Source organism: Cricetulus griseus, chromosome X (genome assembly GCF_003668045.3).
Source record: "Cricetulus griseus strain 17A/GY chromosome X, alternate assembly CriGri-PICRH-1.0, whole genome shotgun sequence".
Taxonomy (NCBI): domain Eukaryota; kingdom Metazoa; phylum Chordata; class Mammalia; order Rodentia; family Cricetidae; genus Cricetulus; species Cricetulus griseus.
In genome coordinates this window covers 45033164-45105252 of record NC_048604.1, presented here as the reverse complement: position 1 = coordinate 45105252, position 72089 = coordinate 45033164, and the positions used below count along the sequence as shown (strand labels likewise).

At 38.3% G+C, this 72089-nt stretch overlaps 1 protein-coding gene across 2 annotated transcripts; it reads right to left on the bottom strand.

The window, feature by feature from the left end:
- Positions 1-12446: 12446 nt before the first annotated feature.
- On the bottom strand, positions 12447-45741 carry Zmat1 (zinc finger matrin-type 1). 2 transcript variants are annotated; one of them, XM_035450172.1, is made up of 7 exons: positions 45445-45741; positions 31353-31459; positions 30094-30195; positions 29836-30001; positions 27260-27325; positions 17987-18086; positions 12447-15075 (listed from the first exon to the last, which is right to left on the bottom strand). In XM_035450172.1, the coding sequence occupies exons 1-7, from the start codon at positions 45506-45508 to the stop codon at positions 13752-13754; spliced, it is 1929 nt and encodes a 642-aa protein (XP_035306063.1). In that variant the 5' UTR covers positions 45509-45741; the 3' UTR covers positions 12447-13751. The 2 variants fall into 2 exon arrangements, with proteins under 2 accessions (XP_035306063.1, XP_027288777.2); XM_027432976.2 differs by having other exon boundaries at positions 29836-30010; positions 45445-45740.
- Positions 45742-72089: the final 26348 nt, after the last annotated feature.

Genomic DNA, 72089 nt, shown 5'->3' with positions numbered 1-72089 from the left:
CATTTACAGGGACAAGCTTGGAAGAAAGTCCAATTTATATCTCCCATTATAAAGAAGACTATATGTTGTCAATGCTAAACCTGCAACAGGTAACTGAAAACAAGTTTAAAGTAAGTTAAAATTTGTTTAATATAAAATAATATTCTAAATAAGATAAATGTTAAAAACCTGGTTGTAAAAAATGGAATGCTTGAATAAAATTGGTTAAATTTACAATACATTTGTATGGCAGGACATCCCTAGGCTCAAGTAGAACCCTTTCCCACCAAAGAAAATTGAATGCTAACCTCATTACTGATAAGGATGCAAAGAGAAATAAGATCTGCTAGCAGTCTGCTGATCCTGTCTTTAGCTATGTAGGCCAGACCAGTAAAACCTCCTCCTTATCCAAAGGGAAGATGAATTACTCTTCACATTTCAAATGACACTCGGTGGATTCTTTTGCCCAGTGGAGGATCTTAGAGATTGTACCAGCATCCTAAAAGTCTAAACAACAAAAAGGTAAATAGCAGTTATTCTGTCCACCTGTTTCCCATACACAAGGATGCTGTGAACAGAGAAACCTTATACCTAAGTGTGCCATACTACTGGTATGAGACTCACATGTTAGTTCAGTTGGCCATTCCCTTTACCCTGAATTTCATTTTTTCCTCTTAGCAAAAGCTAATTCCAGGGTCCACACCCTAACCACCTATGTTCCCTGATAAATAGGGCTGCCAGATACTCTGCCATCAAACTCACAGCTTTGGAAAGTTATTCATGATATCCAAACAATGTCTTTGGATACATTGCTAGATGAACCTATAAAAATGTCTCAATAGAATACTATTTTGTTTTGTGATTGGGTTACCTCGCTCAGAATGGTTTCTTCTAGTTCCATCCATTTGCCTGCGAATTTCAAGATTCCATTGCTTTTTTTCTGCTGAGTAGTACTCTATTGTGTAAATGTACCACATTTTCTCTATTCATTCTTCAATTGAGGGGCATCTAGGTTGCTTCCAGGTTCTTGCTATTACAAATAATGTTGCTATGAACATAGCCGAACAGATGCCATTGTTGTATGAATGTGCTTCTTTGGGTATATGCCTAAGAGTGGAATTGCTGGATCTTGTGGTAGACTCATTCCCATTTTCCTGAGGCATCACCATACTGATTTCTAAAGTGGCTGTATGAATCAGCACTCCAACCAGCAGTGGAGGAGTGCTTCCCTTTCTCCACATCCTCTCCAGCATAAACTGTCATTGGTATTTTTTATTTTAGCCATTCTGATATTATCTGATGTTTTAGCAACTCTGATGTTATCCCAGAGTTGTTTTGATTTGCATTTCCCTGATGGCTAAGGATGTTGAGCACTTTCTTATGTGTCTTTCAGCCATTTTTAGATTCCTCCATTGAGAATTCTCTATTTAGTTCTGTACCCAACTTTTTAATTGGATTATCTGGTGTTTTGTAAACTAGTTTCTTGAATTCTTTGTATATTTTGGAGATCAGCCCTCTGTCGGATGTGGTTGGTGAATATCTTTTTCCATTCTGTAGGATGTTGTTTTGTCTTTCTGACTGTGTCCTTTGCCTTACAGAAGCTTCTCAGTTACAGGAGGTCCCATTTATTAATTGTGGATCTCAGTGTCTGTGCTACTGGTGTTACTATGTTCAGGAATCGGCCTCCTGTACCAATTCGTTCAAGGTTACTTTCCACTTTCTCTTCTAATAGGGTCAGTGTGGCTGGATTTATGTTGAGGTCTTGATCCATTTGGGCTTAAGTTTTGTGCATGGTGATAGACATGGATCTATCTGCAGTCATCTACATGCCAGCATCCAGTTATGCCAGCACCATTTGTTGAAGATGCTTTCTTTATTCCATTGTATATATTTAGCTTCTTTGGGGTTTAGACATGGAGCAAAGGATTACCAGCCTACAATCCACACCACCAGAGAAGCTAGGAAACAAGGAAGATCCTAAGAGAGACATACATAGTCCCCCAGAGAAGGGGAAAGGAACAAGAACTCCTGAGCAAATTGGGAGCAGGGGAGGAGAGGAGAGGGAGCTAGGAGAATGAGAAAGGGAGAAGAGGAGGGGTGAGGAGAACATGAGGGAGCAGGAAAGTTGAGTTGGGGGAAGAACAGAGGAGAGCAAGATGAGAGATACCATAATAGAGGGAGACATTATAGGTTTAAAGAGAAATCAGGCACTAGGGAAATGTCCAGAGATCTACAAGGATGACACCAACTAACAATCTGAGCAACAGAAGAGAGGCTACCTTAAATGCCCTCTCCTGATAATGAGATTGATGACTAATTTATTTGCCATCCTAGAGCCTTCATCCAGCAGCGGATGGAAGTAGAAGCAGACACCCACAGCTAAACAGTGAACTGAACTGGAATCCAGTTGCAGAGAAGGAGTGATGAGCAAAGGGGTCCATACCAGGCTGGTGAAACCCACAGAAACAGCTGATCTGAACAATTAGGTGCTCTTGGTCCCCAGACTGATCACTGGAAACCAGCATGGAACTGATCCAGACCCCATGAACATGGGTGTCCATGATGAGGCCTCAGAAATCTATGGGGCCTCTTGTAGTAGGTCAGTACTTATCCCTAGCATAGGTGTGGACTTTGGGAGCCCATTCCACATAGAGGGATACTCTCTGAGCCTAGACACATGAGGGAGGGCCTAGGCCCTATCCCAGAGGATATGACAGACTTTTAAGATCCCCCATGGAAGGCCTTGCCCTCCCTGGAGAGCAGAGAGGGTATGGGATAGGTAGGATGTTAGTGGGGGGGCAGGGGAGAAGGAGAGGGAGAGGGAACTGGGATTGACATGTAAAACAATCTTGTTTCTAATTTAAATAAAAATGGAAAAAGTAAACAGATAAAATAATAATTCTGTTTCTTTTTTGAATTTTCAGTTGGATGCTGAGTTTAACTGACTTTCTTTGCAAAACTTCCAGGAGCTAGTTCCTTACATAAGAATCTCACAGGTACCTTATCCTTCTACAGAACTCTGATACATGGTCCAGCCAGTTGTACAATTGCATTTCACCTTACTAAACAAAATTTATTTTAATTTTGTTGTGAACATTTTCCTCATTGACTTTGACTTCTAATGTTCCCCACAAGACTGTATAATTATTACCTCCTGACTTGTGTTCTGGACTTTTGCCATCTGTTGAGGTTTATAGTGGCCTCTTTAATGGGTCCTCCTCTGTTGCCCTCTTATCTATCACCCATTTTGTCAGATGAAAGCAGCTAAGAGAGATTGATGCCCCCAAATAACTGAAGGCAGTTAGGGTAACCTCTGGAAGGGGGACTAAGTGGTTTGAGATGGGGCCCAAATATATAAGGATCAGACAAAAGTTCAACCACAATCCCTGTCCTATATATGGACTTCTGGCTCCTTCCCACTCTGGCCCCTCCCCTCAATCACTTATTTACTCTGTATGGTGCTCACACTTAATGAATTCACTCTGTTTCTAAAGTGTTTTACTTACTGAAATCCCCTTATACCCAAACAAAATGTTCTGTGTTAGCTCTCCAAATGGTTCTCACCCCACAAAAGCTCCATTTGTTCCATTTGTCCCTGATACATCTGAAAAAGTAAAGATCTTTTAGATGCCATGGAGAAACTCTGGCTGCAAGGGACGTTCATCCCTTTCACCACAGGCTAGCTGCAATTCCTTCCATTGGTCCTTTATCTCCTGTTTCCTTGCTTCAGTGCTTTGCAGCTCCCTGGTGTTTCTGCTAGTTTATTTTGTTTCTGCTCTCCTGGCAATGAGACTAGTCACTCTTACCTCGAACCAACTCTACACCCACTTCCTCTGACTGTCTCACTCTATCTACCCTTCTTTACTCAACCCCTTTGTTCACCTTATTGGGAAATCTGTTTTATCCTCTAACAAAATCTGCTTACAGCCCTCTAAGGATTATTTTTCAAGAGTCTCTATAGGAATGCAGGATGACAATCATCTGATGCACCACAGCCAAACAAGTTACAGCTCTCCTACTAAGTGACTAGAGGATGCAAAGCCTCCCTCCTAAAACAAGACTCATACAAGATTACAGATAATCTTACATGGTCATCCTAAAAAGGAATGTTTGTTGGGACAGCCTGTTTTGCCTTGGGCAAACAGCTTCAGGAAAGAGAAGCTTCAGGAGAGAAACATGGGCTAGTGCTTCAGGCTATGTGCTCCAACAATTTCCTCATTTCTAAGCTCCTTAGCCCACTCTTACAAGGGGGCTCAGCCAGCTTTTAACCATTGCTCATCCCTCAGTTTCCCACAGGAGAGACACTGTTCCTCACTGTGGTAATAAACGTAGACCCTGTGTTGAGGGTCAGACTCCTGTCTCTTTCTGCCCTCTGTTTCTTTCTACTACCTTAGTAATACAACAGAAGGCTGTCAGATCATGGCTGTTTTCTTCTTCTAATTTTGTTTGTTTGTTTTGCTTCTTGCCATCTCTGCTCACCTCCTCATTCTATTTGTTGTCTGGGAAGGTCTTTGTGCCTGACCCTCCAGAAGTAGCCAAGGCTAAGGACTTCCTCTGTGAGTTCGAGGCCAGCCTGGTCTACAGAGCAAGTACCAGGACAGGCTCCAAAGCTACACAGAGAAACTCTGTCTCGATAAAAAACAGAATAAATAAAAACTGTTATTCTACTTTTATTTTTATGCGTTTTAATGCCTGCATGTATGTTTGTGCACCACCTACATGCACAGCCCTCCAAATAAGCCTGAGCTGGAGTTACAGTGGCATGATATCACATGGATGCTGGTAACCAAACCCAGGTCCTCTTGAAGAGAAGCCAGTGCTCTTAATTACTGAGCCATCTCTCCAGTACATGATTTAAGTTATATATAATTACATTGTCTGTTTTTGCTTCTACCCATATTTCCTGTGACTTCTTATTCTAATATCTTTAATATTTTCCCTATATTTTAAATCATGGTTTCATATTTTCAAGCCTCTCCATAGGTCTTTAATGCATTTGAGTTCTTTTTTTGTAATGGATGAGGGGAAAAAGTTTGATTTCATTCTTTGGTAAATGAAAAACAATTTTATCAACACCAATTGTGGGAAAAAAAGCATTTTCTTCACTTGATGTTCTTAGCATTTTATACAGAAATCAACTGGCTATAGATGTGTGTACTTATTTCTAAGGTCTCTATTCTGTTTTATTGATCATCATATGCCTATTTTCATAACAGTACCATATTTTTGAGACAGGCTGCCATGTAATTCAAGCTTGTGTTGTATTTCCTATATAGCCAAGGATGATTTTGAATTTCTGATCCTTCTGTCTCCACCTAATGTGAAGGGACGAGCTCCCCATTTCGGCAGCCATAACAGCCGAACACATGCTTGTCTGACCTTGTCTTGGTCACTAGGAGGTCAAATGCCTGCCTCGTGGCAAGGAACCAGTCAGAAGTTAGCTGGTGGTGTTACGCTTTACAGCTCTGGGTGTGCTTTTCGAACAAGTGCACAGTAATGATGCGCAGAGCATAGCAACCACCCTGGGAGGGCCTATGGGCCATAACAACCAGTTGACCAATCAACACAGGGCAAGTCCTCCAAGCCTGGAGGCACACCAATCCTGAGCCTGTGCATATCCCTAGACACTCCCCTTACGCTGCCCTATAAGATCTCTATGCAGATGCTTTGAGCCATCTTTCCTAGTCATCCGCCATGGTGGGAGAATGAAAGACCCTAGCTAACATGAGGTTAGCTCGTTAAACAACTATAATAAAGCCTCGTGCAGTTTGCATCAAGCTTTCGACTCCGCCTAGTGATTGGGGTGACCGAGGTCCTGGGCTGAGATCCTGGGGGCCTGAGCTCCTGGGGGTCTTTCAAATGAATACTGAGATTAAGGGTGTGTATTACCATGCTCCATTTATGTGGTGCTACATGTCAAATCTAAATGCATGCTAGGAAAGACCTTTATCCCGGTTAAGCTATAGTCCTAGAACATATATCGTTAAATTATTGTGGTTTTGTAGTATATTTTGAAGTTGGATAATGGAATGTCTCATGTCTTGTTTTGTTTAATCAAATTTGCTTTAACTGTTCAGGGTTCTTTTTGGTTTCATATGAACTCTAGGATTGTTTTTCCAATTTCTGTGAAGAAAACTGGTAATTTTATAGCGTTTGTGCTCAATCTGTAGATTATTTTGGATAGTATAGCCATGTTAACAATATTGAGGGAAACCATACTTGGTACTGTAAACCCAGCCAACCACTTGTGGTCGGTGATGTCATGGATTTTAAAGGAGAACATACTACTGCCACTTTTCTCAGCTGGTATAATTTCTAATTGCTTTCCAAATACTTATCCTAACATCTACAGATAAGTGTAGCTCTCATCCCTCATCAAAGAATTTTTCAGCAGACAGTAATCATTGAAGAAAGCCACAGCTAGTCAAAGTGATGAGAAAGACAGATTATCAGCTGCCCAGACCCAGGGGCTACATCTCCAACACAACTCCCACACTCAGGGCTCAAGGAACATTTCACAAGAGGTGAGGAAAAGATGGTAAGAGCTAAAGGACCAGTAATTCTACTGCAAGTCTGTGGCTTCTAGATAGGACAAAGATCCTGCACTCACTAAATCTCACCAATGTGTCTGGCTGCTTAAATAAGACCTGAACAATGACAACAGCAGTTGACATGCCAACATGGATGGGGGAGATCTCACAGGGCCCGACTTTGGATAAATAGCTATAGGCAACAAATGACTGTGGAGAAATGGAAAATTAGAGGAATGAGCCCTCTAAATGGTTAACCAGTACCAAGTGGTCAGCCCTAAAACCATATACACACAAACACAATAAAGGGACTTATGTTGTAGCTATATATTTGTTCACATATATTTAACAATAATAATTAAGGTAAAAGAGGCCACTAGTTTGAGAGGAAGCAGGGGGCAGGGAGGCCTCGGTAGGGCTAGAGGGAGGAGAGTAAGGGAGGTAAATGATGTTATTATATTTTAATAAAATTTGACAAACAATATTGATTTACTGAATTCATTAATTTGGAATTTCTCTTTTTTGATTTTATAGTCTTGTTTCCTATTATTTTTTATTTGAATTAGAAACAAGATCGTTTTACATGTCAATCCCAGTTCCCACTCCCTCCCCTCCTCCCCTACCACCCTCCCCAACTAAAACCATACCTGTCACATATCCTTTCTGCTCCCCAGGGAGGGTGAGGCCTTCCATAGGAGGTCATCAGAGTCTGTCATATCCTTTGGGATAAGGGCCTAGGCCCACCCCCGTGTGTCTTGGCTCAGGGAATATGGATTTTCTTTATGTTCTTTCCTGTTTCTTTTACCATGATTTTAAAAATTATTTTCATTATAAAGCTATTTCACTCCCTTGATTAAATTTTTTCCACATTTATTACTTTTGTGTGTGTGGCTGCTAGAAATGGGATTGCCTTTTCTTTTTTAGATAATTTGATATTGGTATAAAGCAATGCTGCTGATTTTTGTATGTTGATTTTGTAAGCCATGGAATTTAATTTTTAGTTCTGAGAGTCTTTGGGATTCTTACCATATAAGATCATGCTTTCTGCAAACAGATAATTTGATTTATTCTTTTCCAATTTGGATCCCCTTTATTTCTCTTGCCTGATTGTTCTGTTTAAGGCTTCTGGTAATTGGGGCTGGAAAGATGGTTCAGTGGCTTATAGCAGGGTTCAATTCCCAGCACCCATTTGGCAGCTCACAAATGACCTATAACTCCATTCCCAGGGAACCTGGCACTCACTTCTGACTTCCACTGTCAACAGGCATGCGTGTGGTACATAGATACACAGGCAGACAGAACACCTGTACACATAAAATACTAACTTTGAGAAAAGACTTTCAGTAACATGCAGAATGAAACTAATGAATATGGACATATTCATCTTGTTTCAAGTTTTAGATGGAAAGTTGTCATCTTTTCTGTATTTAGTTCCATCCTAGTTAATTTTATTGCTTGGCATGGTCTAGAGTCCTCTGAAAGGAAAGCCTCAACTGATCAACTGCTCAGATTAGATTGAAGTGTGGGTATGTCTGTGGGGGTCGTTTGCCTTGATTGTAAAGTGTTGTAGAGGCACCCAGATTACTGTGAGCAGCACCGTCTCTGGACAGGTGGTCCTGGGATATACAAGAAAACTCGCTAAGCAAGAGCCTGACCAAGCATCATTCCTTCATTTTTTTGCCTCAGGTTTTGGCCTTGACTTCTCTGAATGAAAGACTCTGACTTCAAGGTGTAAGCTAAATAAAATATTTCGTAAGAGTATTTTATCACAGCAAGAGAAAGGAATCTAGAACAAGTACTGAAGTTGGTAATTGGCCTGGTTTGTATACATACAGGCTTTATTTTTATATTGAGATATGTTCCTTTTACACCTAATTTGTTCCCGGTTTTTATAGTGAAAAGCTGTTACTTTGTGCATTTATTGATGTGATCATATAGGTTTTGTCCTTCATTCTAGTTGATGTGGTGTAGCATGTTTTTTTTTTTTTTTGATTTGCACATGTTGTCTTACTTGGTAATAATGAATAATTTTTTAATGTACTGATTGATTTAGTTTTCTAGTACTCATATCTATATTTATCCAAGATGCTGGTTTGTGCTTTTCTTTGCTAATTGTGTCCCTGTCTAGCTTCATAAAATGAGTCTGGAAGAATTCTAACTTTAGTTTTTAAAATAATTATTAGGAATTCATTTTTTAGTTCTTTATTTTACATATTTCAGCATTAAGATTATCTGGTCTTGGACTTTCTTTTGTGGAAGATATTTCATTACCGAATCAATAACATCACTTATAATTTGTTTTTTTCAGGTATTCTGTTTCTTCATGATTTAGATTGTAAAAGTACAGGTTTCTAGGGATTCTTCCACTTATTCTAGATCATCATATGGTTGTAGAAGAATATATTCTCTAACAGTTCTTGCATTTTCTGTGATACCAATTGCATTTCTCTGTTAGTGAGCTTCTTTGCTCTGACAGAAAGATGACATAGCCACCTTAAAAGAGGAAGAATTTATTTGGGATTACAGTTTAAGAGTCTTCAATCTATAATCAGCAGGCTTCATTGCTTTGGGGCACAAGCTCAAGCAGAACATCATGGCTGAGAGTATGTAGTGAAACAAAGCTGTTCAAATCAAGGCAACACAAAGCTGCTAATGTTACAGAAGCCAGGAAACACAGAAACCAAGCTTTCATTTTGCTGGGATATTTTATTCCATGCCTCTATTCTTAGATAGAAGTGTTATTATAGGCAAAGTGATTTCTGTATAAGAAATGTTTTCTGATTAGAAATACTCAATGACCATGCCATGTAGTCCATTTTGTTTTTATAGGAAAATACCTGAGACTGGTCATATTTACTGAATGGTACAATTCTTATTTATAAAGACTGGAAGTTGCTTGCATGTTTGGCAACTGGTAAGGGCCTAAACTCCATTTCCAAGATGATGTATTGAATGCTGAATCCTCCAATGGGATGAACACTCCTTCCATGGCCAAAGTGGCAAAAAGTGATGCAACTTCCACAAGCCCCCTTCTTTATACTGGCATTAATGTAACTGCACAGACAGACCTCTCATGGGTTAAATGCAATCCATTAGGTTCCCATCTCCCAACACTATTGTATTATGTATTAATTTTTAAGCACATGAATTTATAGGGGATAAAACCATGGTAAGATCTGACTAATACTATAGTATTAGTTTTTACTTGATATCATCCAGGTCTGACCTTATCTGACTATACCTTCCATTCGCCTATCCATTGTCATAAATGCCCCATGTGAAATGCCCGTCTTTGGATGTATACTCTCTATCCCTGATTACTACTTCCTTGTACAGCTCATCCCAGAAGCCTCAATACTTCTTATAGTCTGTTAACAGATCATCTGACCTTGTATCTGAGGTACCACCAAATCTCTTCCTAGTCCTTTACTTCCCTTAGAACAGTGGCTCTCAACTTTCATAATGCTGTGACCATTTAATACAATTCCTCAGGTTGTGGTGATCCCCAGCTATAACATTATTTTGTTACTTCCTGACTCTAATTTTGTTGTTACTGTTATGAGTCCCACAAGAACACTCAGCTACACAATCATAATGTATATGCAGAGGACCTAGCTCAGACACTTACAGGGTCTGTGATTGCTGCTTCAGTCTCTGTGATCCCTTATGAGTCCTGCTTTGTTGATTCTGTGGCCTGTGTTCTAGTGGTGTCTTCGACCCCTCTGGTTCCTGCATTTCTCCTGTCATCTCTTCTTTAGTGTTCCCCTGCTCTGCTTACTGTTTGGCTGTGGGTCTCTGCATCTTCTCCCATCAGTTGCTGGATGATGTTTCTCTGATGACAACTGGGTTAGGCACTGATCAATGTGTATAGAAGAATATCATTAGTAATTATTTCCATGATTTTTTTCTCCAATCATTTAGTTCTATCCTGGGTCTCTGGGCTGCCCAGCCTCTGCTTCCTGGCCATTCAGGGAGTCACAAGCATAGGCTCCCTCTTGTGGCATGGACCTCAAGTTCGACTGGTCATTGGTTGGTCACTCCCACAAGTTCTGCGCCACCATTACCCCAGCACATCTTGGAGTTAGAACAGATTGTAGGCTGAAGGTTTGAGGCTGGTTTGATATCCCAGTCCCCTGCTGGAAGCCTTTCCTGGTTATAGAAAATGGCTAGTTCAGGGTCTGTATCCTTCATTACTAGGAGTCTTTGCTAGGGTCTTCCTCATAGAATCCTGGGAGTTTGATAATGAGATTGATGATTACCCTATATCCTGTCCTAGAGCCTTCATCCAGTAGCTGATGGAAGCAGAGGCAAACACCCACAGCTAATCATTGAACTGAACTCTGGAATCCAGTTGCAGAGAAGGAGGAATGATGGGCAAAAGGGTCAAGACCAGGCTGGAGAAACCCACAGAAACAGCTGACCTGAACAAGGGGGAGTTCATAGACCCAAGACTGACAACTGGGAAAACAACATAGGACTGTTCCAGGTCCCCTGAGTGAAGACATCAGTTTGGAGGTCTGCTTAATCTATGGAGCCTCTTGTAGTAGATCAGTACTTATCCCTACCATAGGAATGGACTTTGGGAGCTCATTTCACATAGAGGGATACTCCCTCAGCCTAGACACACGGGGGAGGGCCTAGGCCCTGCTCCAAATGATATGACAGACTTTGAAGATCCTCCATGGAAAGGGTATAGGATAGGGGCTTGGTGGAGGACAGGGGAGGGAGAGAGAACTGGGATTGGCATGTAAAACAAGCTTGTTTCTAAGTTAAATAAAAAAGAAAAAGAAAAAAGAAAAAATAATCCTGGAAGTTTCTACTTCACTAGCTTTCTAATCACCCCCCCCAAGTGCCTCCCAACTTCAGCAATCTTTCCCAGTACTCTCTCTACCCCTACCTGATCCCTCCTGTTCTTATCTGGCTTGTCCCCAGTTTACGTGCAAGGTATGTTATAGTTTTGAATGTCTCCAACAGATTTGACATTAAATGGATATCTAAAAAAGAATCTAGCAATTCTAAAAATACTATCAATTCAATTGATTTCTAACATTTTCTGTGAACACTGTGTGTGTGTGTGTGTGTGTGTGTGTGTGTGTGTGTGTGTGTGTGTGTGTGTGTTCAAAAGAAAACTTGCCAGCATTGCGGCTGGAAATTCAGTCTACTTTCTCTACCTGTCTTACTATTTTTTCATCAGTATACCAAATGTTTCTTTAAAGAGAGTGTTAATACACTGATATAAATTTATCTTATACTAAAAGTCTCATGGAAGTGAAATTGATTTTTATGACAACCTAACATTCTTTGGAATAATTCACTCATCTAACAATAAACCAAATTACCATCATGTTCTAGCATCTACTTGACATTAATTCAAATATGAGGAAAAATATAAAATCTTGTGCCCGAATGCAGATATATCACTATAATATTGGGAATGATTTTGGGATTGGCATATATAAGGCCTATTATATTTTATATTTTCTGTCTCTGGACTGCATATTGGATTCTGGTATATGGTTGCAAAATCTTATAGCAACCTGAAGGCACAACTAAGATCATGATCCTGGGATTTGGAAATCTTAGGCCTTTACACTTCCTGCTATAGTATAATAAAGCTCCGGTTCTTACATCAAGCACTGATCATAAAACACAGTTCACTAGCAGAAAAAATTTAAAATCAAACTATGTAAAGTCAACAACCTCCCATGGTCATTAACCACTTAGAACATTTTTCTACTTCACTTTCCAGTTGATGGTCTTTTTCTAACCTAAAGTTGAGCTCAAAACTGAATGCTAACTTCTACCAGGAAATCTGTAGCATAAATGAAATTAGAGTTTTACTGTGTGGTCTTTCTAGAAATTAGTTGCAAACTCCATTTCTTGTTCTTCACATGGGTAGAACAATCATCTTTTGAAGGAAATGATCACAAAGAAGTATTTAGAAATTAAAACACTTTAATATAAACTTTTTTTTCAGAATATAGACCGATTTCTATCAGCCCTTTGGAGAACCTTTTAAAAGTATATATCATCTAATTTATTATACTCTAATTTTCCACTTTCAGAACTAGAAAATACAAAAATACACTGCAAATTAGATTTAACAAAAAATGGTCTAAGTTGCTTCATTCATTTTCATTGGAGAAAAGAAAAACATTAACACACAACAGTAGTAAAATACCACCAATACTAACACAAATTCTAAAAGGAATAGATTCTTCGAAGTCTGGTCTCCCACAGGCCTGACCATTCTTCCAAAATCAAACAAGACTGGGAAAATTCAGGGTGGTATGGCTGTAGACTGCTGTGTAGTTCACCATTTTAAGTACATGATTTCTATGAGCAAACAATTCATTTTCATTGCAACTTGATGGACAAAGTAGAAACACCTCTACTTAAGAAAATCATAATATATATAAGCAATAGAATACATTTTCTTTCTTAAAAAAATCAGAGAAAGTAACTTTAAAAAAGCATATTGAATATTTTTACCTCATCTGGCTTTTGTTAGTAATTAACTGTACACATGTACAAATACACAAATAACACAAATTTCACGAAACCAAAAGTTTTCAACCTTTCTTCATCTTGCAAATTAGAAAGCACTTAATCTTCTGAATTTTCTTCAGTAAGTTTCTTCCTCTCCCAATCTTCTTAGTATTATGTTCTTGCTTCTTGAAGGCTAGGTTTAGACTTTGTGGTTCTTTTAATTACATTTTGAAAGCAGGGAGTGATAGAAAGAGTGAAGGGTAAAGCAGATGAGAGAGGAGAGCAGAGCAGAGGGGATGAACACACACCACACCACAGTGTGCGCATGCGCGCGCGCGCACACACACACACACACACACACACACACACACACACAGAGAGAGAGAGAGAGAGAGAGAGAGAGAGAGAGAGAGACTCTTTTCACGATCTGACACTTTTTTTTAACCAATTCTCTTCATTTGAAGCGCTTGATTTTTATCTAAATTTCCTCAGAATTTTTTCCCACTGATTTTCTTGACTCACTCTTCTGTAAGTAAAACTAAAAGTTCAAAATCCTTGAGTAGGTTTACCTCAAAACATTTCCTTAAAGGCTTGAGTTTCTCATGTTGAATTTCAATTTTTGCAAACAAAAAACCTCAAAGGTTTTTTTTTGAGCTGACAATTTGCCTACCTTTCCTTGACTTTACCAGTTACTCCTGTCTTTATCTAAATTAGCATTATTTTCTTTTATCCATTCCTGGGTATTCTCTAAGTTCAAAACCCAAGAATTGACTCATCCCAAAGGATTTCCTCTTCTGTTCTTTCTTCAACAGACTTCTTTTTCTCCTTCTTGTGCTTACGTTCTTCCTTCTCTGAGGCTGCTTCATGTTTCCTTTTCTTTTTTCGATGCTTTATTTTCTCAGAGCTGACCCCAGCTTTATCTTCCTCTCCTTTAGTTTGTTCGGTGCTCTTGTCTTGGTCTAAATCTTTATCCTGACAGCTCCTTTTTCTTTTATGCTTGGATTGTTCCTTCTCTGGCCTTTCTTTTCCTTCCTCCAGGTGTCGCCTTCTCTTCTGATGTCGTCTTTTATGACTTGTTTCATGGGCACTGGCACTGTCATACGAGGGCAGCTGCTTGTAAATGTCAAACTCTACACTGTGTGAGCCAGGATTATTTTCTTCCTGACTAAGGCTCAGGGGAACAGGTTTTTCTGAGAAACAATCTCTCGTGAACTGATAGTAGCTATTAGAATCTAGGCTCTGCTGGCTCTCATAAGCTGGTAAATAATGAGGTAACTTGTTTTCTACAACATGCGAACTGTTGTGTGGATCTGTGTAAGTCTGGAAAGTCTCACACGGGAATCTTTGCTCAAACATTCTATGCTTGGATCTTCTGTCATCCATCTCTCTGTAATTATGGGTTTCAATAGCACTATCAATTCTTCTAAAAGAAGTCTTTGGCTTGAGTTCTCTAGATTCCTGCACCTTGTTGTAATCATCAAATTCAGCTTGGAAATCATCATTTCTCCTCTTTGAATGAGGTGGTAACCAGTGAGGTAACTGGCCTTCCACTGGTGAACCATTGTATTGTCGCTGGTAGGTCTGTGGACACTCAGATGAAAATTTTTCCTCACACATCCTTTGTCTGTATCCAGGATCAAACCTTTCTCTGTACCTCTGATCCCTATATCTATAGTTTTCTGTTATTCGTCTAAAACTAATATTTGGATCAAGTCCTCTGGCCTTCTGCCCTTTGATGTAATCTTCAAGCTCATCCTGGAAAGAGTCGTATGTTTTTGACTGTGCTGGTACACAATGAGGTAACTGGTCTTCTACCGCTCGACAATTATTGTATGGTCCTGGGTGTGACCAGAAATTTTCAAGTGGATGTTTTTGTTCAAGCATTTTATGTCTGGGTCTGGAATCAACCATATCTCTGTACCCACGGACTTCCAAGTAATTATCCTCCATCTTCCTGAAATGAGCCCTGGACTCTAGCTCTCTAGATTTCTTCACTTTACTGTAATCTGCACATTCACCTTGGTAAGACTCTTGCATCTTCTTTGAATTCTTTGCTTGACTGATAACATGAGATTCTCTGCAAAGAAAATAATACAAAGTTTTGATTATTCTGAATATTTTCTTTGCTATAAAATATTAGTTTAAACAAAATCTACAAAGGTTGAAATAAAAATTTAAAACTATAAAAATGAATTTTGATGCTGAAAAGATATAGCATGGGTAGTCAGATATCTCTCCAGAATTTCACAAGTTTTATGCAAAAACATTTCTTAGAAGATGGTAGAGTGGAAACATTGACACTTTCATTTTCTTCATGATATTGAAATAAAATCACAGACAAAGAGCTGCAGGGAGAAGGAATGCTGTGGAAAGATCCCAGAGTGCAACAATAGACAATAACAAAGTGAACTACAGGAATACTGAATGTTCAAACAGTAAGTGATTTAAATGGTGAACCATAATACCAAGGGCACAGCAATAAACTATGGATGGGGAAGATGACCCTCAGTGGGGCTATTGGAAACTCTTGGTGAGTTCCAAATTATAGAAACTAGCACCTTGTAAAAGTAAAGTCTAACACCTTTCCTGGGGTGGAGAGGGCAGAGTAAATGAGTACCTGTCTGCTGGATGTAATCTCAAGCCTGTATCCCTGCTGCGCTGGACTCACCCAACCGTCTAATCTCTCTCAGAAGTGAAATTGACAATTATACTTCCCATGCCCTGAACAGAAGGGCCATGTTGACAATAGAGCTGGGGTAGCTGAGGCAGTGGTCTGTGGTAGCCTGGAAACCAGACATCAAGAAGAGAGTTGGCCTGAGGGTAAGCTGGCAGAAGCACCTGTCCTGATCTGAAGTTCCCTCCTATGACCCTGGGCAACACTCACCATTTCTCTAATGCTTGGATGTGCAGATAGAGATTGATGGCATTGATTTAAAACAGCCAGCTGATTTCCAACCTTATAAATAATAGTAGGGCTGTTTTGAAAATCCAAAAAATACAGTCTAAGAGAGGAGGCCTATAATCTATTAATAAGCTGACCCCAAAGAAGAAGTCACCTGTATTTCTCAGCTTAACTCATTGCTGCTGAAACGAAGAACCATCTTAAAAGTTGTCCTGTTGTCCATCCTTACTTCTGGATGTATAAATCCATCCATTTTACTATCTCCAAAATCCCAACATTTTCTCTGATTCTTTGAATATACATTGTCTAGACTAAAAAGATCAACAAAGAGACTTTAAACTGCACCATTAATCAAATGGACTAAGAACACAATATTTGATCCAACAGCTATAGAATACACATTCTTCTCAACAGCTTCTGGAATTGCATAGCCATGGAAATATTAGAGAGAAGAGAAAAGACGCTCCCTATATGGATTTGGAGCTTGCATTCTAAGAGGGAATCCATGCCTACTGTTGTAAACCTGCTCCAAAACCCATGGCTGAAGAGGTCTTAGACCCTGGGAAGGGATGGTATGATAGTCCCTCAATGTTTACGTCCACACACAAAGGCTAGTCTTTGCCTTGAACAGAGAGTCCTCTCCTTTTCAGGTAAATGCAGAGACTCATGGCTGCATAAGATGCTGAGAATAAAGGCTTGGCCCTAAACTAGACATTTACACCACCCACTTAATATTCAAGGAACATTGAGGAAGATGGATCAGACAGAATATTAAGTTCTGGTGAATGGGAAGAAGAGCTAAAATTGTATCTTTAAAGCACAACACAGAGACAAGTATGAACTTACAGCAGCTATGTATACTAACACCAGGTCCACAGAAGCTGGGCCTCCTAATAGTCAGCTATGAAGAGGGAAAGGATTCATGAGGTCCTACTGCATACTATTGATCTACTGTCAACCAACTGATTCTTGGATAGGGGCAAGCATAGTATCCAGATGTCTACCCAATGGTGATTCCACAAGCTTCTGATGGGTAGTTCTGAACTCAAGATCAGGCAGACAGCCCTCAATAAACTTAGTGGAATACTAAAAAGAATCAAAGCTAGTACACAGCAGGAAGAGATAGCAAAAGTGGCTAGTAGGGTGTATGTGTGTGTGTGTTGGAGGGGGGACAGGAAAGGTAGGGAAGAATAAAATGAATACATAGTGTACATGTACAAAATTGTGTAAGAACAAAATTTATTTATTAAAGAAGAAAGGGAAATACAAGACAACAAATGCTGATGAGAATGCAGAGAAAAATGAATATACAATTTGGTGGGAATGTCAATTAGTGCAGTTACCACAGAAATCTGTATGGAGGTTCCTCAAAAACTAAACATATAACTGTCATCAGATCCAACTATATTATCCCAAGTCATATACCCAAAAGGATCACTTACAAGAGAGATGCCTACACAGCAATAACATTCACAATAGCCAAGTTTCACAATAGTTTAGGTGACTACCAGCAGATAAATAAAGAATATGTTGTGATGTGCAAAGAAATACTGTTTAATTACAAAGAAAAATAAAAATAGTATTGTTTGCTGCAAAAAATAAGATAGACATGGAGATCATGGTGTTAAGTAATTTCTCTTCATCTTGAAACTGCATATTAATATTGACTAAAAATGGATCTGTATTCTGTATTCTAGCTATAACAGCATGACCTTTGCTTTTAACATTATACCTCACTATAAAAATGATGATTAGATAACTGAATCCTTGGAACTAAGAAAATCTTTTTGAGAAGCCTTGAATTTGCATGATTAACCTGAAGAAAGATGATCTTTTAGCATATCTACAAAGAAAAATAATTTTGTTTATTCAGGAGGGGACACCAATTTGCCAGACAGATCTGCCAGTTCATTACTGTGATTAGAAAATATCCTTGGCACTAGTGTGTAATATGTCACAAATACCTCCTACCATTTCTAGGCTCAGGTAATAGGAAAATGAATATCTAGAAAGTTTGTAAAATATATTAGAGTATTTGACTAGAAGCTTTGGTAACATGAGAATGTTTTTGACAAAAACCACTTACTTAATTTGATGTTCGCTTCCTTGCATGTGGGACCGGAACATATGTAAAGATGTAAAGGTGATACTGCAGATATGGCATACGTAGGTTCTCATTCTATATGCTATAAAATGATAACAGTTTAAGAAGATCAACAGGTAAACACTTAGAGTCATATAATGTCAGTAATGGATGATAATTTACTAGAGACCCTCTACTTGAAATTTCTCAAGAAGACTGGTCCCAAGACATAAAATTACTTGCTGATAGTCACACAATCAAAGAGTAGAGTTAGTATTTCTTAGCCCATGTTTCTAAATTTAATGCCCAGAATTCTTCATACTATACACTTTATCTATAGTCTTCATTTATTTTCTAAGAATCTGCTATGTGCTTGCTTGCTGTTGCTACATACACTGTACAGCAGGGACCTCAAACTTATTATGGCTAACAAACTTATTATTATTCTTCATTGTTATTAAACAGCCTTTTTGTTCACTATTAGTTATTTTCCTACACAACCGAACCCTGAAACGTTCAAAAACTTTAGTTAAAAAATAGTTAAATTTTACTCTTTTACCTGAAATCACTGTAGTTACCAACAATATTTCCCACAAATTTTAGAAAAGAGAATCAGTGAGCCCCATGCATAGGATGAAAGGTGAAAGTAAAAATTCTGAAATGATAGTTGGCACATTTAAAATGAGTAAAAACAAAATAAAACAACAACAAAACCATAAAAACAACTACTGCACCTAGATACAGCAAGAAGGGCCTAGGCCCTCCCCCAAAGGATATGATGGACTTTGACGGTCCCCATGGAGGGCCTCACTATCCCTGGGGAGGAGATGGGGTGGGTTGGGGGCACTTGGTGGGGAACATGGGAGGAGGGAAGAGTGAGGGGATGGAGGGATGGATATGTAAATATGGGTGCCTCTAAAATTAAAAAAAAAAACCTTCCCAAAACAAACAAACAAACAAACAAAAAAACAAAACTGTAAAAAAAAGCTTTCAAAGTAGAATTAGTTGCAGGAAATAAACTTATTTTCTAAATCATACCATCCTTCCAATTTCTTCTTGGTCAGAAGATAAACAACATTCATGAAACAAGTATAAAGTCAACACTATTCTAGAGATGCGGCAATAAATTGGTACCACATAAATTTTAAGGACAAGCAGAATCACCTTCTTATAAGTCAAACAGCAGCTTAATCACTTAAAGGAAGAGAAGTTAATCATATTCAAGTGTATTGACCTTTGATGAACAAAAAGTATTTACAGAAACCAGAGACTACTTTCAGGGTAAAACAAAAATGTTACTGAATAACATAGTCAGTAATCAATGGGTTACATTAAATTTTGAATGAATGTCTTGATAAGGCTACTCAGAACATCCTTTAGACATAGAACAGTCTTTCAAAAAGTGGTATTAAGGAAATTGATTATCTACATAAAAATGTAGGTAGACTTCTGCCTCTCACCAGTTACATTGATTAACTCAAAATGGACTAAAGACATAAATATAAGACGGACATAGGGGCAAACATGTATATTCAGGCAATAACAATTGATGAACAAGAGGCCATAAATTTCAAGAAGAGTCGGGGAGGAGTATATAGAAGAGCATTGAGGGAGGAAAGGAAAGGGATGAAAGCTGTAATTAAAATACAGTTTCAAAACTAAACAACAACAAAAAGACTCACAGCTATGAAATTACCAGAAGAAAAGACAGGTAAACTGCTCCAAGATACTGTAATATGTGAGGAATTTTGGAAAGGGCTCTCAAAATTCAGGAAGCAAATGAAAAAACAGACAAATAGGATTGTTAAAAAAAACAAAACAAAAAAAAAAAAAGTTAAAGCTGCCAGGATAGGCTCCAAAGCTACACAGAGAAACTCTGTTTTGAAAAACCAAAAACAAACAAACAAACAAAAACCCAAAACAAAAAACGTTAAAGTTCCTGCACAACAAAGGAAGCACACAGAATAAACAGACAAGAGGGAGAAAGTATTGTGATTTGTGTATATAACAAGCAATTGAGATCCAGAATATTTAAGGAACTGCCAAACCTCAATAACAACAACAAAAACCTTTGGTTGTTTCTCAGGAGACATCCAAATGTCCAATGAGTACATGAAAAATAACAGACCATCACTAATCATCAGGTAAATGAAAACGGAAAGAACAAGGAGATGCCACAATATAAAAAAGCCTAAGGATAGGAAATGCTGGTGAGGATGTGGAGAAAATGTTGTTAGAAACCTAAATTAGCAGCACTTGGGAGGCAGAGGCAGGCAGATCACTGTGAGTTCAAGGCCAGCCTGGTCTCCAGAGCGAGTGCCAGGATAGGCTCCAAAGCTGCACAGAGAAAACAAAAAACAAAAACAAAAACAAAAACCAGAAACCTAAATTAGAAAAACCAGTTAAACTATGTTAAACTATGGAGGCCACTTATCAAATAAGAAAATAATTACCACACGTTCTTGTAAATGCAAAATTAGTGTATACCCAAAGGAACTACAATCAATATGTAAGAGACATATTTTTTATTTAAATCTTTCATTACTACTCATATTTACATATCCATCCCCCTTTCCTCACCCTCCCCTCGCCCCATGTTCCCCACCCAACCTCCCCAACCCACCCCCGACTCCTCCCCAGAGATAGTGAGGCCCTCCACCAGGGACCTTCAAAGTCTGTCATATCATTTGGGGAAGGGCCTAGGCCCTCCTTGCTGTATCTGGGCTGCAATAGTATCCCTCCATAGGGAATGGGCTCCCAAAGTCCATTTGTGCTCTAGGGTTAAAGACTGACTCCACTGTTAGAGGTCCCATAGACTGTCTTGGCCTCCTAGCTGGTACCCACATTCAGAGGGCTTGGTTTGATTCAATGCTGTTTCCCCAGCTTTATGACTAGGGTCTAATCTATGTTAATACAATAGAAGTTTAGAGTAGAATTGTCATCATCAAGGCCAAGGATAATAGGAAGCAAGGAAATGGTATATACAAGTTGGTCAGTGTTTACTGTTAACAGTGAGATGGGGCAAGGAGGTCTGGGGTGTTAGTCCATTGTATGGGAATTATAGATAACAATTACAACCTATATATTTCAAACAGCTAGGAAATGGATTTTGAAAAAAATCACTACAAAAAAATCATAAATGTCTTAGGATATAAATATGTTTAACTTGTGTTATATTAAACAAAGTATACCTATATCAAGTAGTATATGATACTCCCCCAAATACCCACAGCTTTAATGGTTTTGTACATTTGAAAACTGAATGAATGATTCCTTAAAAATAATCTTCTGTCTCTATGCTCTTATTTCATACTGATAAAATAACTTTCTGTTTATAATTTGGCTTCCTGTATTCTTTGAAACCAGAAAAATAGTGTGTATTCCCAGACATAAAAAAACAACAACCAAGAACTGGAAATAATGTCTCCTGTTACTGTAAATGATCACTAGAATGACACTTCACTAACATGAAGTACAATGTTTATGAAATTTCTCTTGCAAAAGTCACCTGGGGCATCAGTTCTAGATTCCTAAAACTCTCTCTCCTGGAGAATAGAGTTCAGTTTCTATAATGGAATTAGGAATTAGATTTGAAAACTAATACTGCAAGTAGGTTATTAGAGACCTTGTGAGAAATATCCTGAATGGAATATTTTTACAATACCTTGATTATCTATTAACCTCTTTCTAGATTGTTTGTGAGTTCTGGTTGAAAGACAATTAACTGAAGACTATGAATTCCCTACAAAATGAACTACTCAACAAGAAATTGTGGGTCTTCACAGCAACCATTCCAGGCAATTATTACTATCTTTACTTTTATATGTGAAAACCAAATCAGAAACCAGAAACTGCTGCCTTGACCTTGATCAACAGTGTATGTTGTGTGAGTGTGATATATATATATATATATATATATATATATATATATATATATATTATATCACACACACACACAGAGAGAGAGAGAGAGAGAGAGAGAGAGAGAGAGAGAGAGAGAGAGAGAGAGCACCTAAGTGATTCAGGATAAACAACACACAACACTCCTGGGTTTCCCTAGATTTGTGGTTTTCAAAGCTAGTTACACATTAGAGTCATGTGGAAAATGTTTATGTTACCTTAGCCCTTGGCTTTTCCATACACTGATGTTCATCATTTTTTCTAGGGAAATTGTGTTAGTCAGCTTCACATGAGACCAATGAAATCAGAATCTCCAGGGGTTAGAAAATAACTTTCCTTCATGAGAGCTCTCTACATATTTTTATTATGCAGACACTGTTGACGTTCTACCTAGATTACTGAGTTTAGTGATATTTTTGTGATTATAAAGTCTCTTGAGTGTTTGTATATTTCTTTAGTATTTATAAAGGTTACTTAACCATTTTCTGTTGAGTTCCTCCTGTTTCTCCAAGAATTCCATCAGTTTTAAGGTTCTAATAGTGGAAATATACGAGCTTAGAAGGGTTGCTGGTCACATGTGAAAGGTCTAGAGGCAGTTCCAGAACTGATGTGATTACTATTACCTTAACTCTTGGATTTTCTACCAAGAAAATCTAGTTGATGCTACCACTTTCTAGAATATGGGTAACTCAGACATAGTAAGTAAAAATATATAAAGCCTTTCTGTATAGACAAGAAGTCTATTCGCTGTCCCACTTATCAGAATTATTAACCCAATATTTTAAAATTATTTTAAAGTTCATTTTGTGCGTGCACATATGTGATGTGAGTATGTATGCTGTGTAAGCATGTGCTATGTTGTGCATGTGGAGGCCAGAGGGCAACTTGGGGGTGTCAATTCTCTACTTCAACCATGTGGTTCCAGGAACTGAACTCAGGTTGTTAGGCTTAGCACCAAACACCTCTGCCTGATGAACCATCTTGAAGGACCCCTAGCCTAATCTTATAACCCATCTCTACTATTTCTTACACTCTCCACTCTCTTATCTCCGAGGCTGCTCCTCGGGTCCATTTAAGCTCTGCTATACTCACACATGCTACAGTCGTTTCTAGGATCACCTGGAAATTCAGCTTTGTTTGCACCTTTAAAAAATCTTATTTTATTTTGTAATTACCATACACAAAGGAGTTTAAAAGGCAGAGACAGTTCCATCAGTGATAACATGTGAAGTGATGGTAATGGAAATGGAAGCAAAGAGGAATAGATAGAAGATTTGATGATCCTTGCTTATAGAAAGCAAATAGGGAATTGGCTGTCAAATAGACATTCAGGTGTAGGTATCTAATAGCAGTGATACTGGCAAAGATAAAAGTTTTGCAATTTGAGTTGGATTTAGAAATTATGAGTTTAGTTTCAGATGTGCTGAGTTACAAGTAAAGCTGAGACATCTAAGTGCAATAGTGGAGCCAGAATTAGCAAGATAACTAAAACAAACAAACCTTTAAAAATACATAACACTTTAGATTTGTATTAGTCAGTAACCAAACTTGAGCTTTTAAGAGCTGAGTTAGATTAGGGACTAATCGGTGATGATGATGATGATGAATAATGATGATGATGATGAAGAAAAAATATCAAATATGGAGAGACATGCACACAATAGCAGGTGAACAGAGGCAAAGATAGAAAGGAGAAAATAGTGGAATAATTAAAGTAGCATATGGTGTTAAGCTGCATTTTAAACATTTTTATGTATAAGAAAGGGTATTTTGCCTGAATGTATGTCTGTGTATCATGTATATGCAGTGCCCATGTGTGCCAGAAAGGGTGCTGGATCACCCAGAAATGGAGTTACAGATGGCCATGAGCTGAAATATAGATGTTGGGACCTGAACTCAGATCCTCTGCAAGAGTAGCCAGAGCTGTTAGCTTCTGAGCTATCTCTACATCCCCATAATTGCCATAAAAATCTAGCTCACTTGGAACATGGAATTATGTTGTCAGTGTTCTCTGAAATTCTCATTAGCTAATTTAATTTCTCTAGATATGCTTTTGTGCTGTTATTGCTGGTTTTCTTTTTGTTGTTGAGAAAGGGGTTCACTATGTAGCCCTTGCTGGCCTGGAACTCACTATGTAGCCAAGTCTGGCCTCAAACATATAGTAATCCTCTTTCCTCTCCCTCCTGAGTACTGATATAGGCATGTACCACCATGTCCAGCTGAACTAGCTATTTTCATAATGCTCAAATATTTATGCTCGGGAGGCAGGAGTTATGATGGGACAAATCTATTCTTTGTGCACTAGCTTCAGAGATTAGAGTAAAATGCTTTCAATTAGTATACTAAATTTTGCAGATGCTACTTCATGGTCAGAGAAGAACTTCACTGAAATTCCTTTTGCTGCTTAAGATTTTTGTTATTTTGACACAAGCCAGGGTCATCTGGGTTGAGGGAACCTCAATTGAGAAAACTGATCAGATTGGACTGCAGGCAAGCATGTGGGGTACTTTCTTGATTATGATTGATGAGGAAGGGCCCAGCCCATTGTGGACGGTACCACCCCTGGGTAAGTGGTGCTATTTGTATAAGAAAGTAGACTGAGCCAGTCACGGTTATAAGCCAGTAATCAATATTCCTCATGGCCTCTGCTTTAGTTATTGTCTCCAGGTTACTGCCCTGAATTCCCTCCATGATTGACTATAAATGGGAAGCTAAAATAAACCTTTTCTTTCCAAAGTTGCTTTTGGTCCTGGTGTTTTTATCACAGAAAGCAACCTAATTCATTCTTCTTCCCTCATTCTATTAACCTTGTCATTTCAGAGTACTACAATGCTATCTCCACAGCAGCAACAACAGTTCAAACACTTCTCATTTAGATTCAGTTCAAATTTACACAGAAGCCACACATTTCAGATACCCTCCATTCACCAGCAGGAAAAATACTCAACAATTGGCAATTCATTATTCCCCCAAAACATCTATTTTTAAAGTAGACTGCCACTTCTAATTTTATGCTTACTTAAATCAACATTCTTTAAAATACTGGGTGAAACTATATGTTCCTACAAGATGTTTAGTACTTTGAACCACACTATGTAGGAAACTGAAATAGTACAAATAAAGGGAAAGCACTTAAAATAAAGATTCATTAATCGTTCACTGATTCATATATTAAACTAATCAATACTGAGGTAGAAGTAGTCCTATGCTTGTTTTTATGTTTAGCACTAGAAACATAGATGAATTACATGACATTTCCTGCATTAAAGACGTTAAACTGAAATGAGAAAAAGCATGTAGAGAGATAAGTAGACACACAGAAGGGTAGGTAGTCTAAGGGAAGAAAAGTAGCAGCAGGATGTTTAAGAATGAGTATGAGCAGTCAAAAGCAGGTTATAGAAATATTTAAGACAACAGGGGAGGAGGGTTATGAGCAATAGTACAAATAAAAGAAGTAAAATAATGTTTTTAGAAGCCATACATAGCATAGGTAACAGCAGGTCAGTAGCAGAGGACAAGCATGGAGCAGATGAAAATGAAAAGAAGATAGCTGTAGCATTTATGTTTCATCCTTAGAAGATGGAAAACAGCAAAAAAATTCAACTTAGACAGTGTCATGAAAATATTTGTATTTTGAATGACACACTCCAGTAATTGAATTGAGAGTGCATTCATGGAGACAAAATCAGTGTGTGTGTGTGTGTGTGTGTGTGTGTGTGTGTGTGTGTGTGTGTGTGTGTAAGTATTTAGAAGACTATGATTCTGTGTTTTCAGGTTTCTTACATATAAATCATTTATAGGTCTTGTTAAAGAAATGAATTCTGAATAAGTAGGTCTATAAGCAGGGCTGGATTCCTTTTATTTAATAAGCTCTCAAATGACACCAACAATTCTGGTCCATATCTCACAGTCTGACTAAAAATTCCCTAAGTATATGTAAAGATCTATAGTAGTGTAGGAAGAGTACCAATGGAGTTAAGAGGACTAATAATTTAGGAGGTAAAATAATCATAACTTGGCATTTCATTAGCTTTAGAAACTTATGATGGTGTGGTATTGGGGAGTTGACAGTTAACTATAGGTTTTTACTTTGGAACAGTATTGATTTAAAATGGCTTTGAGGTGTCCAAGTGCAATGTTGATACTACCATTTTGACATGCAGTCTAAATCTGATGGACAGGTTATGAGAATATAGATGACAGGTAAAACCAAGGGAATACACGGAATTGTGCTTATAGAGTCAAGCCAATAATGGAACCTGGGAGCACCTAAATCTAGGCAGTGAACTGACAGCTGACACAGAAAGCAAATAAACAGAAGTAAAGAAGAACCAGACTATAAGGAGTTGTGCAGGAGAAGAATAGAGTTCTAAGAAGTAAAGAGTTATGTTTCCAATGAAGCAGAAAGTTGATCTAGTAAGAAGAGTGAAATGTAATGAGTTGAAGAGAACAGAGAAGAGAGAATATGAAAGGGCAATAAGACACACTCGAAGTGAGAAGTTGCTTGTGTGTGGTGGGGATGAAAAAACATAATGGAAGAACACATTTATTTCTCCAGGCAAGGCCAGTCTCTATGTTGTACCTGAAATTTTGCTAGCATTTCTTAGCTCTAAGACATCTGGCCATTTATTAACCTTTCTACTTCTATCAGTCAAACTCACAGAAATCTATGGACTATGATATTTCACTTCCTTTGTTACCAAAATATGTGCATAATATATATATATATATATATATATAATATATATATATATATATATATAGGTAGTCTTTTGCAATGAGTTATTGTTAACTAGTTCACATATTTTCTTCTTCAGGGAAAATGGTATATTCCTATTTATACTACCAAGAATGACTAGTTTAGCACCCCAAATGAATATCGCTGTATCATACTAATTTGAAATACTTCTTTAAAATAACATGAAATTACACACACACACACACACACACACACACACACACACACACACACACACACACACACACACACAATTAGTGTATGATTTTGAAATTAAGAGACATAAAAGACTTTCTAGTTCTCACGTCTTAGAAAAACAAATCAAAATATATGGACTTGATTGCTGGACTACTACCAGTTCTTTCATCAATAAAAAAAGAAAGTAGTTTACAAGTAAACTAGTATGTTTTATAAAATACAAACTTCCTGATTTCCATTTCCATTTGATTTTGCTGAAGACATTTCTCTGCTATTTAGCTATAAATGTTTTCCTAGTTTTGTTTCCCTTTGCTCCTAATATAATGTTGCGGAACACTACCAGATTATTAAAAGAAGCAGGGAAGGGCTTACACTATCTTCTTGGATTACCCAGATCCAAAGCACTGCTAGAAGAATAGTAGTCTTGTCTTTATTCCTACCTGGAGGAGGCTTCACAATAACGGACTTCAGGAAAGTTGGTGCTGCTGAAGTAGTATTAGGTTTATCTGCAGAAATAATTGTAATGAGACATTATTAACATGTGGTCAGATATTAGAACTGCATCCATTGTAAAGTATTAAAGAAATTCTCTAAAAACTACTATCTTTCTACATTTTCAGCACAGGACTTCTGGATAAAGGAAATGAAGTTGTGACGGCTCTCCTGTGAGATAAATGTGACTATTAGTACACTAAAGATACAGGAAGTAAGGAATATTTACTTCCAACATTGCTTGACCATTATCATTTAAGGAAACAATAGAAGCATGGGAGCCATCTCAAGATGGCTTTTGTAGTTTACAGGACAAATCAGATGGCATGAACTTCTAAGTTGATATTTTTCTCAAACAACATATCTGTTCTGTCTTGATTCGTGTTTACACCAGAATGAACTCTCAGCCGTTAATAGCTTGAAACTGTATGTTTTATTGTATGTCTCTTTCAATTGCTTTCATCCTTGAAACAAAGAAAAAAGAATTTGGGGACTGTAGGTAAAGATATTTACAAAATAGTTTCTTGTAAGGCACAATGACTGTCCCTCTTTAAATCAACAGATACGAAAACAAGCATATGACAATTTGAGAGACTAGAATAAATATAAAATTAATTATAGTTTACCTTATTAGAAAAAATTATAACAACATACTGAGGTAATGACTTTTCTCTGACAAGTACCTATATGATACACTGGACATGAATGCTGATGACTTTTTTTCAGAAATGAATGCCTTGGTGACATAGTATTAAGGCTTTTAAGAACATGCTAATTGAGTCAGGGTGTGGTGGTGCACACTTTTAGTCCCAGAACTCAGGAGACATAGGCAGGCAGATCTCTGAGTATGAGGCCAGCCTGGTCTCCAGAGTGCATTCTGGAACATCTTCCAAAATTACACAGAGAAAAACCTGTCTCAAAAAACAAAAGCAAAACAAAACAAATGAATGTGCTTAAATTATTTGTTCTAGCTGATCAATCATCATTTTTTGGTACCATGTAAAAATTTCAAAATATGAGCTGTTTCCCAAAATATATTCTGCCAATTCAGGTAATTCAGTGGAAGCTCTTTCATTTGTTCATTTAAAAAGTACTAGAAGGAAGAGGCAATGTTCTATAATTCTCTGTACCTTTGGAATTTAGCATACTGTAATTATTCACTGGTACTTCATATTTATAGAAATAACAGAATGGATTATCAGGATTGGAGGAGATTCAGCAATTTAGTTTTTTTCATTTTTTATTTAAATTAGAAACAAGCTTGTTTAACATGTCAATCCCAGTTCCCTGTCCCTCCCCCCTCCCCCCCCCCCCACCAACTATCCCATTCCCTTTCTGCTCCCCAGGGAAGGTAAGGCCTTTCATGGGGGATCTTCAAAGTCTGTCACATCATTTGGGGCAGGACCTAGACCCCTCTCCCATGTGTCTAGGCTAAGAGAGTATCCCTCTATGTGGAGTGGGATCCCAAAGTCCATTTGTACACTAGGGATGAATACTGATCCACCACCAGAAGCCCCATAGATTGCCCAGGCCCCCTAACTGACACCCACGATCAGGGGGTCTGGGTCAGTCCTATGCTGGTTTCCCAGCTATCCGTCTGGGGTCTATGAGCTCCTCCTTGTTCAGGTCAGCTGTTTCTGTGGGTTTCTCCAGCCTGGTCTTGACCCCTTTGCTCATCACTCCTCCCTTTCTACAACTGGATTCCAGGAGTTTGGCTCAGTGTTTAGCTGTGAATCTCTGCTTCTGCTTCCATCAGCTACTGGATGAAGGCTCCAGGATGGCATATAAGGTAATCATCAAACTCATTACAGGGGAAGGAAATTTAAGGAGGCCTCTCCACTATTGCTTAGATTGTTAGTTGGGGGTCATCCTTGTAGATCTCTGGACATTTCCCTAGTGTCAGATTTCTCTTTAAACCTATAATGTCTCCCTCTACCATGGTATCTCTTTTCTTGCTCTCCTCTATTCTTCCCCCAACTCAATCTTCCTGTTACCTCATGTCCTCCTCTCCCCTCCTCTTCTCCCCTTCTCTTTCTCCTAGATCCACCCCCCACTGCCCGTGTTCCCAATTAGCTCGGCAGATCTTGTCCCTTTCCCCTTCTCCAGGGGATAAACATACTATGCAGCACACATAGTATAGTATATAACTATACTGTAGTGAAGACACTGATCTGAATAAAGAAGTGAGATGAAGTTTTAGAAAGTAGTAATCAAAAGATTATACCAAGGGGGGTATAATAAAAATATCTAAGGGTTTTTATTTCTCTAGCTGCTTGTTTTTATTTATCACATATAGCAGTCACTTGCTTTATGTGGATTTAGTGAAACGAATAGTGACCATAATATTTCTTAAAATTTAGTTAACAATTATCTCCACAGGCAAGGACACAGAAAGCGATTTACTGAGCAGAAGAACATTCAAGTTGTTTGAACTGTAGTGAAAGTCTGCTCCCCAAAAGGGATGGTACAGTGTGGGGAAAAGATAGAGTTTGTATCTGAGATAAAGAGATAAAAAGAATCTTACCCATCTTTGGTTGACAACCTGATGGAGATTCTCTATCATGTTCTTCCAGTAATTGCTTCTGATTTTGTGGATGGCTCTGTCCCACATAATGAGATTGAGCAACAGCTGAGGAGTCAAAACTCATGTTGCAGAAACCACTGAATTTGTTTCTGTTGACTTCTCCACTCTTGTACACCTGTAAAAATCACAATCTTTTTATTTTTGAAAGATTAAAAAACTGACAGATCAGAATTATAATATTCAACACAGACAGCTCACCTGAGAATTCTCAACATGCATGTTCACTTTTGTACCAGGCACTTCGTTTTGTTCCCCATGCACTTGAAAATAGAACTTAACATTTTGAGCATGTATTTCACTCTGAAAAAAAAAGATGTGACTTTGTTTATTTAACACTAAATATACACCTAAAATATACACCTTTCTGAATGTGAGGTCAGGAGACATCAATTTTTTTTTTGAGTCAGGATTTCTCTGTGTAACAGAGGCTAGCCTTGAACTCACAGAGATCCACCTGCCTTTGCCTCTCAGGTTCTGGGATTAAAGCACCACCACCACTCGGCATGAGACATCAATTTTAGCAGACTTAGTAAACCTTTTTTTTTTTTTTTTTGAGATCAGGGCCTTGAATAGGCTAGGCAAGTGACATACTTTTGAGCTACATCCTCAACCCATGACTACAATAACTATAAAGAGTTTCACTCTAAACTTCAGTTCAAATTAAAATGAATGACTCTACAACTTAGAAGTCAGTATTTTTCTGTTAAACATAATAATAGGTTTCATTATGACATTTTCATGCATGTATATATTTTCATTATATTACATTATCTCTTTTCTTCTATAGTGCCTGCTAATTCCCTCTTCCCAACTGATGAACCCTTCTACTTTCATGTCTTTTTATATGTGCCACAATTGTCTTCATAAGGAAAACTTACATGAAGATTAGTAAAAGATATTTACAGGATTATGAGCACCTTATCAGGGACTATATCACTGCCAAAAATCTCTCCCATCCCAGCAACCATCAATTGCCAATAGCTGCACAGGGAGTGATGAGGCCTCATGATCTCCTTTCTCCTAGCAACTGCTAACTGTCAATGGATCTGGGGATGGGTGGGAGGCTTATGACTCTCTCAATTTCAAAGGCAGGAAGCTGACAAGCCAAATCAATAGTCTACATTTATTATACATGAATACTCTAGGAGTTCTACAGCATCGCTCAAAGTTGCTAATACCTACATTATATTTACTACAATAACAGAGAATACAAAGGGAGACAGAATGGTGTGAAGAAAAGGAACTTTGTGGTCAAAACCAATGAGTTTAATCTGGACTCCATAAACTTAAATTTGTATGTGACTCTCTTTTCCTGAGCCAATATTCTTGTCTGTCAAATGGAAGTGTTACCACGTTTCAGGTTCTTAAATTAATCAAGTAAGGTGACTTATATGAAGCTGACTTGCTACACTTAAAAATATGTTTTCTCATCTTTGTTCCCACTGTATTTAACCAACCTCATAATGTGAAATCCTTTCTGATTCAAGATGCAGTACCACTCCACATGCTTGACAAAAATCATCTGTAAAATATGCAGATCTTTCTTGTCCATCACAGGTGGCATCTATTAATAAAGTAAAGAAAAAAACTACCATATCAATGAAGTTTGAATTAATCAAATTTTCGGGAGTATGCAGTAACAGCCCTTTCCTCAAATATGCCATTTAATGATGTCCAGGCAGTAACATTAGTTAAATGGACACAAGTAACTTCAGGAAACTTCACAGAATGATTTAAGGAAGCAGTAATGAAAGGCTGAATTAAAAAGATAGTTTTGATATTTTTTCTTTACAGAAAACAATCCTAAAAATATAATACAATCCTAAGGTTTATAAGACTGCTATATGAGATATGGCTCCAGTGTTATTTAAAAATCACAAGGGCAAATTTCTTCCATCATTACAAAAATACCAGGGCACTTATTTGTAAACACACAAATTTCACATAAATTTCACATAAGTCTCCCTCCAAATATATAAAGCAATGTTCATATACTACAATCCGGAAATTTATGCTGTAGTTCCTGTGTCCATAATAAAGAGCACACACCCGATAGTTTTATATCTACACTTTAAGTCCACATTTACATCTAATGTTCTTAACAGCTTCAGTGGATTCTTCTGTCAATGTTTATTGGTTTATCTATAGGTTATTAATTAAAATAATCAAACCTTTGCTGCTAATTTGGCTTTTTAAATGAGCAAGTTTGTATAACACTCACTTTCTTTTTTCTTTTTTTGGTTTTTTGAAACAGGGTTTCTCTGTGTAGCTTTGAAGCCTATTCCTGGCACTCGCTCTGGAGACCAGGATGGCCTTGAACTCACAGAGATCCGCCTGCCTCTGCCTCCGGAGTGCTGGGATTAAAGGCGTGTGCCACCAACGCCTGGCTCAACACTCACTTTCATGGGTCATATACTGAATAAATAAAAGCTTTACTAAAATACAATATACTCAATTTCTAACAATGATAACACGAAATATACATACATACACACATAGAAAGTTACAGAATGATCTAGACTAAATTTAAACATGTTTTGCTCCGGAAAGTGGGGCAGACAAGAGAAGAAGACTTAACATTTTACTCACTATAACTCTTGTTTTGTAAAAAGCATGTTGGGCTTTATATATATGGTGAGGATACCAGCAAAATGGTAGGACCTCCATTTAAATAATTATCCATTCACAAAATACCTTTGCAGTAGTAGTTAAGGCTGTAGAACATAATATCTGAATGTCTTTCAGAAATAAAATATATCGAATAGCATAAGATGGAAACTTTTGTTTACCTGTATCATTCCTTACCCAATCCTAGGAAGAAGAAAATGAAGGAAGACACTTTGTGTGTGAAGAAGAAACAGGTAATGAAAATTGTGTTTTACTTTGAACCCTAATAGTGGGCACACTTTGTTAAAATTTAGCACATAGAAGGCACCCAAAAGCTCCAGACTAATCAGCCAGGTGTCTACAGATTTGAGTTTCCAAGAGAGCTCTGGGAACTCTTTGGATCCTGCTGTTTCAGGCTCTAGGGTTGTGCAATAGTTTTAGTTTCCAGGCTGCTCTAATGTCTGGCCACCCTCCTCTTAGCACCAGATTGACATCAACAGCCTAGGGTTTCAGGCTAGCTTGACAATCAGTCTGATTCCTGTAAGAACTGGTCCATCAGACCAGCTTACATGGACCACAACCTCAAGCAAGCTATTGTGGATACAAGCTTGTAGACAGAATCTTTGCTTGCCACAGTGCCAACCAGGACATTATAGCTCTAGGCTAATACCTGAAGTGTCACCCTCCATTCTAGACCCTGCAGTCCCATGTTCTAGAAGACCAGTGTTAAGGTCTGTCCCATAGACCTCAGACTGGACATCTTCCACATACCCAGGTTCCAGCATCAATCTTATATAACCAGTTCCCTGGCTGACTCCTGGAGCTTCAAGACCTAGATTAAGCCCTTATATACCTAGTCATTCCCCAGGAACTGAAGTCCCCATTCTTCAGAATGTTCAGTGACGGTACAAGTTCCAGGTCCATCCTTGTGCACCCAAGCTCCAAGCCCACCCTTAAAGGACCCAGGTTCTGGGCCTATCCCTAAATAACTGACTAATAAGTCTACCACACTGGATTCAGATTTCAGGGCCAATCCCAAGAATGTGGGCCTGACCATTTGCTGACCTAAACAGGAAAGTACACAAGGAAACTAGCAGTGAGGTTTCTAGAGGATCAAATCATGTGGCCTGCCACAAATTTTTGAACAGGAATTCCCTGGGTGGCAAAATAACATTACCAATGAAGGAAAATTTCTTGAAGTAGAAACTGTCATTCCCCATCTGGGAGCCCATCCCTTCCATTCTTGGGTGTTTTTTTTTTTTCCTTAGTAAACCTATGTTTACTGTATTTAAATTAGTACTGTTAAGACTTACTGTCTTTAACTTATTTTTTCAAACATTGTTTGGTCTATTTTTGTTTACCAAATGATATAATATACCCAGGTCAAAATCTCAGCTATTCTCTTCATGGAATCACTGATTCCTAACAACTCTAACTTATAATATTCTTTCCTATCACTTCTTCCTTCAAATTCCATGTGACAATACTTTAGTTCATATCCTCCATATATTCCAACATGATTTAGCTTCACTGATATTAATTAAGCTTAGCTTCAAACTATTACGTTACATATTCTGGGATGAAATAGACAAAAAAGGGTGAATATAATTGCAGATCTTTTCATGTTAAACCCTTAGACCTTAACACAAATGTATACAGTAAATAGTACTTTGTGCATTCTGAATTAGGAAACTGGGAGCAAGTGAAATTGAAATAAACTGCCATGTTTTCTTTGGTGGAGTGGGTGCCTATACCTTTGTTTTACTTGATTGTTTCCATTATATATACACAACTGTTATACATGTTGGAAATGACTAATCACTAACTCCAAGGAGAGTACAACTGAGTAAGGGAGATATTACTTGTATGGAAAAAAATCTATAATCCCCAGACCAAAATGTTTCAGGTGATAAAAGATGTACGAGGGTACAGTACATACAGTACATTCTTTCTGAGGGAATTAGGATGAAAATTATAGATAATAAGTCTTGTCTAAACTTTAAAATAGATGTAAGCAATGGCACTAAGCTATAAATAAAAATGAAACAATGACATTTGCAGGAAAATGGACTGACTGGAAATCATGCTACGTGAAATAAGCAAGGTTCTAGAAGACAAATACTGTATGTTTTCTGGCATATGTGGAACCCAGATTTAAAATTATATGTATGAGTATATACCTGTGTATATGTATGTGCATATGCAGGCACGTATGTGTGCAGATCATCAAGCTAGAAAGGGGATTGTGAAAGAGGAGGAAGAGATCTTAAGGGAGGGGTGGGGGAAAAGAGAGACAAGGATGCAGACGGGGGATTATTGTCAAGGGGTGGCAGAGAACCAACCATAGTAAGCACAGGCACAGAGGAGGGCAGTGGGGAAGGAGGACAAATGAGAACAATGTACAAGAAAACGCCTAGATGAAACACCTTCCTTTGTGCATAAACTAAAAATATTAATACACATTTTTAAAAATTAATAAAAATAACCATAAAAATATTTAAAGCCAGGCAGGAATATAAATAATAATGGAAGGCTCAGAATGGAATCAAATATTGACAAGCTACTTTAGGGTATTAGAATTTACATTAGAGAGAAATGAGTGATTCAACATGGGTATATCAATTAGCAGTCAGTTGTAGGCTTGAGGCTTGAAACAGAAAAGTGGCCATAGATACATAAAGAGAAGGCCCATCTCTCAAAACCAAAGGGCATTAAAGGCTGAACTTAGCATTTGCTACCAATACAGCAGACATTTGATCTATTACATTGAAGTTTAAGTAATGCTGTTCCTGATAAGAGGTGGAGATTCAACCTTACTATCTATAATTATCATCAGTGGGAAATTCTCTCTGCTATGATAACATGAAAGTATTGAATTTCTGAGATTAATGTATATAAAATTGAAATATGTGAAATGAGAAATTATAAAACATGAGTGATGATTCACTCTTGAAGTAGATTTAATATACCAATCCTTTGTTATATTCCCAGAGAAATTTGCACATTCCTTCTTTTAGAGCACTAGTCACAACAGTCAAGGTATGGAACTAGTCATGATGCTCATCAACAGATAAATGGATAATGAAAATATAGTACTTATACATAAAGGTTTCATTTATACATGAGTGAAATTATATGGACTACAGGAAAATGAAGAGGCATGTTGAAAAAATTAGCTAGACTTTGACAAATACTATGGTTTTTTCCTATGCAGAATCCAGATTATGTCATAAAACAATTTTTTTATTAAAGAGCCATATTAAATAATTGATTTCACTCTATTTAATGTAGAATTAAATTCAAATGCCCTAATGAATCCTATCATTATTTGGTTCCAACCTAAGATTTCCATTATTATTTATATACTTGCCTTCCTTGAAATGCTTTTATTCTATAATTTTTAGTTAACATCATATATTTAATTTTATCTATATACATGAAAGTCAATGGCTGGACATGTCAAGTAATGAAGGGGTCTAAAAGGGGAATAAGGGTAGGATAAAAGAGATTAATTGGGGAAAGAACTACAAATGTTCAATATATGTTTTTCAGAAAGAAAGGGACAACGAGAAAAGGGGAACTAAACCAAGGAAGGCTAAGAGGAGGTAAGTATGAATTAATCACAATATGCTTGCATTAAAATGTCATAGAGAGATTATTTTGTATTTCATTATTTTTCATTCTAACTCAAAAATACCAATATCAATAAAAATGTCAAACAAAAATGTACTTAGGATTTACTTTAATTTTATCTAAATATCAAGTTGTCCTATCAATTCAACTGTTATTGAATCTCAAATTTTTTGAAACATATTCTTACTCAGGGTTTCAGGGTTGGGGATAGGACTCATCTGGCAGTATCATGTTCTGAGTTCAATCCCAAGCATTGCATAAACCGGGGATGGGAATAAACATCTATAATCCTAGTACTCAGAAGCTAGAAAGATGTTAAGAAATAGCACCAAAACCCACACCTAGAATTTATGATTCAATAGTTCATGGGTGAGGCTCAAACTATAAACCGCTGAAAAGTTTCCTGGCAATAGCAATGGTTCTGGTACAGTAGCAATACTTCAAACACTACTTAGGGATTCCACTAGATCTACTTTGTTTTCCTAACATATGGTACGTATAAATCCCTTCCTTCCAGTATAACATTCTTTCACTCTTTAGAATTTATGTCTTTCTTCTTTCCCTTTCTCTTTACTTCTTTTGTGAATTAACTGCAGTTCCTTTAGCCACAATCCCTTTAACAATGTCATAATAATTACCAGTAAAAAGGGACCATCCTTTTGTTGTTGTTTTTATGTTATGAGATGGTGTCTCATTATGTAATTAAGGCTGGCCTTGAATTTACATCCTCAGCCTCCTAAGTGCCATTATTACATGTGTGACAACTACACTCTGCTCCATCTTCTTTTTTTTTTAAATCCTGAAAAACAGAAAATTTAGCATTGCAGCCATTTTAAATATGTGGCTCGGCCCTTATTTTGTGTGCATGTCTTTGCTAATGTACCCAAGAAAATCTCACACCATGTTACTGGCTCACTCAGCTGATTTCTGACAAACATGTGGTTCTATTCCACCTGGAGTTGATTAAACTGTACTCCTTAAGAACACAATTGCATAGAAAGATTTCTGCACCCCAAACCAGACCCAGTATATATTTATATTACTTCTATTTACATTTGTCTTGCTATGTTCAACTAATCATTTCAACCTTTTAAGATCCCTTTTGGGCTAGTGAGATAGCACAATGGGTAATGGTGCTTGCTGCCAGGTCTAAAGATGTGAGTTGGAGTCTCAGAACCCACATGATGGAAGGGCAGAACTTATTTTTACTAGTCATCATGACCACCATACACATGCTGTGGTATATGTCACCACACACCACCTTCCCCCAAATTAAAAAAAAATAAGATTTCTTCACTCTTAAATTTGTTATTAGGAGGATTGTGGAAGTTGGATTTCTATTGAGAACAAAGTCTTTGTTCTTAAAGACCAGTCTATGCTGTCCAATTTCCCCTCCAGCTGCATCTTCCTCTGTATCAGTCATCATGAACATGATTCTATCTGCTCAAAAATGAAATGCGAAGCTTGGGGAGAGATTAGTGATCTTCTCAAAGTCACACACCTACTATGGATTAGAGTCATGATTCAAATCTCTTTCTGCCCAAGTGTTCCCTGAGAGCTACTTCTTAAAAAGGTTCAGGTGTTGAATGACAGGTTCTTCTTTATTCTGGACATTTGTAAGAAGCCAGTCTGACTCAGAAGAGAAGCTATTTTGGCTGAGGCTATTGACAAATGATAGCTGCTGGGAGCCAGTCAGCTTTCTTGATGTGACCCAAGTTACTAGTACTCCCTAATAGGAAAACCTACCTTTTAATGAACTAGTTCCCAGAGAATACTTGAACCCCTAAATTGAAGTGTTTGTCAAAGAATTGGGATTTAGTAACTGAGGCATAAGTGAAGAAACCCGAGGGATGGTATCTTCCTTTCCTTCCATTTCCCCCATGCTTTCCCCCCCTATTCTTTATTAATATAGAAAACACACATTTTTGGTAGATGGATAAATAAGAACTTGTGAATATTCTTAACTTCAAACGAAATGAATTATAAAAAGCACCAGACCAAGACAAACAGCACTGCCAGGTTCATCCCGCTACTAACTAGTTAGCTGTTGGACAAAGGCTAACTTTTCAGATTTCTATTTCTAAAGTTTATTTTGTACTTGACTTAATTTCTTAAACTTTTGTTTTGGTATCATGATGCCAGTGATCCTCTCTTGTATAACATTTAGGAAGATTATTTGAAATGAAACCATAGTTTTGTGACAAATTATAAATGGTATCAAATAATAGAGTTCATCCATTCAATGTAATGTATATATGCTTAAGTGTGGATTCAGCCTTTGGTAGGAGAATGACTCAACACTAGTTTCCTATTATTAAAAATGTTTTAGTGGGGTCTGGTAGTACACACCTTTAATTCCAGCACTTAGAAGGCAGATTAGGCAGATCTCTGTGAATTTGAGGCTAGCCTGATCTACAAGAGAGTTCCAGGCCAGCCCGGGAAGCACAGTGAGACCTCACCTCAAAAGGTGTTTTGTTATTTTATTTCCTTCCTACATGGAAGGCTTATAAAATTTGAGAGAACATCATTCATAGTAATTTGGAGTAAGGTTAGGGTTTGTTCTATAGTGCTAGGTAACAGGAAAAAATGTTGAATTAGTAAAAAGATGTATAGCCTTATGTAAAACATTTAACTATTCTAAACTATTTTCACTGAATAATATAGAAATATAATGTACAGTTTATAATTCCTAGGATCTGACAAACATAAAAGATGTTTTCCCTAAAATGATCAATAAATGTTCTATATCCAATAAAAGTATGGTTATTTACTTATCTAGAAGCTTTGAAAATGTTATTTACTAGCAGACATAAGCACCCTAGTTCAGTTCAGTGTTACTTAAGAGATCATCTATTCCATAGTTTTCAACCTTGACACTTCAGTCACTTTGGGCCACATAACTCATTGCTGAGAGGCTGTCCTATGCACTCCAAGTATTTGGCAGCATCCCTGGCTTCTGACCAGTAAGCTGGCAGTAGCAGTCCCAAGTATGAAAACAAAATGTGTCTGGAAACATTGCCAAATGTTCTTTGTGGGGTAAAACTACCTATAGTGTAGAAAAAGGAAAAGCTAGGGAGCATAGAAGAAATAAAGGGCTGGGAGAGCTAAAATTTTCAATTTGTGTTTTTAAGTTTATGTGGATTTGATTAAAAATAATTGCAACAGTCTAGGGAAAGACAATAATAATAGCAGAGGGATTCTCTTAGGTAGTTTATAGTTATGAATATTAATAGTGGTAACATTCTACACTTAGGAATTAGTAGAGTTCCCTGTACTGATTAAATGCTCATTCAGTTTATATCAGAATGTATGCTTTGATGATATAGAAATTAATCCACTCTACAGAAACTTACTTTTTGGATGGATTGTGCCTTTTTCAAACAGCTAAGCTGTCATGTTAGAGTAAAATAAGAAAATTAACTTCTGAATCAAGAATAATGCAACTTCATGCAAGTTCTAAACGATTATATTTGAACCTTTCTCCTCATACTACACACCAGTAAGTTGGGGGTGAAATAGATTTTTTTGTAGCAAAAAGTTGACACTTGGAGCAGAAGTCAGAAAAGAATAATGGTTTTGGTCCAATTTCACTTATGGAATTATAAACCATAGAGTATTTCTGAAGAAAGGAAATGGAACGTTATCATATTTCTTCAGCTCTGGGAATGAGAATTTTCTTTGTTTTCGTAATGAAATGTTCTTTGGTTAGTCTGATAAATTTAAACTTACTTATGTTAGGTGATTCTAGATATAATTGACTAAATATAATTAAATCATTCTCACATTTCTTAAATGATAATTTGATTTCGTTGTACAAAACATAAAATTTTATCCTTAGGCAACCCAGGTGTTTATACTATTATCTAATATAAATTTTAATGTTTTCCTTTACTGTGACTTTCATAGTCTAAATGATGTTGATGTAAAGAAACACAGAATTGTAAGGAACTTATATATTCCACTTTAATAGTGACAAAGTAGAGAAAATTCAAGAGTGAACTGCAGTACTATATGCACAAATCTCATTATTCACAGAGAAATCTGTGGAATATTAACTTTGCTTTTGCAAAGAACATACATGCTATATTTTCTGTGAATAGACCTTTAGAGATAATCTTTCTTAAACATTCTTCATTAAATAGGAATCTTTTTGGCAAGAGTTGACTTGAATTTTGTATTCCTTTAGTACCATCATTATCATAGGAAAAAAATCAGCATAGTCTTGAGATAGAAGAGAATGAGGATGCAAGTTAAACTTGCCACATTTTTAATACTCTTTTCTCTCTAAATGCTACACTCCATTTAAAGAGTACTCAGAAATATATTAACTTCATTAAAAATGTGTATATGTACCTGTCAGCATGACAAATGCTTATAGCTATAGTGCTATTTTGCATCCTCAGTTTTAAGGTGATTAAAATAGCTTCTGCCTTATGAGTTTGACAAGTTCTTGCAATTTTACACAGGTCATCACAGTCAATGCAGGGTTTTCCATGGTACCTCAATAATAACAAAATAAAACAGAATTAAAATAATTGGGAAGGCTTTGTTTATGATTAATATTTGTGCTATCTTTATGCACATCTAGTATTTGACCTTTTAACAAGAAGCCTTTGTGTCTAGGGAGCTCAGGAGTCATGCATATGAAGCCAGAAATACAGCTAAGGCTCTGTATCATCTTAATTTCCTTGATCCCACGACAGCTGCTTTGTATCAGATAGCCACTAAATATATGCTACTCATTCCAACAGTTCCATACATGTGAATGAATGTACAACATTGTTTCAGATGGAAAGTAATTGAAGTTCTATCCTAGCAGTTATATTAGGTTAAGAATATGAATAGTGATTATTTTTACATACTGATATAATTCAAGGAGACAGACAACAATAAATGGCCATTCATCTCACTCTAGATATCTCCAATCTGCCAAGTGTAGAATATGGAAATTTAATCCTATTTACTAGTTATTTTTGTCAAATACCAGTATCAGACTAACAATATAATATGCTTTGGTGTGTCTATAGTACACAACATACCACAGAATCAGATAAGAAATACTTGAACAGTACCTACAGTTCAGGAGTCTGATCAGTTGTAGTTAAAACTACACTTTCCACACTGACTGATTTGTGTTAGAATTTTACTATGTAACACTACTGAGCATAGTTTCCTTTCTTTTCGTTTTTAATTAATGTGTTTGTGTGTACACTGATGTATGTGCATGTGGTATCTTCCTTGGGAATCTCATCCATGTCCTTTGAGACATGGTCTTTCCCTGTCTTGGTCAACAATTAGGCTAGATTGACTGGGTAGTGGGCCTTGGGGATCCTCCTGCATTTGCCTCACCAATGTGGAGACTGCAAGTGTGCACCACTATGTGCAGTTTTGGATGGGTTCTGAGGGACAGAACTCAGAGCCTTATGCTTTTGAGGCAAACACTTACCAAATGAGTTATGGCCACAGACCATTACTGAGTTGTTTTTATAGCTGTTTCTTTAGAGATTTATTTTTATTATTTTATTTATGTGTATTTGTGTGTATGTCCACGAATGTATGCCATGTGCATGCATTTGCAGGCATCAGAGCCCCAAGGAATTGGAGTTCCAGGCAATTGTGAGCCTACTGACATGGATACTGGGAATGGAACTTCGGTCCTCTGGAAGAATAATAAGTGTCCTTAACACCCTGAGTTAGGCTGGAGAGATGGCTTAGATGTTAACAGGACTGGCGGCTGCTCTTCAAGTGGTCCTGAGTTCAATTCCTGGCAACCACATGATGGCTCACAACCATCCATAATGAGATCTGGTGCCCTCTTCTGGCCTACAGAGATACATGCAGGCAGAACACTATACATAATAAATAATTAAAAAAAAAAACCCTGAGTCATCCACATAGGCCCATTACAGATGTTTCTAATTCATCTGTAGGTTCTCAGCACTAGCCAGTATGATTCACACAAACACTGGCACTCAATGATTATTTAGTAAATGAAGGAAAGATTAACAGGTTTTCTGATGGAGGACTTAGTGACGCGTGACTCAAAGCTTTACTAAACAATAGGGAGACAAAGAAAAGCCTTCGTAATTGCTACAAGAAGGTAATTGTCATGGAAACTATTTAACAACTAAATTGAAATCCACAATGTTTCCAAATCTAAAATACAAACTCAGAACCTTTTTTGTTTTGTTTTTAAAGGGAAAAACAAATATGTGAGGGTTAAAAAGCTACAAATACATGTAGCAATTTTGTCATATTTTTGAAAAACTCCACTTAATGAAATATGAAGTATTCTAAAAAGCCTCCTGACTCCCCCTTATCCATGTATTCTGTGTATTATGTCTTTTTGCATATTACTTTCTTGGCATTTTTTGCTTGTTTTAAGTTTTTTGTTCAATTTACAATAGAATTTTTGCAAACTTTTAACAGTTCCTATATGACAATTTTTGTTTCTACTGCCATTTGCTCATTACTAAGGTAGAAAAAAGTCCCTGCGAACGATGGCTACAATTGTAACTGGGCCAGCAAATACTTTTTCAAACCACTTTCAATGATCTTATAAGGAGTACATTGTAATAACTGGAGTTCTGACAATACTCTGACATACTTCAGAACTGTATCTCAACTAGGATTTAGAAAAAAGGACATTGGCACACAACTAAGCAATATTTCCTTGTCTTTTGTACACTATAACTAGAAAAAATAGTGTTTTGTAAATATCTAAAAAAGATTCTGAGGCCTAATAGTGTTTTGAATATTACAATGTATTAAATAGTTAATAGTTTAAGTGAAAACAAAAAGGGTTTTTTAGTTTGGACTTCAGAGTTAATGAAGGATACTTAAATGAAATGTCAGATACATTTTAGGTAACAATTGCACTTCTTTCCTCCCCCCATTCTAGTAAACTTACTCAAAAGTATTTCAACACAGATTTGGCTACTCAGGGAGTATCAAGTGGTAACTGTAGCCAACGTTTCTTGTGATTTATGAATTATTGTTTTCATATACAGCTACAGAAATTTCACCAAAAGAATTATCAATGTGAACTCCAAAATCATCATTCATATTTTCAGATCAGAATTTAATCTCAGGGTTTATCTTGCCCAAATCTCTTATTTCAGAAATGGAAGCCCAAATCAAGAAAATTTGGGATTAATTCAGGATCACAAAGTCTAGTGTTTTTTTTTTTTGAGCATCATAATCTGTATTTACTGTGCCAGACTTCAGATATTGTTTCTCCTTTATTATCTTTTCTCACATTTATTCATTTTCTGTGAGCATGTGTGTGCCACAGCGCGCGCGCGTGTGTGTGTGTGTGTGTGTGTGTGTTTGTGTGTGTGTGTGTGTGTGTGTGTGTGTGTGTGAGAAGTCAGAGGACAACTTGCAGGAGTTGGTTTTCTCCTGACATCTTGGGGGCTTCAGGTCCTGAAGCTTGGCAGCAGGCTCCTTTTCCTACTGTGCCATCATGCAGGCCCCTAAATTCTCTCTCTTATAATTCCTTTATTATTTGCATATACTCAAAGACACTGCAACCAAAGCAGTTACACAGTGAGGCCAAAGCCATTTTTCTATGAAATATGGTTTCTAAACTTTACTATGAACAGGTCACCAGAGCCAAACTGTTTGTTTGATGCCTGCAAAACCGCGATCACCTATTTGCTGGTTATAAACAAAGTTTGTTATCAAGTTAAAGCCAGCCATGGTGGCACAAACCCGTAATCCCAGCACTCAGGATGTGGAGACTGGAGGATCAGTTGGTTCACTGCTACACAGTGAGTTTGAGGCCAGTGTGAACTACATGGGACCATGTCTCAAAACAAAACAGACAAAAGGGGGGGAACCAACCACAAAATCCCCTTGAAAATTTAAAAGCCCAGGAGTTTCCAAACAATGGTATAATGCACTGCTGACTGAAGACATTAGTCTTTCAAAAACTGTCTTCAGTAAGATTGTTTATAAATAAAGCATGATGCTATCACAGTGGATTCCCAATTTCTGTATTTAGTAGGTGGTATTTATATAATGTGCCCATTGCAAAAATTATGGGGGACTTTTTTATTTGTTTGCCATCCCACCAAAGTGAAAGGTGTGAAATATTATGGAATTGCACCCACAGCATATAATTTATGGATGTGCAGAAATCATTTTATAAGGTTAATTTTAATGAGTGTCCTTATCCAAGAAAAACAAACTTAAATTCCTTCCTCTATTTTTACATTCACAATCTTTCACTTTGGATGTACATGAGCAAGATAAGGTAATCCAGCAAATATTTTACAGTAATTATTAAATCTGAGAGCTTCCGAAGCAGAATCAGTCTTAACCATTTAAGAACATTTCCAAAACTGCTTTAAAACACATTGCAATGGCAAATTTCACAGTCCAATAGTAGGCTGTTTACAGATATATAATAGTCTGTGTGAAGATCGCTTATATCCAAACCATCAAGAACTATCTCTCCGTGTTTGGCAAAGTAAGTGTTGGTAGGTACAACAGCACTTACTTGAAACCAAAGAAATGTTAAAGATGGGCCCTTAAAGCCTGTTTTACTAGGTCATAACCTCAAATACCAAAGAAAATTCTCCGAATGCTTTCTGAAATCTGTGCTTCTGCCAAACACTGTTTCTCTTCAGTACCGGCCTTGCTGCTCCACAGGACCCTGTGATCCTATCATCCAACAAATTTTACTTGAAAGCTCAAGTACACATGCTAAGCTACCCAAATTGCTAAGTCCATCTGTCTGTAAAAATCTCACTACCGGAGTTTCTACACTGACTTTCTACACTGCAATCCGTTGAGTTTCACCGGGGGGGGGGTAGCTGGGGGTTCCTGCGACATTTATGATAGTCCCTCTTTGCTCTTCCTTTCCCTGGCCCTAGAGAGCCACAGCACTTCTGCTCTGTCTCCTCTTCCCACATCGCACCTCTGCATCCTATTTCACACTAAAGCGTCTGGCTAAGACAAAAATTATGTTTATTTTTTTTTTTTCCCTTCAAACTCCTGCCTGAAGACTATCTGCCATTCCTTTGCCTGGGGGCCTTTGGGGAAGGAGAGGTTAGGGATGCCCTTCACAGCTTCACTGGCACTCTAGGGCCTAATTAGGGAGGGTGGGGTGGGGTAGGGTGGGGTGGGATGGGACCAAGCCCAGCAGAGCGGGGCGGGACGGGCGGGGCAAGCTTGGCCTTTACTGCGCCACAGCAGGTGGGGGGTGGGGCGGTGTCGAACCGCGCCCAGCCTGGGTTTCGGGCCGGCTGGAGACTGGCGGCGAAGGCGAACAGGCCGCCTTCGCGTCCCGGGACGGGAACTCACCTTCTCTGAGGCAAGGGCAGGTGTCTACTTTAAAACTACTGTCCCCCCTCCCCGCCGCCGCCATAGTGGAGCCGCCAAAGCTGCCGCCGCCTTCTCCACAGCACCGGCAAGTGAGCAGGCAGGGGTGGAGGTGGCAGAGGAGGGAGGCACCAGCAAGGCCGCCGCCGCTGCCGCCGCGTAGGCGGCGGCGGAGGCGACAGATTAGGAAGCTTCCCGAGGGGAAGACTTCGCCAGCTGATCTACAGCTTTCGGCGACGCCACCGCCGCCGCCGCCGCCGTCGCAGCCTGGCGCGCACAATTGCACTGGCGTCTGGATTCCGTTAGGCTTTTTTAGCACCGCCTTCCCCCTAGCTCCACCTCTCGTCCCTAGCTTCCTCTTTTCCAACTCGTGCCTCGTTCTGGCTCCTGGGGTCCACCAATAGGAGAGCCATGCACCCGCAGGACGCCTCCCTCTTCCCCCTTGGCTCTGCATCACGGACCTCCCTCTGGAGAGGAAGAAAAGATGGCCAAGGGCGAAGGGCAAAAAGCGCGGGATGTAAAAACAAATGCCCTTATACGGTGGGGACTGAAGCTCTAATCTAACACCCCTTAAAAAATATGTCAGCATTATATACTGATGCCACCTCCGAAATATCTCTAAAAGACGTTTTCTCCTGTTTTATAAACCTTAGAACAGAGAATTTAAATAAGCAGAATTTGTTACTACTGAAATGAGCAGAATCTGTTACTACAGTCTTCATGGCCCCTTAAACTAAAGAACAGCTTAGCCATCTAAATTACGGTAAATCTGGTACTCAGTGGAAGAACTGAAATGTTACTGATTATTTAATTATCATCACTTTTACCCAAAACTCTCAGAACTCCAATACTTTATATTTCATTTCCTTACTTTTAAAACATACTAATTATCACAGAGATACATGCCTCAATAGTGTTGCTTTGTTACAATCAAGACTACAAATATTTAAAACCCGGCATTACTAAACAAGGTAAGATTTTTAGTTTGAAAAATGAATGCAATTATGTATTCAATGGAAATAATCGAATTGGCTGGTCTGGAGCAAAGCATGACTTGTATTTTAGAATTCCCCAACTATAATATTTTAGTTTGTTGATCCCAAGTATTAAAGTTTAAAGATTTTGCAAAATCATCACATATACAGTCATATCTGTATTTAGAAGTAAATGCTATCTATAATTATTTTCTAAAGAAATTGTTTTAAAGATAGAACAGTTTTATAAGTAACTAAATATAAAATTTACATTTTTAACACAAAAATGCTTATTATCATACCCAGATTAAATTCAAAAGGCTCCAAGTTGTTTTCCAGCAATGAGATTTATTTATTTTAATTTAAAAATATTTAATTGTGTGTGTGTGTGTGTGTGTGTGTGTGTGTGTGTGTGTGTGTGTGTGTGTATGCGTGCGCGTGCGCGCACTCGCGGGCAAGTACACCACAGTTCATTCTGGAGCTCAAGGAGATCAGACAAGATCCCCTGGAACTGAAATAGACTGTTGTAAGCTATCATGCAGGTGCTGGGAAACAAACCCGGCTCCTCTGCAAGAGCACTCAGTGCTCTTGACAGCTGAGCCATTTCCCCAAACCCCAAAAATGAAATTTAAATGAAACCGTTTCATCCTTTGTATTAGTTTCTTTGAAGTAAATTACTGCTTATATTCTATTAGGTATTCCCACCAGTATTCATCAACTCTGTAAGGGTCAATGCATCAAAAAAAAATCTCTTTTAAAAGGAAACACATACCAGGTATTATAAATCTGCCCAAGACCTCGGCTGGGGCATTCACAGGCCCCACAGGTGAACCTCCTACTGTCTTGCTAAGTGGACATAATAGCAAATTGCCCTCCAAATTCCTATCACTGTACCCACAGAGTAATGCAGCTCTCAGACATGACAGAAGTTTCTTTGTGCAGTGAGTGGTTGGATATTAATGCAGAAACTCATGAGTAGTCAAAAAGTGCAAAGATAAGTGTCTGTGGAATGGTCAGCCACAAATGGGACACGTATATTAACTCCTCTCTTGGCAAGGCTCAGGAACCATCAAAGAAGAGCCAAAGGTTGGAGAGGACTGGTAAAACTGTCTTCCGACTGAGACAGGGGCATTTCATACAGGAATTCTCACCTCGCACAGGATCTGTACAAGAAGGAAGAGGGCTCTTTTTTTTGGATTTTGGAGATAGGGTTTCTCTGTGTCGCTTTTGTGCCTATTCTGGCACTCGCTCTGTAGACCAGGCTGGCCTCCAACTCACAGAGATCTGCCTGCCTTTGCCTCCCGAGTGCTGGGATTAAAGACGTGTGCCACCAGCGCCTAGCGAAGGGGGCTTATTTAAGAGCCCCAACCATAACTGAAGAGCTATTGAAAAGTTTAAGGCTTCTGGGATAAAAAGGGTCTGTTTTCTTAAAGGCTCTGGCCCCTGGTAGGGCCACAGTGCACCAGCAGATGACCCCACAACCATGAATGTAAGAGCAGCACAAATTGGACTCATTTGGTTTAAAAACAAACAAACAAAAAGGACATGAAAGTGGAAGGACTTAGGGGAGGAGTAAAAGGGGGAATATGATTTAAAAAACATTGAGGCTATGTATGAAATTCTCATAGAATAAAAAAACACTGTTTTAAAACTTTTGAGTCTTATTAACATGAAGGAACAGACTTTTTACAGAGTTATCCAGAGATATGCAAATTCTGGATTTTTTGGCTAGTAATAATCCGAGTCCCCTTGCTGGAAAATAAAGTCAATATCATGTTTTCACATTATCCTGAGATATAGAAATGGAACAAGAGATTTGAGCAGCAGAGGAAGCAAACTACTTTATATCAAGTGCTGCACAGTGTTCAGTGTCTAACACTAACACCATTTACCCTTTGTGATTTACTTTGTCTCTGACACTAACCTCTGTTCTCTCCTGGTTTTGTTTGTTTGTTTTGTTTTTTGGTGTATTTTAGTCCTGGAACAATTCTGGTAACAAAAATGAAGTTCATTCTCTATCATCAAAAAACACTTGAGCCTTTTTGATAATATTAAAGTTTGCCTGCAGTTTTAAAATTACTTGGCAACAATAAATAATTATTCAACCATCTTCACATTGTGAATAAATAGTATTCTTTAGTTTTGACTGCTTCAAAACTAACCAAAATTTGGAACTTTCTTTGCATAGTATTCTAGGACTTACTTCATTTATTTAAAAGCTTGCTTGTAAGTTACATACATGTTGCTACTTAAAGATGTAGTTATTCTGTGGTAATAGGGGACAAACTCATCTATTTTCTTGTTAATAGACAAACCCAGCAGATTGCACAGTGTTTGTTTTATCTTTGCTCTCCTTTCCAGTCTTTCATTGCTGATTTTCCTGTCATGTCTTTTCAGAGCTATGGCATCTGTCCCATTGATTATTTTCCTCTGAGTCTGTCCCTCCAGCCTATGTCCATATTGCTGTCACACATTACTAGCTTTCCTTGTTTGGTTAGAGGAAGTTAGAGACATGGCTGTTTTTTATGACTGGTGCTCCTATTTCCTTGGTCTCATCCCTTCATTGCCCTTACCTCTTCTCTTTTTAGTAACTAAAGGAGTCAACAATACTAAATCTTACAAATCACTGTGAAAACCATGTTATTTGATGGTGTCCTGTATTTTATCTGTTCTTTCACTTGTTGAAATGACCTGGGTCCTCCCATATTAGGCAAGTGCCTAATAAGGTCTGCATACTCTTGAAACTTACGTAATAGTACATTTCTTCCAGGTAACCTATTCTATTTCTCTTTAGTTAATGCTGCCCTCTTATGCACAACATCAGTATTTTAATACTAATACATAAAATTGTGGTATCATAGAATGTACTTGCTTAGGAATAGATGTTACAGAAATGAAATGAAATGTACATTTATTGACATTGGCAGTTTTGAATATATACTTAATTAAAAGTTAGTAATATAGAGGGGTCCCTGAACCCACACTGGCTCACAAACATCTGCACCTCCAGTTCCAGACCATCCAACACTCTGTTCTGGCTTCTGCAAACACACACACACACACATGATACACATAGGCAGAACACTGATACACACAGAATAATAAATAATAAATATTTTTTACAAAATAAAATAAAATAGGAAGGGAGTGACTTAGCAGTTAAGAACACTTGCCACTCTTCCACAGGACATGTCTTCCATTGCCCAGCATCCACATGGCAGCTCACAATCATGTGTAATTCCAGTTCCCAGGGATCGGACACCTTCTTGTGGCCTGCACAGGCACAAGGCACACATGTGGTGCACAGACATGCATGCAGGCAAAGCATTAAAAAACACCTAAGTTATATTGTGCTCTTTTTTGCTTGTATGTGAACATGTGTGCACACATGTGCAGAGGCCAAGACAGAAAATTAAGGATTACATCCACTATCAAAAGCATGGAAAGAACAAATACATGGGTCCTTGCTTGCCTATTTGCTACAGTTCAGTGCCCAGCCTAGGAAATGCTGCTGACCATAGTGGACTGGGTCTACCCATATCAGGTAACAATGACATTAGTCCATCAGAGACATGCCCATAGGTAACCTTGATCTAGTTAATTCCTCATTAAGACTCTTCCCAGGTGATTCTAGATTGTATCAAGTTGAAAGTTAATGCTAACCAACACATCCTTAAACTGTGAAGGAAAAGTTGTTCTGATTCTGGGAGTATCTGTAAGTGAAAACTCTGAAGATGCTACTATAACCAAAACAGTAAAATACACAGCAACAACAAACACCTATACAAAATTCTGTGGAGAACAACAGAAATTTATGCTATCCTTAAAGAGTTGATGATGCACAGGAAATGATGCCAGTCATATTCCTATTTAGTTAGCCAGTCTATACCAGTAAAAGAAATCCTGAGCTATTATGAAAAAGGAGAGAATTACCAAAAATTCAAAACAACTACTTTGTATGTACTAGATATGCTATCTATCCTAGGAGAGATTAGCATGACTTAAGATACACAGTATGCAGCCATCAATCTAATGAAATTATTTTTCATGAAAAAATAAACAGGAGTAAATTGCATTCACATTATCCAGACAACATAAATAATTGATGGCTTTGTCTCAGTGATATATTGACACTCCCACTTTGTTATAAAGATGTGGCTCATATAAATACGGTTTTTCGAGACAGGGTTTCTCTGTATTGCTTTGGAGGTTGTCCTGGAACTTGTTATGTAGACCAGGCTGACCTCGAACTCACAGAGATCCACCTGCCTCTGCCTCCCAAGTGCTGGGATTAAAGGCGTGTGCCACCAACGCCCAGCCATATGTATATTTTGAAGGACAGTATTTTATCTGCTGTATGGGTAACACCAATAATTGGGCCGGGTGAGAAAGAATTGATAGTTACACTCAAGTACTGGCACATGTGAGGAGTACAACTTTCTGAGATTTATGTCAGTGAAGTTTTAATAGGTCAAGTAGTTTTGAGAATGTACTAGGGCAATATATTATAACATTTTGTGTGTGTTATCCACCACTACCTAGAAAACACCACACCTAGACCTCTTTTGTGAAGGTAAAATACTCTTAACTTGGAATTGTTGTTCTGAAACATTTAATGAGTGAGTGATGTGCAAAAATACTAATTTCAAATAGGACCAAAATCAAGTAAATATCCTGTAGCAGGTCCAAATTGGGATGAAATTAACTCTGCTATTTGAGCCATATGACCTAATACAGTGGTTCTCAACCTTCCTAATGCTGGGACACTTCAATACAATTCCTCATGTTGTGACCCCCCAAACATAAAATTGTTTCATTGTTACTTTGTAACTGTGATTTTGCTACTGTTATGAATCACAATGTAAACAACTGAATCTGATATGAGAACCACTGATTTAATGGCTTATAATGGTATTAGAATATATATGGAGGGAACAGAGTCCATGTGCAATTTGTAGTAACTATCACAGGAAATTTACAGCATAGACTTTGACTATGTGGAACAGGGGTGTTATCTACAGTGAAAAATTAGACATGAGTCCAAAAGCAGTCTCTGGCATATTATTGGGCATTGGTAGAAACAGAACACCTGATCCTTTAGCAAAGAATTAGTATAGAGCAGAAATTTCCCATTGTAAATGGGATACTTTTAAATCCACAATATTATCTGTTTGAATGGCCCAAATGATAACTCATTGTATGATGAAAGTGGTTTTTCTAAGATTGGCGTATGCAGCTCTAGAATGTACAAGGAAGCTGCTGGAGCAGGCTGTCCCAGATTTCCACATTATGAATACTTGCACTGGTTTTGGTGACTAGAGAAGGAAAATGACCAAACCTGATTTATGGATGGTTTTGCTTAGCACAAGGGCACAAGGTGAAGGGCAAAGCATCTGGCCATCTATTTTGTCTCAAGGAAAAAGTAACATGTTTGTAAATTTGTCTATAGTGGAAAATGACTTATCAAAATGATCTGAGTACTGCAGAGGGAATGACTGGAGCATCAGGTACAAGGTGTGGGGGGAGGGGGAAGGCATGGAACTGGATGAGTAGGGAGTCAGAAAATCTTTGTATTGTGTAGTATTGCTCACTATAGAGCGTCTACTACAAAAGAGATAGTCAGCAGTGAAAAGAAAGAATAATGCAATCAATTGACACTATCCAGTTATTAGCAGTCTATTAAAGGGTAAAAAATAAAAACCCAAGTACACAAAGCAATTGCCAGTAACAGTCACTGTGGAGATCATAACTCAGTAAAACAGCATGACTTTTCTGAATACATTTCTCTGCCTAGCAATTCTAGCACTGTGTTATGGTCTATTGTATCATCATCTTTTACTTTTGGAACACAACAGGAAATAATCTGCTTACATGACAATACACCCAGAGGTTTGACAATACAAGGAAAAATGTTAAAATATATTCTTTTCCTCTTTACCAACTCTAGCAAGTAATGGATCCTGTAACTACTGAATTTTGAAAATGTGACATGCTACTCTTTCTCCTCTACTGTGTATACCTGCATATGCACCTAGAGAATTTCTCTGAAAGGTGAGGTGGGATACAGCAAAGAATAAATATTTTGACTGCTAGAGAGGCCACTAGAGTGAATTCAGGACACCTTTCTGATAGGCCTAACTATTGAGAAATAAAAGGAGCTTACAATAAGGATATGGAACAGTGGCAGAATCCGGGCAGCTGGAGGTAGTGTTACGAACTTCCATGTAAGCTTCACAAAAGCTTAAAAATGGATTTTAGCAGCAAAAGATCAGAGACAAGCACAACTTCTTGTTAGCAGCATTTTCTTGGGTGGTCTCTCTTTTGCTGGAGACAAGTAAAGACTCGAGTGGTTGCTTTAAAAGAGATTTCCTGACTCAGCAAAAGGGGAAAAAACTGAAGGACTCTTTTTAAGAGGCCCGACTAGCTCAGTCTCAGCACGAGACTCTTAATCTCAGGGTCGTGGGTTCGACTTCACGTTGGGCGCCAGACATTGAGAATAAAAGGAGCTTACGATAAGGATATGGAGCTTGGGATAAAGATATCCTTTATTAGAAAAACACCAGCCAAACGCCAGCCAGAGTGTGCCAGGGGCAGCAAGGCAGGCAGGCCAGAGAGAAGGGGCTCCCATGTGCCTTGCAGCCCCTTAAAACCCTATTACGTGTCATTGTGACCTCACCTTGACCACGCCTGGTGGTCAGGCACACCTGTATCCAGCGTCTACCAGGCGTGGCTTACACTGTCCCCTACACCTAACTGAGGAACTTTAACAATCTTTTATAAATCTGACCTATCTAACTCACATAGCAGCAAGGTTTCACCTACTTTGTTCCTCAAATATCCATAATTGCACAGGAAGGTAATGTGCGGTGTAGGTGAATTGTCTTAACTAAACACCCTCTGGTTCATGGTACTAAAGTATATTGGCATCAAGAAGCACCAAGTGTTAATTACTAGCAAGAGTTGAGGTCTTCATTCAGTAGCTATGGTACTGGTTCCACCTTTATGAGATGCTTGTTAAAGTAGTCAATGTACCCCAAATTGAAGTTACTAATTATCACTTTGCTACAAGATGGAATCCAGATTAACATATGAGAGTTAACTCAATGAGAGTTAACCCAAGTCTCAATGAAACCAACATGCATCTATTGCTTAAGGGCACTAGCTTCTTACCTATTATACATATATTTACGTGTATATATCCATATACTCACAAACAGGGGCCCCTTTTCTACATTGAAATAACAATGAAGTAATGAGTTGTATTTCTGTCCTTCCTCACAGTACTAGAATTTAAAATGTAAACCGACTGAATTTCCAAATAGACCTCCACATCCAAGAGACCTGTTAAGTAAGGTTGTAATTGATTAAGACATTGATCACAAGACAACCAATTTGCCACTTTCAGAAGAGACTAGAGTCACAAAAGTTCAGCTGATAAACCCCTCCTTTCTGTCCAGCTGTTTAACAAAAATCAAGCCACGTTTTTCTTTTCCAGAATCCACATGACTTAAAAGGCTTAAAAACACTTTACATATGTCTCCATATTTATTTGTGTGCTTATTTATTATTTATTCATTTGTTTTTGAGACAGGGTTCCTTTTTGTAGCCCTGGTTGTCCTGGAACTCACTCTGTAGACCAGGCTGGCTTCAAACTCACAGAGATCCACCTGCCTCTGCCTCACGAGTGCTGGGATTAAAGGTGATGCCACTATGCTCAGCTCAAATGTGTAGCTCAGACTGGCCTCAAATTCGTGATCCTCCTGCCTCCCTCTCAGTAAATTCTCTAAGCAAGCACCACCCTCTTTATTTATTAATAGTTCTCTATATTAAACATTATAATACATGCTATAGATGACTTATGTTGTCAATACATGATGTTGATGAGCAATTCTAAAGGCTATAATATAACAAGGGCATGGGTTACAATGTAAATCTTTCTATAGTTACTGAATTACCCAAGACTGCCATCTAGTGAATAGAAATGATAATACCATGCATCAAAGTTGTAGGGAATAACTGGAATAAGTTTTCCAAGGAACAAGCCTGGAGCCTGTCACAGAGTCAGCCAGCATCCCCTGGAGTTCGCATAGCACATTCAGCATAATGTATGCAATCCTTATAAATACCAATAGAAACTTAATGATGGCGATGAAACAATTTTAAGGTAATATTACTTGTTTGTGTATTTCTTGTGAGAAGTTAGTGGAATAAAAGGGCAGATATTACCAAGATAAAAAAGGCAGCATGATGACAAAAATTATGTCCACAAAGTCGTCACCATTGACTTTTGTGTGAATGTTTGTGTCCCTCAAAATTCATACGATGAAACTGAATTCTCATTGGTATTCAAAGGTGGGACTTTTTGCAAGTGGCTAAATGACATTAGTGTCCTTGTAAAAGAGGCTTGACCGAGCTTTGTTTTTATGTCCCCTTTGCCCTTCTGCAATGTGAAGGCACATCTGAAAGGTGGACTCTGATGGATGAGCCTTTATTAAGCACAAAATATACTGGCACCTCCATCTCAGAATTCCTAGGGCTGTGAGCATTACATTTCATTGTTTATTAATTATGCAGGCTGTGGAATTAGTTCTAACAGATCAAGACACACATTCATACACTGAATGAATACTTTAAAATGGGAAAGTGGCTTGGAAACTGGGTGACAGGTATAAGATGGAATCATTTGAAGCAGTATGATGTGGTTTAAAAAAACAAAACAACAAAAAACTACTTTGTAGCCAGGCATGGTGCATTACACAGGAGACAGAGGCAGGCAAATCTCCTGTGAGTTCGAGGCCAGCCTGGTCTACATAGTCAGTTCCAGGACAGCTAGAACTAATAGTGCAACCCTGTCCCAAACAAAATAAAACAAAACAAAACTATTTAACCAAAATCATAAAAACAAAACATCTGTTTTTTCCGTGAACAGAACATTAAGAATAATTCTGGGCTCACAGAGGAAAGCTGTAGATGAAGCTTCAGTATCTTTCTACTGAGTGCAAAAATGTCAATATGTCAATCACTTACCACCAGAGCTGACCAATCAAATTCCTAGGCTACCCATTTTAAGCAGAAGCAGAAAATCTATATAGTGTCTATTCATATTATGGCACAGGAGTGAGGGTATTGAATTAGACAGAATGCATGGAATTTCCTCAACCTCTTCTCATCTTCATTCTGAGTGACTGGGAGGAATAATGATATATCCAAAGAACACGTGCTGAGAATTTGAGAACTTAAGTGCCAGGAACAATACCCCTTAATATATAGATATTTTTACAGTTCTTTTAAATATTTTACTTCTGTACATTTTAATTTCTACTGTATAGATGAAGAAATAAGTTCCTAAAGAAAATAGTATTTCATTACATTTTTTATGTACTAGATTTCTTTTGAACTTGACTTTTCGTGCTTAACCTTTTGTCATCACTTTCCTTTGCTATGAGAGGGCTACTTCCCACTTATGAGTCTAGCTATACAAAACCCAAATGTAACACGACCTTCCCATTAATTACATCTCCCCATTCTACCATACATCATCTAACCTTTCACAAATTATGCCAGGTTAGCACATGGATTGCGGTCAGATAATAGAACTAATGTTTTTTGCTGAAAATCCAGAACATCCTCCTGCCTCAAGATGCCATTGTCTATGGCACCAAAAAAAAAACTGGTTTCAGCTTAAGCAGGTTGTCATTCTCTAGAATGATGATTTCAAAGTTCAGTTAGCTGAAAGTTCCTATTTTCAGGGAGTGCACCCCCATATGTTCAAATGTTGCATTTTTGAGAGAAGAAAGGTATTTCCAAATTATTTTTGTAACTAATATATTATTAAGTAGGGTATGTTTGGCTGCACTCTATTACAGATGCTGAATGAGGGGCTGCCACCAGATCTGGGATGACAATACTTACCAGAGGACAGGAGAAACCACACAACATTGTATGTGTATGTGAGGCATATAGGGTTAATCTCACAAAACTGGAAGAGATAGTTGCTGCTAACATTCACAGATTTTTATCACATGAGAAAGATGAAGCACAGAATGTCTGACTGTTTTGCCTATATGAGGGATAAACGACAGAGCCAGGATTCAAGTATAAGTAGTCTGGTTTTCTCGTCTGTGTTCTTGGTGGATTCTCAACTCTTGTATGTATATTAGGCTCACCTGGAATATTTGCAAGATATATTTGTGTCCATACCTACCATGATCAATTGAAAGAAAATTTCTATAACTCTTAAAGTACCTGGACAGTTCTGATGCACTGAAAGATTTGAGAATCACTTGCTTACACCCTGAGGGAAATGGGCAACATGGATTGACTTGTTTTTCTTTTTAGTGTTATTGTTTGTTTTATTTTAAGTGGCAGTAAAGCAGATTTCTAGAACATGCAGGAGTGAAAGATATCACAGATAGATCTTCGGTAAATATTCTCTGCATATATAGAAACAACATTGAAAATATTTAATAATTGGTATAAGACAGAAAATCATCAGAACAGACACACAGGTCATATACAAATATGGTAAAGGCTTACCTATATGTAGCAGTTAATTTTTAAAAATTACATACAATAGATGTTTTCTGTGTAAAAATTTGAATTTATCCTTTTAAAATGCCTGCATTATTTTTTCACCATATACAGTTAGCATGTTTTAACCACATCCCTGTTTATGTCACTTTTAAAAAAGTAGAATCGAGTAAGCTAGAGTTATCTTCAGATTTGTGGCAAATGTTGCTTGGTGAAATTACTCATCCTAAAGTTACCATAAAAATGGAGAGTTGGAATTAATTTTAATAGACTAGAAATACTGTCACATTGTTGATAGAAATTATCACTTTCCTTTATGTCCTTTCTAGTGCTCTTGGACAGCCCTGTGATTGGTCACAGAATATACATGAATCCTCTGGCCAGCACAACTTTGTACACATTGTTCTGTCAATACAGGATACAATGTATTTGCTTTTTGCTTTACCTCATCCACTTTGGCCTTAGAAGAAATGCTGACTATACTTGAATGTGACTACCCTATTTTCCTCATCTTTCAATATGGATTCTCCCCTGAATGTCCTTGACATAGCTATCTGTGCTTGGTACCTGGTGCGCTCCATTCTACATACCTTACAATTCTATGTCTTCTGCTTGCAGGCATAGTTTCTAGTTTGGTGTTTTACCTGGGATTTGATTTGTGTGTGAATTCAGGTTTCTAGCTGCTTTCAAGTCTAGATAAGTAGGCATTACATACATTGCCTGGACTTCTGTCTCCTTATATTTTTTATCCTGCTTCATATCTGTGGGCATCCATGGTATTCAGGAAATAAAAATGCTCCCAACACAGGATACTCTCTACAGTGCATAGAAAATAATTATGTTTGATTATTTAATAAGCATACTCATGTTATGCACATAGGCAATCTGAATGAGAGACTGCTGTCAAAAGGCAGAATACAACAAATTTATCTTAAACATCTCTAAGTGGCCTTGAGGTGCTTGAATGAGGCAGCATTTCACTTCATAAAACAGAAAAAAAAATGTTCCAATGAACTGAGTAGAAGATTTACAAACAAAGAGAAGCCAAAGAAAGCATACACAAATAACAGACTTGGATTAGTTGTTTCAAGGTTCTTTTGCAGAGGATATATACAGAGAACAAAAGAAAAGGCACTGATGGGTTAACTTTAGGTTGCTTCAGGTTACTTTGGGGAGACAGTAAGAACTTCATTTTCATGTCTACTGCAACTGGTTTGTTTGAGAAATTGCATTATTATCTCTCAGTTTTGCAAGGTCAGATAACTTGCTTCAGTATGAGTAACAATATTTCCATATTTATTATGCTTTGTTGGGGCTTCCTGCAGGAGCTTAGAATCCCAAACAATGGCCTCCTATAATTTTTTCTAATGAAAGTAGTACATTTGGCACAGGTTATACAGAAGTTTTTAACTAGTACAAAACGTCTTTCAACACAAATTTAACGTTTCTTTTTTCACTTCCAGGTCATCCTAAATTCATCTGCAAATTGAGGTAGCTGTAGTCCATAAGATTCACATAAAGGAGTAATAGAACTTCTTTGCTTCTCTTTAAGCAGATGATTACAGTTTGAGATGATACCTTGGTTAGGCTCTTAAGGTGCTAAGGAGACTTTTCCTGAAAATTTATGTTTTGTAAGTCCACACCCTTATAAAGAGTTATTTATGTTACAATTATTAATCTTAGTGATCTTTGTATAGTTAACTTAGGCTTTACAAAGAAATGCTCTTGGAAGGAAGAAATGGTTTATCTTTTATAAATAGAAGCATTACAGTAGCTCTGTTATCACCAACCACAGGGCCTTAGACACAAAGAGAAGTTAAAAGAAGCTGCCTGAAATGCATATGCAAAACTACCCATAGAGCTGCAAAGTCTCCAAAGACCTTAACTCCCTGCCTGGTCGTAGCTATGGAGCACTAGTAGAAATGGTATTGCTCTTAGGCTATCTACCAATACAATGGAAAACAAATGTTTAAAAGCTTTCTACTTTCTGTCAATGCTAGAGAATCAGATCGTGCTTCTATAAATCATAAATATTGGTGATCAAATATTAGAAACTGGCCAGCATTCATGTTAATTATCTTTCCATCATGAGAGAATACCTGATAGAAACACTCAAGGGAGGAAAGGTTTTAGTTTGGCTTACAGTTTGAGGAGATACTGTTGATCTTGGGAGGCAAGACATTGCAGCGGGGGCTCCATCCATAGCAGCAGGGGTTCCATTCACGACAGCCAGGCCTCCATCCATGGCAACAGCGGCAGTGCATAGCAGCTTGTTGATGCATAGCTTGGGCCAGGAAGCAGAGATGAAACTGGAAGCAGGTCCAGGCTATTACTCTCAAGACCTGCCTCCAGTGATAGACTTCCTGGGCTCAGCTCCAACTTCTCAGAGTTTTGAAACCTCCCCAAACAGTACCACCAGCTGGGGACCAAGTGTTCAAACACAGGAGCCTTTATTCAGACTGAAGTGTTCCTTCATAGGCTCACGGCTATCTTATAATACAAATATATTCAGTCCAACTTCAAAAATACCCATAGTCTTAATATTCTCAACACCAGTATGAGGAGACCCAAATCTTTAAAGTCCAAAGTTTCAGGCAAACTCTTAGATGTAAGCCCTAGTTTAAAAAAAATCCAGGTGTTGGAGAGATGGCTCAGTGTTTATGAGCACTAGGTGCTTTTGCAGAGGACCTAGGTTCAGTTCCTGGTACCTATATGGCAGCTCACAACCATCTGTAAACTCCAGTTGCGGTGGATATAACACCGTCTTCTGGCCTCTGTGGGCAGTGCATGCACCTGGTACATTTACATGCAGGCAAATGCCTATATACACAGAATAAAAATAATTTAAAGAAAATAAAAGATGCAAGTTACATCCAGTATTCACAGAATATGACACAGAATAAACATTCCTGTTTCAAAAGTAAGGAATGGCAGAAGAGCAAGATAAGAACAGACATAAACAAGACTAGAACCCCTCAGAACAATCAATCTCTGCAGCTCCATGATGGCATACTGTAGGTTCTGTTAGGCTTGGGTAACCTTGGCTCTCCAGCCTTGCTTCCTGCGACATACATGTTCTCTCTGTTGGTGTGACTGTGCTTAATGTTTTCCACTTTCCTCAGCAGATGTTTGACATTTCTGGCATCATCTTTACACTAGTGTCTTCATTGCAGCCTTAGGGCTCAGTTTAACAGCAGCATACAGCAGCCTATCAGGGCCTCTCTTCAGGGTATATGGCTCTGTTAAACATCGCCGAGCCTCACAGGCTTTTCCCTCTGAAGTTTGGGGCCAAACCTTCATAATCACATAACTATTGCACTTTGTATGCTTGTAAAACTAGCACCACATGGTGCACAATGGCTCTTGTGGCCTCCAAGTGCTTGAGTGGGAAATCTAGGGAAACCATTTCCCTGTTTGAGCAAGATACTCTGGGGGGGGTCTTCCCTTTTCAAACATTCTGTTTTTATTTATTACTTTTATTTATTTTTAATTTGTGTGTGAGGAGGCATGGGGTGCAGGTGTGTGTGTGTGTGTGTGTGTGTGTGTGTGTGTGTGTGTGTGTGTGCCTGCCCTTGGAGATCAGAAGAAGGCATTGGAACTGGAACTGGAGCTATAGACAGTTTTGAGCCACCCAGCCTAAATATTGGGAACTGAATTCAGGTCCTTTGCAAGACTAGTATGTGATCTTAGCTACTGAGACATCCCTCCAGTTCCAGCACTCTAGTTTTAAATCAAGGTTTTCAAAATGAGTTTGTGTTATTCCTTAGAACTTTGAGTGGTTGCAGTCTTACCCTTAAGGCACAATTCTCGCTATTCCAGTGCAAATTTTGTTGTTGTCTTTTAATGATACCAAGCTCTTTAACAATTATAGTCACTGTCTACACATGGCACATCTATTATTTTAAATATGTCCATACTCCTTTTGTTACCAAATGGTACATTTTACATCTTTCTACTCTGCTGTTTTCTCTCCATTTTCATTGTAAACCTGGCTAAAAGTACCGAAAAATGACCATGCTATAAACTTAATGTTATGCAACCTTAAAATTTCATCTTCCAAATAAATTGGTGTAGTATCTTTGACTTTAGCCTCACTCAAAATTTCAGGACATATAGATAGTATACCCATATTATTTGCCAGAATGTAACATGAGTGACATGAAGAGCATTACCAATAAAGCCCTTATTCCCTTCTGAAACCTCAGGGGTCAGGCCTTCACTTCCACTGTTACATCTGGATTTTGGTTTTGTGAACTTTCACCAGAATGGCCCCTTAAGTTCTGCTGACTATATTTTGGGGCCTCTCTAGTTTGTAGCTCCAAACTCTCCCACATTCTTCTCCTAAACAATTTCTGAAGGCTGTGAATCACATGGTCAGTTTTATCATCGCAGTGAGCCCACTCACAGTATCAATTTTCTACATTATTTACTTTTATTCTCACCAGAAGAGAATAGTTGACAGTAGCAACTTAAGGGAGGGAGGATTTAATTGGGCTCAGAAGGTTTGAGGATATATAGCCCATCATAGCAGGGAAGGCACAGTACCTTGGGAATCTACCCAAGATGGCAAGAACATATAGCATCTGTTTGTTAAATTGTCCTGAGAAACAAATATAAGGACTGGAAGCAAGGTTGCATTATAATCCTCAAGGCCTGTCTCCAGTTATACACCTCTTCGAGCTAACCCCCAACTCCACATAGAGAACTATCAGGGGAGGATCAAGTGTTCAAATACATAGCACTCTGGGGATATTTTACATCCAAGCCAGAACACAGTTTAAAGAAGAAAAATGTAACTTTACTTATTACAATTCTATTTAATCTTCTGCTAACTTATAGTCAAGTCATTTTGTATGGCTGCTTTCCTCACTATCTTGGTATTGAGACCAGTTGCCACAAGAGGTTCCTGTATCTATAAGTGTATCGTGAAGAACACTGTGTTTGTTACCCAGGTATATTCTACACATTTTAGTTTTATCTTCATTTTAGTACACTATTTCTTTGTTATTCAACTATTAGGTCTCATAAATTGCCCCTCTTATGATTATTAATCTCCAGTGATTTTTCAATTTTTTTTAGTTTTCTGAGACAGGGTTTCACTGTGATGTGTAGCTGTGGCTGTCCTGGATTTCACTCTGTAAACCAGGGTGGCCTTGAACTCACAGAGATCTGTCTGACTCTGCCTCCTGAGTGCTGGGATTAAAGGCATGTGATACCACTACCCGGCAAGATTTTGAAATCTTAAAATTATTTTGTTATTAACTAAACTCACTTTATTGTGATAAAATCACTACAGAGCTTGATTAAGGTGACCACTCAAATAAGCATTTGCCTAGTCCAAACACTGTACATATCAGTGAACTTCTACCCAGTTAAACTGGCCATTCTGAAGCCATGGAACTGCCCTTAGAGTTTTACATTTCAACTATCTGTTACATTTTTGGACACATATCCTCCACAAAATGAAAAAAAGAAACTATGACAGTGTTGAAACTACAAAAAATACCATTATATCCTCATTCATGACTCATGTGGCTTTTTGCCTGCATTCTATCCTTCCTCGTCACTGAATATTACCCCGTCTTGGTCTCCTTTCTAAATGTTATGCTCTATATACACTTAACACACACACACACACACACACACACACACACACACACACACACACACACACACACTCACACACACACTCACACGCACGCACGCACGCACGCACGCACGCACGCACGCACGCACGCACGCACGCCCAAGCCCATAAGCTAGCATCCACATAGGCAAGAGAACATGCAGTTTTTCTCTCTGAATTTGGGTATCTCACTTAGTATACTTTACAAGTCCATCCAATTTCCTAAAATTTTCTGATTTCATTTTTCTTTATAGCTGAATAGTGTTCTATGTTGTAAATGTACCATGTTTTCATTATCCATTCATTTATTAATGGCCACCTAGGCTAGTTCCATTTCCTTGTTATAATATGTAGAATAGCAATCAATATGGATGTGAAAGTATCTCTATGGTAGGATATTTGCCACGTTAAACCAATCAGAATGCCTATCATCAAGGAAACTGACAATGTAAAAAAATGTGGAGAAAGAGGGATCCTTCTTCTCACTGGTGGGAGCACAATTAATATGTTATTGAGATCAGTTTGGAAGTTTCTCAAACAATTAAAACTAAGGGCTAGAGAGATGTCTCAGCATTTAAGAGTACTGGCTGCTTTTCTAGAGGACCTGGGTTTGATTCCCAGCACCCAGTTGGTGGCTCACAGCTGTTTGTAACTCCAGTTCCAGGGGATCTGAGGCTCTCTTCTAGTCTCTGCAGGAAACAACTAGAACCAGTTGCTTAGGGCTACTTTCCGAAGTGTGAATGCTGTGTATATACAAGTGTTTTAATAACCTTTAACATTGCTGTGGCGAAACCTGACAAAATAACTTCAAAGAATGTCTTAGCCCCAATACATATCCTGTAGCCAGCACAGGGGCCCCTAAATCCACAGACACTTCATACCCACGATGCCACACCCAGCCTCTCTTCCAAGCTAGGTCCTACACATCTTGCACTAGGGTCCAACCTAGTGAGTCTACCTGATCCTCCCATGCAGGCACCTTCGCCAATTCCCATATCTAACCTGTGTCCCACACTCAGTGCCAGGCATACTCTGGTCAGCTCTGTCCGAGCTTTCCCCAGCCTCCAGGCTTTGGCCAGGATGTACATCTTGTGTGCCAGCAACCCCCCCTGTGTCCACTTGACTTCATCCCACCCAAACCATATCACCGATTCAGTCCCAAACAGGCACACCCATCCTGTGCTCTGTCCCAGCCTGCGTTGTCCATATCATAGAATAACAAAAGACATCCACATGCCCAGTTTTCATCACAAAAATACAAACAATTTCATTTTAATCTATAATGGACCAAGATATGGAATGTTTGTTGTTTCTCTACTACTGAAGTTATTGACTACTAAAGTATGTCAATAACTTTACCTACATTATCTTTTTCAGTTCTCATAACAATCATATCTAGTAAATATTTCATTTCCAGTTTATATATGATGAAGTTAAGTAACATTAAACTGAAATATGTAGTACATGGAAAAAATCAGGACTACCGATAAGGTCTTTTCAGAGCAAACTCATGTGCTCTGTCCATTATTATACAGTATTATTCCTAGAATTAAGAGATCCTTGTTTTAGAAATAAATTAGTATTAACTGCAAAATAAATGCGCTTCTTAATCCTGGAAAGACAGTTACAAAATCCCAGGCAGAAAAAAATACACATACCTTTAAGTTGCCTTTTACCTCAAGAAGAGGTTGTCCTTTGGTATCTTTCCTGATAGTTTACATGTGTGGCCACATGAGTACAGTTTTTCCAGTTGCTTTTCCTCCAGTCTTTATCGACTTTGAAGAGGCTGATATAAGATACTGTTAGATGCTTTTCCTCTTGAGCTAGAACTCAATTCTGTAGAAAGGTAAGGAAAAAAAGAGAAATTCAAGCTTTCAGTACTAAATGACTCTCCCAGATTGCAGAGGACAATGCCAAAGACAATGATTTGCCACTAGGCCCCAAAGTGAATTGTAACAGATAGTCTTCATGGTTAATGACACTTTTACTTATTTTAGCAAGAATCTGTGCCATTCATTCAGTTATTCTGGAATCAGTTTAAGCAGTTTCCCAATAAAGGAATGAATGCTTAAGTCTATTTTCTATGTTGTCCTTATACATTCAGCAAATGATTATCTTTAAGTAATGAAAGGAGAAATAACAGGATGAACAATTCCAAATGACCCATGGTAAGAATATTTTCTGATTCATATTGGGACAAGTCTTTCAGAAACATATAATTATCAAAAATTTAGCCCATGTTATATATAATTTTAATTTGAGAACTCCAAACTTTAGGTCCAAGAGAACCAGATCTATCTGTTTAATGGAGATGAATGAATGAAATCAAAGACTGGCTATATTAGCACATTAGATTATTCAGGTAGTTTAATATTTGTTGGGAGACAACTTTTGGTTTATCATGGCTTCTAAGAGCAAATAGATTTTAGTTACTTATAAGTTAGGTCCTAACTCCAACTACCTATCTGTGTATTAAAATTTAAAAGAACATAGGCTAAGGATTAATGCAATAGGTTTGTAATCCCTATTACTCAAGAAGCTAAGGCAAGAAGATCAGAAAGTCAAGGTGTACCTGAGCTCCAAGTGTATTGAAAATTCATCCAACCACCTTAATGAGACCTATCTCAAAATAAAAAGTGAAAAGAGGGTTCTATCCTCAGTACTGAAAAAATAAAATAAATAGAGGAAATACTGAAGACTATTGAAATCCATTTCAGAATTAATATCAAGCTAAGCCAAACAAGATGGAACTTAGTTTGTGGTTCACATCTTCTTAGAAGTTTAAAAGTACAGTCAGCCAAATGAAATCAGCAGCAAACCACTACCTCTTAATTCTAGGATCCTGTCTGGTGTTAGGATACTGAGGCCTTGATGACTAGGATGATAGCATGCCAAGGACTGGTGAAAGCAATTGCAGATATAGAGACATTTTTTAAACTAAACAGATAGGATATTTAGGCATAGTGTGAAACACAAAGAAAGATTATCTTAGTCAAAGGCATCGCCCTTCTAGGGATATTGACCAAAGGACCAAGGAACTGGGAAATAGCAGCAATATCCATGACCAGGAAACTTAAGTGATGACTTTCAGTAATCAAACTAACGCAAACAGATGGACAATCAGTATTGCTACTTTCAAAATAACATTCAATAAGGGGATGAACTTTCCTATAATTGTGTGATCCTTTGCCAGCACATACAAGGATAGAATTCGTATTTTCTTTATGTTTCAGCATATCACACCATCATCACTGGATCTGTTTTTCAGTTTACAATGCACAGAAAAATTTTAAAAATCAGAGTAATAACAAAGGAGCCAAAGTTGTAAAATGTTTCATAATATTACCATTTTAAGGTCTGATTCTAGTTCTTAAGGAAATTTTAACCTTGAATACAAAAAATATTTTTGATCTTATAGGAAAAAATTCAAAATTTGAAATTTGAATGTTCTTCCTTTCCTTCTACTCTCTTTGAAGATTGCAACAGACTGTAAATTAATGGCCCTGAAGGATCTATTTGTGCCCTTAGAAATGATTCTCTTCCCATGAGGAACCCATCTAGCCCACGTAGCTAGTCATATTAGAAATGAGTCTTGCTTTTCTCAGGCTGAAATGGAGTGTGGTCAGGGACATCTTAGAAACAAACAGATATTCAGAGCCAGGCATTTAAGAGTGAGGATTTTGCTGTGAGGTCCTCCACTGGAGCTTGAATGCATTATCGTTGCTTACATTGTACATAATGAACAAAAGATATAAAAGTGGCCTTTAATATATAGCAATGGTTCTCTTCATGTGGGTAGGACAGGGATCTCATTCTTTATGCCATCAATTACAGGATGACTGTTTTAACAAAAATATTTTTAGTATTTATGCATTCCTTACCACGTGTTACTGGTTCCTATATTATCTAATTTAAACTTTAAATCAGGTCTTTACAGATGTTCTAATATTTCTGCTTAATAGAATAGAAAGTAGAATTTCAAGAAGGTTGATTATTGGCCAAAAGTCACACAATTACCTGGTAAGAGAAGTTGAACCTGGTGCCTGGTAATGAAAATTACTCTTAAAACATCACTTATCCAACCTAATTATTGATTAAATAAAATAAAATAACCCCAGGGTTCCCAAAGAGGTTTGTGTCAATGCTGATGACCTGTGTCAGATCATTTTTCTCTGGTTATTAAAGATGCCACAATTTGGAAAATCTATGGGAAATACATATGATAATTATGTGCACTATTTTTCATTTTTGTAATAAATTTATCAAAACAAACGTTTTTAAAGTTGGAAGTAAAAATGTTATTGTAATAGGTTTAGATGGTTGCAGAAGGTATGGCAAATATATGTTGAGCAAGCCTCTGGGTTTCAATCTCCCTTTATGAATGATAGATTGAATATTGGGGAAGGAGAATGGTCTCTGAAGTCAGGTTTGTGTTCAATTCCTTCAGTGTCCACTAGCCTAAAAAATATGATCTAGTATGACCTAGGGCCGGGTGGCGGTGGTGCATGCCTCAGGAGGCAGAGGCAGAGGCAGGCGGATCTCTGTGAGTTTGAGGCCAGCCTGGTCTCCAGAGTGAGTGCCAGGATAGGCTCCAAAGCTACACAGAGAAACCCTGTCTCGAAAAACCAAAAAGAAGAAGAAGAAGAAGAAGAAGAAGAAGAAGAAGAAGAAGAAGAAGAAGAAGAAGAAGAAGAAGAAACGAAAAGAAAAATTATGACCTAGGAATAATCCAACCAAGGAGATTTCTGAAAGACCTCTACAATAAAAACTTTAAAACACTGAAGAAAAAAGTAGGCAGAATTAGCATTGATGTATGATGGGGAGGTCCTTCTGGGTATATGATTGTCTTATTGGTTGATAAAGTACTGTTGGCCAATAGGAAAACAAGATAGGTGGGACTAGGAGTCAAGGAGGATTCTGGGAAATGTAGGAGAGAGCGAGTGCCAGGATAGGCTCCAAAGCTACACAGAGAAACCCTGTCTGGAAAAACCAAAAAAAAAAAAAAAAAAAAAAAAGAAAAGAAAGAAAGTGTTCTACAGATTCAATACAAAAACCCCCCTTAAATTTAATGACATTCTTCACAGAAATAGAACATCAGTATCAAATATATATATGGAAGCACAAAAAAGACTTTAGAATACTCAAAGCAATCCAGTGTCAGTCAAAAGTGAAATGCTGGGGATAGCACAACATCTCACTTAAAATTGTTCTACAGAACTGTTTGTTTGTGTATGGGTATACATTTTCACAATTACCTATCATACAAAATGCAACATTATAGCAATTACTAATTTACCACTTTCGTTTGCCTTTAAGAAATAAAAACTAGGGCGCACAAGATGGCTTAGTAGGTGTCTTAGTTATTCAATTGCTGTGAAAAAACACCACAACCAGGGAAACTTATAAAAGAAGGAGGTTATTGGGGACTACAATTTCAGAGGGTGAGTCCATGACCATTATGACAGGAAGGCATGGCCTTGAAACAGTAGCAGAGAGCTTACATCCTTATCTGAACACAGGAGGCAGGGAGAGAGCTAACTGTGGATGGCTTGGGCTTTTGTAACCTTAAAGCTGGTCCCCAGTGACACACCTCCACATAAAGGTGGAAGGAGAGAACCAAACAAGTTGTCCTCTGACCTCTACATACACTCTGTGGCACACTTGAGCTCACACACAATCATACACACACACTAATAATAAACAAATTAGAAATGTTCAGGACTAGCCAGGCGGTCAGTGCCTGCACGCCTTTAATCCCATCACTTGGGAGGCAGAGGCAGGCGGATCTCTGTGAGTTTGGGGCCAGCCTGGTCTACAAGAGCTAGTTCAGGACAGCCTCCAAAGTACAGAGAAACCCTGTCTCAAAAACCAAACAAAGCAAAAAAAATGTTCAGGACTGGAGAGATGGCTTTGTGGTTAAAAGCACATACTGCTTTTGCAGAGGTTCTGAGTTCAGTTTCCAGCACCCATGTTGCCCAGCTCACAACTGCCTGTTAACTCCAGTTCTAGGAGGATCAGGTGCCTCTGAGCTCCACAGGCACCTGCATCCATATGTACATACATACATGTAGACACGTGTACACAAAATCAAAATAAAGACCAGCAAACTTCTTTAAAAAACTTTTTAAAATGTTACCAATCATATATACTAGAGTTAACTATGACTGTAGCCTACATTCATTGCATTTCACAGCTGCAGAAATGTGGAATTATGCATTCTTACATCACTGAAGTACATTTATATATGCAATATTCCCCCCACTAAAATAACTTTGATATTTCAACATTTCAAATGTTATATATATATATATATATATATATATATTTTGAAATTAGTATGCAAATCTAATATATATTTCTTATACTATCCCACAAATAATATACAAGGAGATCTGTGGTAGATGTTACATTTACATAAAATGGCAAAGTTTGGGTACAAAATGTCATCTCTACTAAATGAAAATTCAGAAGGTTTAAAGTGTTTTCTTTCACTTATGTATGTATTAATTTTTTTTCTACAACAGGCTAAACAACATCACAGATCTCTAAACTTGCCTTGTATTCTGTAGAAGCAATCGAGAATTTTCAAACTAAGGTATCCCCAGAAGTTTTATTCACTTCCCTTTCAAAGACAGGAGATCCTGGGTTGATATCTCAGAGTGACGAACAAGAGGAGGCATCAGAAGTAATATTATCTAACTGCCCCCGCCCCCGCTGTTTTGCTTCTACTCCCTTCTAACTCGGAATGAAGGAAGGAATGCACCTAGAAACAATGAAAAAAAGTTGTATCTAGAGTGCCAATTGACTGGTTGGTAGAGACCCCTAAAGCCACTCCACTTGGCAAAGATCCTCAGGTCAAGCAAATGCTCACCAAAAAGCCAGGTGGTGGTAGCTCATGCCTTTAATCCCAGCATTTGTGAGGCAGCGGCAACTGATCTCTGAGTTTCAGGCCAGCCTGGTTTACATAGCAAATTCTAGGATAGTCAGGGCTACAGAGAGACCCTGTCTTGAAAAACAAAACAACACAACAACAACAACAAAGCTCACCAAAGAAGACGACTATGTAATTAGCCATGTCCATCCAAAGCAGAATAACACAATGCTTGGAATAGTCTAAGCTCATATTTTTAAATTTTATGCCTGTCATCTTTCCCCTCATCCCCTTTCTCTTTCTTGCTATGGTTCTTGCTGATTTAAACATTTTATGTACCCCAGGCTAGTCTCCAAATCCCCATCTTCCTGGCTCAGTATCCTGAAAGTTGGAATTACAGGTGTGTGCCACCATGCCCACCTTTTCTTTTCCTCAAATTTAAATTTGAAATTCTTCACTTAATGCAGTTGGAATGTTTGGCGTCAACTGGCTGAAAACACAAAATCAAGTATGTGGCAAACAAGTTTGTGTGGAGAACCTTTCTCCTTTCTGGCAACTAAGCAATGCTGTAGAATAAACCTGCCTGCTCTAGTCATCTGGCTGAAGTGACAAATTCAAGCTTCTGTTCAGGTCAGGGCAGCCAAGACCTGACTGACCCTACCTACCCACAAGGATACTAATACAGAGTCCAGTGGAGGACCATTGTGACTCCAGTGGTCTGTCTCCAGATACCACACAGTGCCTGGCACTTGACACTGGCACAGGTAAAGGTGGAAAGTTTCTATTTTAAAAAAGGTAATTATATGTGTTTATTTGTGTGTTGGAGGCACATGATGGAGGTCAGAGAACAATTTGGGGGAGTTGGCTTTTTTCCTCCCACTTTCTGGGTTTCGGGGATGGCATTCAAGCCCTGGGCTTTGGCAACAAGCACTCTTACCTGCTGAGCCATCTTGTCTGCTCAAGTGTGGGAAGCTTTGATAGCTCTACAAGATTCTCTTACCCACCTGCCTCAGTGCTGTAGGGTCCAGAAATGTATTACTCCAGGGTGTGTGTGTGTGTGTGTGTCATGAAACTAGAAAACAGATCATAAGAGCAGAAAAAAAGAGGTCTTAAGGGAGGGTTATGGAGTGAGTAGAAAAAAGAAAATAAGAGGGTAACAAATTATAAGTAATATGAAAGCAGAAGAGAGGCTAATGGGGGAGGAACAGTGGGAGGGGGCAAGGAATTGGAGGGAGTCGGGAGAGAGAGTCAGCAAAAACTAAGTATGTATAAAAAGCCCTCAATGAAAATCCATTACTTTGTATACTAATTATATACAACTCAAAGGGGGTTACTAAACACCAATACACAGACACACCCCTCAGAAACATGAATAAAGACAGGCAAGTCATCAGAGACTGTCTTCCAAACCAATTTACCGTTGGGGAAGGGCGGGGGAGTTACAACAGGATCCTGCACCTAGCAACATCTGAACTTTAAGCATAGGTGATTAAAATTTGGGAAGGCATGCACACTCCTGAAGGCCTTACACTGATGCTGGGCATCAAGGGGACCTCTAGACACTGGATTAGGCCAGTGGTAGAGCTGCCCAGTGCCACCATCAAATGCAACCTCAAAAGGTTCCTGACTCACTTAAATTCTTAGGCTTTTTTTTTTTTCCATGTTGGAGATGGTTTGTCTCCTGGAGCTTTCGGGGCTGGGCAAATGGGATTACAGGAGCCCCTTCAACGAACCAGCTCCTCAGGCCAAAGGTCTTCAGCCAGTCCAGCCAGGGTGTTTCCCAGCAGACCCTAAAAGCTGCTGACCTTACATAGTGGCACAGCCCGAGTTGGTGGTTCCAGTATTTGGCAGCGAAGGAAGCCTGATCGCCTGGTATGTGGCACTTACATCTCCTGTATGTAACCAGGTGACAAGGATTTCCCTAGATTCTGACCTTAGTAGCCTTTTTTCCTGTAGCCCAAAAATAGGAGATCGAAAGCAATGCTCGGCGCACCGCGAGCAGCTATTGCTACCACCGGCCCAGCAGGACCTAGCGAACAGTGTTCAACACCAGAACAGACGAGGCCAGCCCTGCTTGGGCCGGCTGAGCAAATGCGCTCAAGACTACTGGCAGGCTTCAGTGGCCTGCTCCCCTGCGGGTACGCGGCAAGGCTACTCACCACTCGCGCCATCAGCTCCAGCACCTCCGAGTGGTCCAGCTTGGCCTGCCTGTGTGCAGATGAAGAAAGGCAATGATCCGGGACGAGTGCTCCCGGAACCACCCCCTAGCAGCCCCACGTGGCGTCCATCCAGTCGCTTGCCGCATCTCGGCGGCCTCGGGCAACAGCCCCAACTCCCGCAGGCTCTCGATCCTTGCGCGCAGTTTCTTCACAGCGGCCTTCCGGGCGTCTGGGAAGCATATCGCTGAGCCCTGGACTCTCACAGCGTTCCACATTCCCTCCCACAGGCAAGCACCTTTAGGTATCCCTGCGCCACCCAGTGGTCCTCAATTTTCTTGTCGGCAAGGTACTGGCCATATGCCATGGTTGGATGTCATGCCAGGTAGTTACTACCAGGAACCCTAGCAAAAGCGTCGTCAACTCTCCTTGCTAAACCACCCACTTGAGTATTTCAAACAAAATTTTAA

Coding starts and splice junctions, on each gene's coding strand:
- Zmat1 (XM_027432976.2), bottom strand. CDS start 45,508: ATGGCGGCGGCGGGGAGGGGGGACAGTAGTTTTAAAGTAGACACCTGC. Junction 30,011..30,093: donor TGCATGTTGAGAATTCTCAG/GTGAGCTGTCTG, acceptor TGATTTTTACAG/GTGTACAAGAGTGGAGAAGT. Junction 15,076..17,986: donor GGAAGCGAACATCAAATTAA/GTAAGTGGTTTT, acceptor TTTTCTTTGCAG/AGAATCTCATGTTATCAGTC.